The sequence below is a fragment of the Tiliqua scincoides genome, chromosome 3 (genome assembly GCF_035046505.1).
Source record: "Tiliqua scincoides isolate rTilSci1 chromosome 3, rTilSci1.hap2, whole genome shotgun sequence".
Lineage (NCBI taxonomy): Eukaryota > Metazoa > Chordata > Lepidosauria > Squamata > Scincidae > Tiliqua > Tiliqua scincoides.
The window spans coordinates 67,427,651-67,499,739 of NC_089823.1; the positions used below are offsets into that span (position 1 = coordinate 67,427,651).

The window sequence follows — 72,089 nt, forward strand, 5'->3', positions numbered from 1 at the left end:
CCCCAGCTGCAGCAACAGATACTGGATTTTGCTTTTGTATTATCATACCATTATGAAAGGTTGCTTAAATCATCACACCGGATATGTGTTTTTTTCCTCTGAAAAGGCAAGATCTTTTTCAAGAGCCTTGGCGTACTACTATAGGTGCATGATTAAAGGATTTAAACATGACACAAAAACTGCTTTTTGCACTTCCTTTGTCTGCAATCAGAAATCATTATATTGTCTAGAACATACATTTGATTTAGAAGCTGTTCTCTTTAGTTCCTCTCTGGTATTAACATTTCAGTATATTTGAAAGGAATTTCTAGTGTTATGTGAAAATGCCTATCCTTTGACCTCTAATGTACTAACACAGAAGTGGGATGTGAAGGCAATCCCATGTTGTATAAATGCGCTCTGGGAATTGGCCTGAAGCCCATTGTTCACTTGGTTTAAAAAAAAATGGACTCTTAGGACCAAGCTGTTAAATTAAGCTGGTCTAGCCCAGTATTTATCAAGTCTTTGGGCTTTCATTGTGTTAGACCCAGGACTTCCCATACCTGCTACCTAAGGTAATTTTAATTGGAGAAGTCAGGGACTGAACCTGGGAATTTACGTATGCAAAGCATGTGCTTTTTCACTGAACTGTGGTCTCTTCCCTTATGGTGTGTAGAGAGGGACTCCCAAATTTGCTTCACACTTCATCGTCTTTGGAGGCCTGCCTGTGTGATCATATATTGGAAGTATAGGTTCGGCATCCCTTATCTGAAGTGCTTGGGACCAGAAGCATTTTGGATATAGGATTTTTCCATATTTCAGTATACTTGCATATACATAATGAAAGATCTTGGGGTAGGGCTCAAGTCTAAACACAAATTCATTTATCCCTTATACACATAGCCTGAAGTTAATTTTATACAACATTTTAAATAATTTTGTACTTGAAACAAGGTTTGTGCATGAAACAATTTACAATTTTATTTCTTTAGGCAAGAAAATAAAAGCCAGGTTGGTGCTCAAAACACTTCTATATTTTTGGAATACTCCATATTTCAGAATTCCAGATAAGAGATGCCCTACCTGTACTACAAACCCATCTTTTTTTAAACTGGCCTGTGGGGCCAAAATTATAGCCCAATCCTATCCCCACCACCACCACCAATCCAGCAGCAGCACCAAAACGGCCACTGCTACATCCTGCACAGGGACAGTTGTGAAGGTCTGGGTAAGGGAACATTCAACAGGATCCTAACCTCATTCGCTCACCTCTTTGCCTCTCCCTTACTCAGTTCTGTGCCAGCAAAATGCCTGATGTCAGAGGCATACCTAGCACCGCTGGTACCTGGGATGTATGCTCCCATTGCCCACCTTTCAGCTGCTCAAAGCTATGGGTGTACCAGGGCTAGACCTCCCTTGGTACACTACTGGCTGGTGCAGATCTCAGGAGACCCATTGGGGTAGTGGAGCTCGCCCCAGGGTAAGGGAATGAAAGGGGCTCCCCCTCCCCACAGTCTGCAGCGTGTGCTTTTTTGGTGTGGCTGTGTTGCTGGGGGTGGGGTGGGGAGATTTAGTTAGGATTGGGCTGTTACAATGCAATCCTGTACAGCTTTATCCAGGTTAGTCCCATTGTATTCAGTGGGACATACTCCCAGGAAAGTGTGCATAGGATTGCATTGCTATAGCTGTCTCTGCTCCATTTGTCTTTGCTCTTTGTTCTTTTAAATCTGATATAAATAACCTGTGATGTGATGTTACAGTGCCATGAGAATTTCCGAGCTCCTCCTATAAATGACATGAGGCCAATGATGGGTGGGCCAGAAACAGGCACAACATGACTATCTTGTTTCATGAATTTTTTGTGTGTATTAAACTATGAGAGAAAAGAGAGTAATGGAGACATGACAGTTCTTGCATTTCTTTTTTTCTAGTGTGGCTATCAGCAACTGTCAACAGGAAATGATCCAGGTTGTTGACAGTTTACATTTTAGAGTGTGTATTTGGTACTTTTTAGTAGCACACCCCCTCCACAAGATGGAGCAAGAGGCTAGTCTAATTAAATATACACTGTCCAGTAATGGGTAGTTATAGGAAAGGATGCAGTCCTAAGAATATTTGGCAGGAGTGAGGGGGAAAAATACAACCCAGACAGGCAGAGAAACAACATTATTCACAGTGGTTTGATGTTTTACTGTGCCCATTTCATTTATTCTAAGCAAACTGGGATGTAACAACTGCAAACATTCAGCCATTAGGGATGCCATATAAAATGATTACAGTGACTTCTGATTACTTTTAATTAGCGCTCATATGTTCTCAGTGAATATCTGAAGCTTACATTTTATCAGTGATAAATTATTTGTTTTCAAGAAATTTCTGAACCATTTCTGGACAGCAAAGTTAGTTTAAATTTTTTAAAGGCACTCCAAAACATATTGACCTTGTTTCTTCAAGACCTAATCTCTGAGGCATGGTTTAGAAGTGGCAAAATGTATTACTTCCTTGAGCAAGTGCATTTTGTATCCCACTGTGACTTTAAAAAAAATGTTCTTCAAAAAAGACTAAGAGCCCAATCCTATGCATTTCTATTCAGCTGTAAGTCTGATTAAGGCCAATGTGGTTTATACCCAGGTATCTATGGATAGGATTGCAGCGTAAGATTGCCAGACAACTTCTTGGCGAAGAACATGAGAATTGCTTTTCTGTGCCATCAGACTAAAGACTAGTTCCATCCAGTCCTCCTCTGTTACAGTATGTGCCCCTTACAGCAAGGCAATTTGGTGGCTGGATAAGGCAGGCCTACCAGACTGCTGCTGTGTATAAGCAAATGTAAGCATACCTGTCAGACAATGGGGCAAGGACCAATCAGGGCAAAGTGCTGAGTCATTGCACAGAACAAGGAGAGATGGGAAAAGCTAATGCAATCCCCACCCAGGATGATGCAATGACATTCCTCAGGGATGAGGTCATGGCCTTTCCCATTGGCTGACAGGAGTATAAATGGCCAACAAGCACACTCCACTGGGTGAGTTGTAGGAGTGAGTTGCGGCATGAATCTCTGCTGGATGGATACCTGATTTACTGACTACTTGGACTGTTTGCTGGACTGCCTCTGCTTGCTGATTTCTGGAACTGCCTTCTACCTGTAAATACTGCCTGTAAATAGACTCTGGTGTTGGTACTTCCCTGGGTCTTGCCTCCTTTTTTTGGCGTCCTTCCCTGTGCTCTGAGCACCACACACTGCAGCTGCCGGTTTGCGCTTCTGCTATCTCTGTTTTGCCCAATTATCTCTAACATCCTCTGACTCCACTGCTAGTCAGATACTGTTGGGGAGGTCACAGTTAGGGCTCGTGGGAGATCTTTCTTCATAATAGCCACTAATTCCCTCTGAACATTATTACAACAGTACTGCTAAAGGCAAATAACTTGAGCCATCTGCTTAGATGAGATTTTTAATAAATGACTATTCTTTCCAGTGCACTTAACTCCTTGCCACATGCATTTGGAAATTTGCCATATTTTTTTGAAACCCTGCAATTTACTAATTCATCAAAAACAGCATGTATGTTGGTATAGAAAAAAATCTTTGTATTGAATGAAAAGGTTTTGGTTTTAAAGTATATTTTGGATCAGATGCTCATTCCAATTTGACCTCAGTACCATGGCTGTGGGAAGTGCTTTGGGCTACAAAAGGAGGTGGTGGTGGTGGTAATGGTTTTGTGTGTGCACACTCAATGCTGGAATGGGTGGGAGGTTGCATCCTCATGCTATATTTGCATACAGCATGCTTATTCTTATGCTAGCACCTTTTGGGAGAGCCAGACAACCTGTTCATCACTTAGGTACTTTAGCAAAAGCAAAGACCTCCTAGAAACTCCTACACCCAGGGTTCAAAACCCCTTATCTCTCACACACTCATGCTCATATATATACATATCCAAGGAATATCTTTTTGAGTATACCAAAGGAGGAGAGAAAGATAGACTAGGGCAGCCATATGCAACAAACACATAGGTCTCTCCATGGTACGGGTTCACATTCCGGAGGGCATTCACCACCTGGAGTGAACCTTTTTGCCCGAGAAGGAACTGGGACTGGTCACAAGAAAGCCTCAGCAACACTTGGGCAAAGCAGGGTGCTGGTTGCTCAATGCAACCTAGAAGCCAGGTGAAGTGGGTTCCAGCCCAGCCACAGGACACACTAACCAGCAAGATACCCACTTTTGCACCACTGGCTAAAAACACCCATGACAAGGAGGAAAGAATGGGAAGCAGGTCTAGAACTCTCAATGTTTACTCCACAAAGCTGCTCTCTAATCACCCAGCTGCAGCAGAAGGCAAACAATATACACTTCATCCAACATTTAACAAATTGCAACACTGCAAATAGGCACACCTGGCTGGGAGGCTATAGCGCATGGACCCATCGGCGAGAGTATTGTATGGGCCAATCATTGGGCTGACATATGATACAGGGTGCTTTCCATAGCGGCCAGCCCATCTGGCCACACGTACACATCCTGCCCTTTGCTTCATTGTTGGAACGGCTGTGATGCCCTTTCTATCCCCCTGCCACCATTTGCCCCATTGTCCTATGGAAGCAGTGAACTGGGCTGAGGATCAATGGGAATTGCCTCCCCTTGGAGTCACAGAGTGAGAATGTTGCACACACTGAGTATGTTTAGAGGATCCTCTCTCTGCAGAGTCCTATGCTGAGACTAGCTCAGGATCGAAAAACTTGGGTGGGACAAAGGGGTCACTATCTGCTATCAAAAAGTCAAGGGTGATCCAGCCAATGTTTTTACAGAGCAGCATCTGAAAGAGCACCAAAGCCTCAAAACAAATGCACATGGAGGGTGATGCCATTTTGATTGTTCATCTGCACAGGTGTGTTGAGTGCCAAAATGGTGGCTCCCTCTCAGTAAGTTCCTCACTGTTCAGCAAGAACCGCAGAAGGAGATTCTCCTGGGCTGCATTTTGTCCCCTTTTAAAGAGGTTTTTCTCAGCTTAAACTGTGAGACCGTGACCCTCAGTTTATGGAGCTGAAACTAGCTACTAGCTGGCATGCTGCTCACATCATGTTAGCAGAGAAGCATGGATCTAATGAAGAGCGTTCTAGCATCAGGATAGTGGCCAGATGCATGCTTCTAGAATTAACACCCATTCTTCAGTGAGATGAAAGGAAATACTTGATTCTCCGACAGGGAAAAGTTCATGCTCTGGAAAAGTGTGCACTTAAAAATGAAAGAGCTAATCCACAGGAGACATGCCAGCTCTCTGTGCAAGTTTGAACTGTGCAATTAAAAGCAGGTTACAGTTCTCCTTAAGTAAATTTACCCTTTGATTAAACACACTATTCCTTCCAGCATCTCTTCCCGGAAACCTTCTTAGCTACTACATCTCCTCCAGGCCAAATAAAAGAAAAAGATTCAGAGCAGGGTGATTTTTTAAAAAGGTTTTTAATGAAATAAATTACACACTGACCTAAGCTGCAGCTGATAAGTTTCCTCTTTGCTCACTTACCAGTTATTAGTCTGGTTTCTGTTTTGTAAAACAAAAGTGATATTACTGTACAGAAATATGGATTATGTAAGTTATGGTTTGTTTGTGCCTTTCTTAACTGTGGCATTTTTCTCAAGTGCCTCTGTGTTGATTGTCTCTATTGATTCCCTTCTTGTATTCTTTTTCTATTCAATTCATCTTCTAGATATTTTTATCTGGTAGCTGTGACCCTTTTTCAGATTGAAACTAAAAGGAATAAACACTGCCAAATGACTTTTGAGCTTTTGTTCTTGTCTCTTGAGAATCCTTGCCTTCCATTTGTGCATACATTTGGTTAAAAATACAGAGATTGTTTTTTTAATGTTATTACTTAAAAAGGTAGTCATTTGACACATTAATTTGCTAACAAATTTACAGCCCAGTCCTACTCAGATGTGATGGCTATGACTCATGGATGTGGATGCAATGTGTGTCACATTCTTAGCCCAGCCTAGCATCACCACTCTGAAGTGCATGGGCGCCAGTGCAAGGGCCAAATGCCAAGCCTGTCCTAACAAAGCAATGCCCAAATTTCCTTCTGGCCTCTCTGGTGGCAGAGTTGTGCTGAATCTAAGAGACATCTGAGCTAAATCAGTGCTGTGTTTTTGCAGCATTGTATTGGCATTGAACATAAGAACAGCCCCACTGGATCAGGCCATAGGCCCATCTAGTCCAGCTTCCTGTATCTCACAGCAGCCCACCAAATGCACAGGGAGCACACCAGATAACAAGAGACCTCATCCTGGTGCCCTCCCTTGCATCTGGCCTTCTGACATAGCCCATTTCTAAAATCAGGAGGTTGCACAAACACATCATGGCTTGTAACCCGTAATGGATTTTTCCTCCAGAAACTTGTCCAATCCCCTTTTAAAGGCATCTAGGCCAGATGCCATCACCACATCCTGTGGCAAGGAGTTCCACAGACCAACCACACGCTGAGTAAATAAATGTTTTCTTTTGTCTGTTCTAACCCGCCCAACACTCAATTTTAGTGGATGTCCCCTGGTTCTGGTATTATGTGAGAGTGTAAAGAGCATCTCTCTATCCACTCTGTCCATCCCCTGCATAATTTTGTATGTCTCAATCATGCATCTGTCAGTGGACAGGCATCTACAATTGCATGGTGTCATTATGCCACTGTATGCCGAGATATACTGGTGTATCTTGAGTATAGCATTGGGCTGTTTTTGTGGCATAAGTTTTTATGCCTAGAATCTAGAACTTCGTGCCATAGTAAATCCATAAGATGAACATAAATACCACACTGGAATTTCATTTACATGAGTGTTGTTGCAACAACTTCAGTATGATAATTGATAAATAAGGGCAAGTCCACATGGGCATATCCTTTACTTGTAGACAGTAGCACCCCATCATGACTTCTGTAGAGTATATATGAATCATTCATCAGATAAATAATCATAATTGGAACTTTTAGGTCATCTGATTTCATTACATAAAGAAAAAAAATTCTCAATGAACACAGTTCCCATATTCAGCAGTTACTAAATGATGACACAAACAGTGGGAAAAGTGCATCTGTGAGAAATAGGTCTATGCACATGAAAGATTATTGGATCTAACATTACCCTTGGATATGATCTATAGCACATGGTGATGTTATTGTTTCCACATGTGTAGAATTAGGTTTGGTGACAGTGTGGGGGGGGGGAGAAGTAGTTCTGAACATTCTTTGTCAAAGAATTGTTACAGTGAATGTAGCAGTGGGTCAACATTTGAGCTAGCCCCACCAACCTGTGGTTAAGGTTCCATGCAGTCACATTTTGCTCCCCCTTTCTGTGCAGGGTGATCAGATACAGTGAAGGACAGAGTGCCTATACCTTTAACCATTGTATAGAAAAGGGAATTTTTGACTTCCATACTGAGCTGCACCTGCTAAAATCCCCTGTTCTATCCAGTGGTTAAAGGTATAGGCATTCTGTCCTCCATTGTATCTGGTCATCCTGTTTCTGTGCCATTCCAATTTTCATAATTACAGGGCACTCTTATTCTGAACTTGCAACTTGAATCATATGTAAAGAGGTAGTTTGGATTAACTGCCTCTTCCCATGATTATGAAAACTGGAATGGCACATAAGGAAAGGGGGTGGGACATGAGCACACATGGCCTTAATTATATCTGGGCAGAACCAGCTTGGATGTATTGGCCAAACAGACCTGGAGCAGGACAATTTTTGGAACTAACTTGGGGAGAGGTAAGATTTAACACATCTGGGGTGGATTCTACAGCTTTCCAACCCTCTGCAGTGAGTTTTCACAGCATAAACATTCAGTCCCAGCCTATCTGGTGTCTGAATGATGAACAGCTGCTGCCAGTCTGTCTGTAAATACGTATATAAAGTAAGCAGGCAAATCTTGAGTCAGAATCTTAATATTGGTTACTACCAAAGTCTAAAGAAGAGGACTTTTGTGAAGTCCTGAGGGTATAATCACATGTTATATGTTACTGTGTGTAATAAAAGGCTAACAACCTGCTTTTTTACTAAAAGCCAGCATGGAGAAGGGGAATTTTGGAATGAATGAGATGAATTTGCTTAACCTTTCCCCTTCTGTAAGTCTCCCCCACCCCATTCACTTAACAGGATTCTAGACATGTTGGGCTGTCAGCACCCAAGAGGGCTCATCATCACCTGCCATTGGGCCTCTGGATCCCGAACATTACTTCTGGGGAGCTGGTACAATTGAATTGGTGGCACCATTTTAGATTTTCCAACTCATCATAGCATGATGGGCAGCCCAATGCAACCTAACTCCCCGCATGGCAATGCAGTGGTGTCTGCTGAATGCTGTGGGGGTGTTTTGGCCTCAGGAGGCCCCATGGGATAATGGAACATTTGTTTCCTTCCCCTGGGGTAAGCCCTTGCTGGCTTGGTGGGTCAACTCAGACCTGTGCCAGCAACATCACTGGCACAAGTCCACATTGACCCATGAAAGTGGTTGGCCTGGAAGTGGGTTAGGATTTGGTAGGCACTGCTATTGCTGAACCCACCCCCTTTGCAGACCCGATCTGCCCACCTCCCTGCCCCATATCCTCTGTGTTCTATTCACCTCATGCCCTGTTCTGCCCTTCCCCCTCCATCTTGGCCCCTGCGTGGCCCTACAGTGGGCATCTACATTCCATTGCTGTGCAGACCAAGTTGTCTGCTGCTTCTGGTGATGGCCAGACTGCACCCTCCAGCACTGTCACATTTGCAACAGCCAGAAAGCACCTTCTGGTGGCATAATGGTCAGTTAGGAATAGGTCATAAGTCAGGAGGGCAGGGCTTCTGGGAGCTCTAAAATGATGCTGCTTTCCCAGTTAGATGAAAGCAAAGAGAAGTATCTACTACTGTTGCTGGACTAGGTGGGTGTTGGTCTGAGGCAGCAGGGCTTTTCTTAGCAGTATAGGATATGGCGTATCTTTTCCTCTGGCATTTTAAAGTAAATAGGTTCCAGTAAATGCCTGAAAAGCAAAGCTGTGAGATCAAGAAAAAAATAGGTAGGAGGCCAACTGCAGTGCCTTGAAAAAACAGTCAATTTTCTATTGGCCATCAGACACCTGTGGTTTTCTGAGATCCTTGCAAAGAACACTGGGTAGTCTTGTCCTGAACCAACAATACATTTCTCATGTTCTTATGCAAGAGTGCATGTTCAAGATCACTTAACAACTTTGTGTTAAAATCACTGGCAGCTCAATTCTATCAAATGCAGCCATACTGATGCAGCTGTGCCACTGGAGCACACACTGCATTCTGTGGGGGAGGAGCAGTTTCAGAGGAGTTCCCTTGCCCAGAGGTCAGCCTCCACCACCTAAATGGGCCTATTCAGATCTGCACCAGCTATTTAGCTGGCAAAAGTTCAAGTGGAACCACAAAGGTGGATTGAGGCCAGGAATAGGGATAGAGTATTGGGGGTGCCACTGATACCACCCCCCTTCCCGGCTTCAATCCAAGCCCCTCCCAATGCAATTCTCTGCCCTGTGCCACCTCTTGCCTGGTTCCACCGATCCCCCGCCTGTCCCCCGCACTCTTACTGGCACTGGTGTGCACCTGTGGCCATTTGCTGCTGGCCTGTTGCATTTTGCAATAGTCATAAAGGAGCTTGTGCTGCCAGAATGCTAGTTCTAGCAGAGCAAGGCGCTCCTAGGAATGGGCTGTAGGATTAAATAAGCCAGAAGTGTTACGAGTGTGTGCACTTGTGCTTTATAAATTTAAGACACTTTGGTGAACCCCAGGGATTCTTGTTAGAGGAAGGGAAAAAAGTAGGCCATACAAGACTGAAACCAGCCCAGCCTTGCTGCATCACCACCTCAGTAATAATTAACTATGTAATTGGATAGTGAACTTGAACATTGCCCTTTTTCTTTCATTTCATGCGCTGAGATGACTGCTGGCATTTTGAAACCTGGAGATCTGCAGAGGGATGAGGGATATATTATGTACGGTATTATTAAACTGTGCAAATGCAATCCACAGAACAAAGACAGAAGGTGAAAGTGGCCACGTATCTCAAACTTTCACTTATAGACTGAGGGCCCAATCCTATCCCATTTTCCAGTGTCAGTGCAGCCATGCCAATGTGGCATGCGCTACATCCTGTGCTGGGGAGGCAGTCCCAGAGGCCTCCTTAAGGTATGGGAACATTTGTTCCCTTACCTTGGGGTTGTATTGTGGCTACACTGGTGCTGGAAAATTGGATAGGATTGTGCTCTGAGTCAGCTTCTCTCAACTAAAAGTGAACCAAATGTTCTATCCATGATTAACATTTTGGGGGGAGGGGCAAATTATCTCTTTTTAAAAAAAAATTTAGACTTCTGTTCCTTAAGGAATAGAATAAGAGCAGCGACAACTAGTGTCAGGCTATTGGGAGAAAATTTTTGAAAATCTGATAGGGCATGTTCACTCTCAACTTTGAGAACTGGCTTTCTGCTTACTGTGAACGTCTGCTGTGCCACCTTTCAGCAACAGTGATTTTCAGTCTTCTCCTCTCGCCCAGATTCATGCTCTGACTCATGCCATTATAAGAAAATTTGGACATTTGACTTCCTTGATAGCTTAAAAACAGGCATTTTATTTTAAAAAACAAAGTACATTTGCCAGTTATGAACCGGCCCCTGTGTCATCCTGGGGCGCAGGTCCACGATGCTGCCCCATCACACCATCCCCCAGTTTACTTACCTAGCTGCGCAGTATCAAACGGTGTTCAAAACAGCTCTGAAAGCCTGAGACTTCTGGCATGCTCTTAAATAATACTTCCAGTTTCCTGGAAGTACTGCTTAAGAGAGCTCTGAAGGCCTCAGAAGACTTTTGGAGCAGTCCTGAAAGCCATGTGTGGCTTTGCCTGCCTGTGGAATGGCTCCAGAGGCCAGGCAGAGGTGGGCAGAGGCAACAGCAAGGTAGGTGTGGAGGTGCTGCTCCCACAAGGTTCACAGGCATGGCGCCTGGGGTTTTTGACCCCTTTGTCCCCAGGTCCACCACTGACATTTGAATCCCAGTATAATTCTAACTACCTTAATGCATCATCAACATCATCATCTTATTTATTTGTTTGTTTATTATACCTCACAGCCTATGCTGGGTTGGTTATATTCTGCAATTTGGGATCTAGTCAAGATCCTGGGAATCATAGAGATATCTGCTTAGGATTCTTGCTGTTTCAAGCAACATTTTCTGGAGCTAAGCTGCAATAATTTGCTCAAGGCCAAGAATACTGAGATGTTCCTTCAGACTCCTAGGCACTGCTCCAAGGGCTTCAATGACAATTGGCATAATATTGACCTTCTCCGAGGTACACCCAAGATCTACTTGCAGATCTTGATATCTTGTGATCTCCTCATGTTCTTCAGTTCTACTGTCACCTGGGATGAATGATCTAAACTTGATTTTTCTTTTTAACTTGTTGGTAAGATTCAGTGGCATTTTTTTTTAACTTGGTCATGCTTGATATTATCTGCTTCCAGAATTCCAAGATGTTTGTAGTGGTCTCCAAAGTCAAGGCCTTTGATATTTCTTGGCATCCCAGTTTCTTCTTGCTGAGTTATCTTTCCCCTGATCGATACTAGTATGGCACACTTATCAAGCCCAAATTCTATGGCATTGTCATTACTAAATATTCAAACTGTATTTAATGAGGAATCAATCTTTGATAGTGACTTTTTATATATCTTAAAATCATCTATGAATACTAAATGTGATATTCCTGGCCCTGTTTTTGAGGCCTGTGCTTAATATTTTTGACAATGGTATTATTGCAATGTCAAACAGCAGTGGTGATGGTGAATCTCCTGGAAAAAAATCCCTCTCTTGATCTGCACTTTTACCGTTTCCTTTCCATTCACAATCAGTCTGGTGTTCCAGCTGCTCATTACAGCCTTCATGAATGCTATTATGTTTTCATTGTTGCCAATCCTTTCTAAACTTTTCAAGATCCAAGTACGAGGGAGTGAATCAACAGCTTCGCTGTAATCAAGCCACACTTTAAGTTAGTTTTCTGCCTCTTACAATTTTGTAGGACCATCTTGTCAATTAGAAGACAAGAATGATCTTTTGTTTCACAAGATTGGTATTTGCAGTGGATTCCTTTCTGTTCCAGTGGTACAATGGCACCGAGTTGCAAATATTCTTACAAAAAATTCTGCAGGGGATGGACAGAGTGGATAGGGAGATGCTCTTGACACTCTCACATAACACCAGAACCAGGGGACATCCACTAAAATTGAGTGTTGGGAGTTAGGACAGACAAAAGAAAATATTTCTTTACTCAGCATGTGGTCGGTCTGTGGAACTCCTTGCCACAGGATGTGGTGATGGCATCTAGCCTGGACGCCTTTAAAAGGGGATTGGGCAAGTTTCTGGAGGAAAAATCCATTACGGGGTACAAGCCATGATGTGTATGCGCAACCTCCTGATTTTAGAAATGGGTTATGTCAGAATGCCAGATGCAAGGGAGGGCGCCAGAATGAGGTCTCTTGTTATCTGGTGTGCTCCTTGGGGCACTTGGTGGGCCGCTGTGAGATACAGGAAGCTGGACTAGATGGGCCTATGGCTTGATCCAGTGGGGCTGTTCTTATGTTCTTATGTTAAACGTGCTGTAAAGCACATTTGCAGGGGTTAGCAGCAGCCCAGCACTGGAGCTAGCCCAGCACAAGCCTGCACTGGGACCATGCTGGTCAGTTTGTTTTTTTGAGAAGAAGAATTATTTATGTCTCTCTAAGAAAAGCTCCACATGTAGAAATCATAGCTGTTTTACATAAAGATTAAGGAGGAGAGTAGTATTACTAGCTGTAAATATTAAGTTTGATTTGGTTGTCAGAAGCATAGAGAAGTGAAATGAAGATGGGTTTATAAATTTCCACTGTGGAGAGAGAGGGAGAGCGATGGAGTTGTTCTTTGTAGCAGCAACAGCATGGTGTCAAGAGGCAGTAGGTGACTGCCAACTTTAATGAAACTCTTTTATTTGAAGTCCCATTTGCAGCTCCCACAGTCGTGAGAAGTGCTTTTCTCTGCGTGAAGTTTTGGAACGCTGCACAAAGCAACATTAAGTGATTGAGGACAGCAGCTACTGAGTGAGCCTGCTGTGTTCACATGCTAAAAATGGCTGGTTGTAAATGCACCAAACCTGCAAGGCTGCTCCATCTGTGAACACAAGCCGCTGCATCTGAGTACACTTCTGGATCAGGCCTGTGCATGCATCAGGGTATGATCAGTCTGGTCCATGAAATGCTTCCTCCCCACAAAGAGATAACACAGGCCTAAGCACTTTTTTTGTTCTTAAAATTTAGACCTTTTCTAATGCTTTGGTTTCCTTACAATGAAGCTGCTTAAATCAGCATATAAAGTGGCTATGCCGTACCCCCAAAACTAGAGCCAATTGGGGAAAACCAATACCATTTTTAAATTCAGCACCCCCAAAATACCCTAAATTTGTTCAAACATCCTTGACAACTAAAAAGGGGTTCTTTCTTCCTTTCCCTGTGTAATCAGTACTGTGAGCTCTGATAGGCTGATCACCTGGGAAGGGGTGCTCCATGATGATTTCTGGGTTTGGGCTATATATGGTTTGTATATATTTTAAAATGTGGATATCAAGCCTGCTGAGCCTTTGGCTCAATTATAATCTGATATAGGTGCATCTGGTATAGATTATAATCTAGACAAACGTTTGTTTAGAAAAATTGGAGGGTGAGATTTACACTCACTAGACTAGGGGCACAATCCTAAACAGGTCTACTCAGAAGTAAGTCCTATTGTGTTCAGTGGGACTTACTCCTAGGAAAGTGAGGCTAGGATTGCAGCCTAGACCTTTAGACAACAGTATAATTTTGCATGTTAATCTGTAAGCTTTGTGTGCTCCAAAAGTGCTACTAATAAACTTTTATTAGCAGCAGTAATGCACTCGGCACTGAGGTTAGCCTGAAATAAGCTCTCCTCCGTGTGTGTCTCTGTATGTGTATAAGAAAGATTGAATGAATGAAACCCCTGGGAGATGCATGGCACGGTACTTCCCCAAATGCAGAGAACCACAAATACAGCAGAAGGCCACACACTCACTATACTGCACTCATGAAGCCTCATCCCCTTGGTTGTGGATGTCTCTCTCCCCCCACCCTCCATCCTGGCCATCAGCACTTAGAGCTGTCAGTTATCTGCAGAACCCTCTGAAGTGTTTCTTAAAGACTCTGTGTGTGCCTGCATTTCTAGGTAATGGATAATTTGCAGCAAATAAATTGCCTTTCAAAACTCAGAGAATGACACAGCTTGAACATTCTGGAGTGTTTTAAATGGATACTTTAATGGCAATTCAAGGGTTGTTCAAAGACACATTTCACTAAATTACAGAGCTAAAGAGTTACAGGCCATCATTTTACAAAAAGCAGGTAATAATAAGAATATGAACGGATCCAGAGTCCCTCATCTCCAAGCTGTCATTTTCCTAATATCAATCTATACCTGTGTAGCCTTACTAGAAATAACTTATTTCATTGTCAGGGAACCATCTGTTCCTTTATCAGTGTGCATTATGAGTATAAGCATGGTGCAACAGCTCAAGTGTTGAACCCAGGTGGGAGAGACTGCTAGATTCAAATGCCTGCTCTGCCATAAAGCTTACTATGTAACCATGAGTCAATTGCTCATTGTCTCCCCTCTCAGCCTTTACACTATGGTTGTGAATAAAAGGAGAGGGGAAAAAATCCATTTGGGGGGAGGGGCGGGAGACAGACACATGATATCATTAGACAACTTCTCTGTGACCCTGTTGCATGATGAACACGTGTGCTTTAAAGCTTGCTCTTTACCATATTGTTGTGGTGCCCTTTTTGTAAATTCTCAAGGAAATGCAAAAACCCAGAAAACTGGCAACCTGCTTGCAAAGTTTCCCTATGTATAGAAGGGCTACAGCGTTCTTTGCCAGCTGGCAAGCTACTCCTGAGAATGCTGACTCACGGTGGCATTCCAGTGTCTGCAAGGGCACAACAGAACTCTTTGCCATGTTACTGGTTTTGCAATGATTACTGTGAGATTTCATAAGCTTCCTGCATAGACCTTTGACCCTTGCACAGTAGGGGCAGTGAGAAACCTGGGTGAGTGAGAACAGGAATTCACACCCTCAAGCCTGGCTCCTATAACTGCTACTTAGCACTTTTCAGCCTCACACCTTCACACATTCAAACACCCTTCAGCTTCTAGAAGGGTAGGTGTGTTAACTGGTTGCAGCAAAAACATCACTAGGTTCAGATGCATCTAATGAAGTGGAACTGAGGACCACACAAGCTGATGCTGAAATAAATTTAAGGTGCTACAGGACTCTGTTGGTTCAAGGAGTGAATCTGAGGTTAGAAAGAAGGAAAGTGTTGCACTGAAAGATCAAGTGCTCCTTTGCAGTTCTACATAAGTGACCATGTATTGTACACAATATCACAGTGGAGAGTAAAGCTCCCTGAAAACGCATGTTAACCAAATAACAGTGAGCAAAGTAATTTGCCTGGAACTCCCCCTCTGTGTAAACAGGGGTTGCTGCCTAGTGTGGGTACAATAATCTTGAGTCAAGGGTCCTCTTAAAATCGTAGGAATCCTGAGATAATACAAACCACAAGAGGGATTTGCAGGGCTCTACAGCCTTCTATGGTAATAAGATGACATCTCAAATTCCACAGCATTTTTCTCTTATGGAAACTCCACTGAGTAAATAATGTTGTGATGACTGCTTGAACCATGTGGCATCACAGATCACTAATTCTTTCATGTGAAATGGCTCCAAAGTTCATGATGCTATCCTAAATACCATAAAAGGTGGTCCATTGTTATACTGTGAAATTCACTGGATTCCTATTTCATGCCACAAGAATCAAACTCCACATAGCTGAGTTTCAAGTGGCCTCCATATCTTCCTTTGTTCTTGCATGTATTTGATTTGGCAACTTTGCTTTCCTTTTCCCCAGAAGCAACATTAAAGATTAATTCCTCTACGATACATAAACTGGTATGTTTGTTTTCTAAGAAATGCAGCATAACAATAACAAGAGAGCCAGATTAATAAGTTATATTTTTAAAAAATCACTCAGCTTTTCATTCCTATTAACTACTCGGAGATGTGTTTTTTATGAAGCAATTCTTAGAAGGTTAGACCTTATTCAACTGGCAAACTTGAACATGTATCTAAGCAGTACCACTTCAAACTGGATATATGTGAGCTCACATGATTTCAAGTGTCACCCTATGGCCAGAACTAGCATGGCAGAGATGGCTAGGCAAAACATTGCTCCCCAAAATACTTAGCTTTCCACATGCAGGGAATATTTTGATGTGGAAGAACATTCAAACCAGTGTTCTCCTAGCTACAGGCTGTTGTCATAAAGGCCAGTGGTGAAGGTTTTCTACTTGAAAACTAAATCTAGGTACCAGAGGTAGCTGTGGAATGCAGTTACATACAGAAATAGATCACATGCAAGGGATCCAGATGATCACCTCACATTGGTTGTACCAGTGGTGACTGGAGTATTCATCTGCCAATGTGCAGATGAAGGGAGTGTGTGTGGTACAGTCAGGTTGCATCTAACATGGGACTTAAGTTCTGCAGTCAGCATTAAGGCAAAAATTGTGTATACTCAAAATTCCCTTGAAAATGCCTTAAATAAAAAAAAATACATATTGCCTCTTAAAAGCTACAAGAGGAACATGGGAACAAACTGACTGAGGAAACAGATGATTCAGTCTCTGGTCTCAGGCTCACTCTAGGACTGTTTCTATTTTTGCTGAGCACATATACTTGATTTAACGCAAGGAAAATGTGCTCATGATGCAGCCTGACAGTACACACAAAACAGAAACTTCCCCAGTGGCTGCTTATATACATTGTGACCTGCATATATTGGAAAACAATTTCATGTGTGCCCCCCAACCATGAAAATAATTTCCCTCCCCCAACCCAGCAATGCATCCTTTGTTCCTTCAGGGAAAACACAGCCCCACACTGTGAGCAGCCCCATACTGATAGTACCAGTGGAAAATCCACTAGTAAATGCTTTACAGTTTGCCTCATTTTGAAAATTTATATACATTTAAGACAAACTGAATAGCTGCTAGAGAAATGCTGATGGCCAGAAAAATGGTACTGTCCATCTGGCTAAGGCCAAAGAGGTGATGAAGAGCACTTAAAACAGAGAGCCCCAAAGGCTACTTGTCTTTATAACTATGTGATACTTTGAGGCTCAGAGGCAGTATGCCCTGAATGCTAGTTGTAGGGAGCAATGGTGGGAGAGGGGTTAGCCTTCATGCTCTGTGGGCTTCCCAGAGGTATCTTGTTGGCCACTGAAAGAAACAGGATGCTGGCACAGATGGGTATTTGGACTGAACCAGCAGGGCTCTTCTTATGTACACCTATTCTCATTCATTTGTGTCAAAAGGGCAAATGTTATTTAAGGTAAGCTGTACATCAGTGATTTTCAACCTTTTTTGTCGCATGGCACACTTATAAAGTACTAAAATTGTCAAGGCACACCATCAGTTTTTTGACCATTGACAAGGCACACCATGCTGTTGGTAGGGGGCTCACATCCCTCAATGGCCCCACTAATAAATGACTCTCCTCCAAACACCCACGGCACACTTCAGGTGTGCCCATTCAGGGCACACCAGTGTGCCATGGCACAGTGGTTGAAAATGGCTGTTGTACATGATAGTCTTTGCTTCTCCGGTGTTTAAGAAGTTGCATAGCTCTTACCTATTTTTCCAAAAATGGTTAAGTAGAACCAAATGTGCTAGAACAAAGTCAGGAACTTAATTCCTTTTTCAATAAACTTACTGCGTGAGAAATACTCAAGAATCAGTTCCTCCCCTCCATTAATTTGTTTTTACAATTAACATGATTTATTTTTTCTTCATTCAACTCCATGCTGAGTTTCATAGCTTAGTACATAATAGATGAAAATACATTTACAGTCTTTGCAATTTTAACATAGCAGTTCATTAAGTACAATAGGCACTTGACAGCATAAGCAACTTGTTTAATAAGTCACCAGAGTAAGCATCTTACACTTATTTGTTCACAAAAGATTTTATAAAAATTAAGCCATGGAAGATTTCCAAAGGCACTGGGAAGAGTGCCAAGTCTCTGTTCTGGTTTGTTCTTGTTAGATGCAAAAGAGGAAAAGGTCACTGACTTTATTCTATCAATCAAGAAAAGTCAATGAGGAAAGAAAATAGAATCACTTGTTCCATCGGAGTTTAATTTTGGGTTGTAGAGGAACCCTGATTTAACTGGTATTAATGTGTTGACTCAGGTGACCCAAAGACGACCTGAAATACTTTTCTCTAACAGCATTCACAGTACGAAGGAGGAAAAAAATGAAACTGTCATTTCATAAGCCCCTTTGAAAGGTACACCCCTTTTTACAGGCAAAGAATCCAGCTGTAGCAAGTGAGGCGAAGAAAGCAGAAAGTCCAAGAAAGCTCAGAAATCCTGGAACAGATGGCAAGTTTCTCTCCCAAAATGTAGTGGTGATTGGTAGAGCAGGGACATCCTAGATGAGAGCACATTCAGTGTTAGAACAGAGTACAATACAGCAACAAAGATACTTTTCATCCTTAGCTACTGTACAATTCAGTTAAAGGAAGTGCCTATTAAAGTTATAGTTATTTCTTAACAAGGATTATCATGCAATTACAATCAGAAATCACAACTATGAGGCCATATAATCTAGGGAATGCATCCTGAATGTTGCATCCAGCCTTACTAGAAGGGCACAAAATAGAGCACTTACCCGAGATTCAGGTTCTGTTACCCAAATTTCATGCTTTGAAATCTTTCCCATGTTGCACAATATCTGAGAGACAAACAATTAGATTCCATTAGTAGTAATTCCTTAATATCACAGGACTCATGGAGTTAGAAAGGCTCCAAAGGCTACTGAAAGCCAATTCTACCCTTGCCTGCTGCTTTTGCATCCTTGGACCTCACTTCGTCAATATCTGAAACAGGGAGGATCTTTCATGGATTAAACAGGGATGGGCAGATAACCTGGTTAACTCCCATGCCAGTATCACAGAGGCTGGCAGAATTAAGGCTTGTGAAATTGTCTTTTTTTTTTTTTTTAACTGATTAACCAACCAGAGTCAGATGCAAAATAGAGTTCAGGATGGCACTTAGAATTAAGGGGCAGGATATTTCTGAGCATATGTTCAACCCAGGAATTTCTTTTCAGTATCAATATTGAACTCACAAACTTTCTGTGTTTCAGTAGCCTAATTTTTTTTTTTGGGGGGGGGGGCCTTTCTGTTAGCCTTCCAGTTAAGCAGCTGGAACTCAGAAACCCTCGCCATTATAACAAACAACATGCATAGTGAAACTAGGACAAATCTACCTTCTTCTCACCCTTGCAATAAGGTGTCTACAAAGCAGGTCCAGATGATCAGGTCATCTGGTCAAGGGAAGTAAGCAGAGTTATGCATGCCAGGTTACCTATTTGGAGATGTGTAACAAACAAAACATAGCATAACATCTAGAATGGAAATAACTTCATGACGTGAGAAACACTACCTGCCTAACAAGTTGAGTGACACGTGTAACTAATAGAAAATAAAGTTTTTCCTAGGAATTATACTTGTGTTTTTGTCGCGAAAACTAGTCCTGAATGATGCCTGAGGCGGCACAAAAGACTGTAATTTTTGGACTTAATACTCCAAGTTAAAATAGCAGTTGCATCATACTCAAGTTATTTTGGCTTATGTAATTAGCATTTTGTTTGGAAAATTATGCTAGAGATAAAAAAAAAAGGTTGGCTCAGCAATTTCCAAGACAAATCAAACTACAATAAGTGGGATTCATTAGTGGCCTATTGTTAAAAAAAGAACTTTGGCTTATATCAGTTATTCAATCCATCCAATTTGATAAGACTTGATTAGCAAAATGACAGCAGTTCAAATATGAATACCAAAACAAAAACCTTGGTACAGAAGGCTTATTTATGTCTTGAATGAAGATGTCCATGAACATAGTTCTCTTTACCTCTCTGGCTGCTCTCTCTCCAGCCTGCACTGCCCCTTCCATGTAGCCACTCCATTGGGTAGCTGTCTCAGTGCCAGCAAAATAGATTCTACCAGCTGGCTGACGAATTACTCTTTAAAAACAAAGACAGAACATCACAATGCAAATAAGATAACCAATGTACATGGAGGGAGTGGCTTTCTATGGTGTGCTATATGATGTGTTAAGGGAGAAGATCTTAGTACTGTGTATGATTTTTGTAAGACCCAATTTTTTCTTCAACAATTGCGGTTTTTTTTGGGGGGGGGGAGTGAAAATGTTTGCACTGCCTCTTCCACAATGCATCCCAATCAACATTCTGCCACAGTCAGTCAAGTGTAACTGGATCAGGACAAGCAATGGCCCAGTTGTGTTGGCAACAAGGACATCCCTTTCAACTGCTTCTCCTGGATCGCTTGCAAACTGTTTCACTTTTTTTGTTTTCAAGCACAGGTGCCAAATCACTGGAAAAAGAGGTCATTTTAAAATGAATGAAATCCTACTCTCTTCTCCTGTTTTGACTCAGTACGCATAAAAGTTATATCCAGGATTTTAAATCTATCCAACATCCATAATGGACAAATGCTATTCATCTGTTACCTCTTCTTTCTCCCTTGTCTCCAGCAACATCCTAGGCCAGAGATAAAACACTTTTACTTAAATCTTTGGGGGGAAAACCCCCAATGAATTATTCCAAATTGCACCCAAATCTGCTCTTCCCACTCAGGGTTCCAACCACATATTTGTGATTATTGAAATCCCATGACTAGGGTTTTTTTTTCAGTGACCAACACAAAAGGAAAAATAATGATAATTTCTGCTCAAATCACAATATAAAACACTATTACAGTCAAAACACAAAAAACCACTCATTTCACGAAATAACACCACTTTTGAGATATCTACAAGTAGTTTTGATTAAGGCGGCAAGCCCCTGAAGCGTTTCCAATGGTGGAGTAGCTGAGTAAAAGTATCTGCTAGACAGCCATTTTCAACCACTGTGCTGTGGCACACTGGTGTGCTGCAAGTGGTCCACAGGTGTGCCACAGGAATTTGGGGGAAGATCATTTATTAGTAGGGCCAATAGGGTTGTGAGCCTCCCACTGGCAGCACGGTGTGCCTTGTCAATTGGCAAAAACCTGATGGTGTGCCTTGACAATTTAGTGCCTTGTCAGTGTGCCATGAGATGAAAAAGATTGAAAATCACTGTGCTAGAGGGTGCGTCAAGTGTGGCAGCTGGGGTGAGAGACACGATCGGGTGGGGAGAAAGCAAATGCCTGAGCACAGGCACTGAGAAGGAAGAGCTAAGCCTGCAATTTCAACCTGCCTTGTTCCCCCTTTGCTTTTCTGTACTTCACTGCACTGTAATCTGCAGGTGAGACAAATGAGTTCTAAACTGTGATCTGTAATAATCTGAATGTGCTTGGATCTGGATCTCCCCTCTTCCCAAGACATTGTCTATAAATGACTTTTCTGGGGCTTGCCTCTGTGGTGCTTGTCAGTGTGGTGCTGCACTTTTGAGAAGCTTAGAAAATCAAGCAAGGCTCAGTGAAGCCTTTCTCTGATATTAATTTTTTCTTCTATTATACTGCACCATGACCTGATCACTTTCTGTGGCTTTTTTGCACATTTGATGCTATTGTGGTATGCAAAGGGGGGATTACTGTGATTAAAAAAAAATTCTACTTGTCTGTGTGGTGCTGTACTTTTGAGAAGCTTGGAAAACCAATGAATATCTATGTATATATGTTTGATAATGATCTAATGATACAGCGTTCACAGCTGAAATGCTTTTTTGTGCTTTATTGTGCTGTTTGTCCAATTTTGAATAAGAATTTGGATAAAAACACATAACACCACAATTTGCTACTTTAATCTAGAAATTTTGGAAAAAATATCCCCAAAAGAAAACACACCCCTATCCATAACTGTAACAGAATTGCCTCTACTCAATGGCACTTAAGAGTACAGGAAAAGTACCTCTTCTTACACACACACACACACACACACAAATTTAATAGTTGGTAATAGCTTCATTTTTCTGCCATTTTCTTACTAAGAAAGTTTATTTTGCTTTCTGAGCTTTATGTTAAATATGTTTCATAAGTCAACAATTGTGGAAAAATTCAGAACATGTTATCTAGTTTTACCTTCCATATTGGGTCATAATGCCTGGTGGAAAATAGGCTGTGTAGCAGCCGCCAGAATATTGTTCTGCACTCCAGTTCTTTTCTTCATAATGCACTGGCTGCAAGAGTAAGCCAGACATGAGAACAAAGCAAAGTAAGAACTTCCTGATTCATGGCAAAAGTGGAAAAGTGGGTAATTTCCCATTGCTAGACTACCTAGGTGCATATTCATATAAAACAGAATACTACCAATCTAAAACTTAGCAGGGTTGTACATTTTCAGAGCACCAACTCAGTGTAACCACAACTTGGACAGGATTCCATCCTTACTGGCTATAGAGGTGCAATCCTGCAGACATTCCCCCCATGAAACTTGCAGCAGCAGAAAGATTTGCTTGGTAAAAGAAAACAATTCTATTCTTGCTGCAGGTCTATGACACATAACCAGTACTAGGAACTACCATCTGTGGTTGTTCGAGTCTGCCCCATGACTACCATCTCATAGTGCAGACTCCAATTAAACGCTCTTCAACTGCAGCGATAGTGTTCTCAGCAGAGGTGACCACATTCTTGCATCCCACCCCACACAGAAAATACATGAAAGTTTTGGTAGAAAGGGGGGGGGGCGTCTGCCTGCACCTGTTGCTTCGAAGCTGAATGAATGTACTTTTTCTAAAGTGAGAAAGAGACTAGCAAGCAAAATACAAAATTGTATGGTCGCATTTTTATACTGAAGGATCCGTCTTCAAAAAGATTGGCAAATATGCCTATGTTAAATATGAGTGTGCTAGATGTGATTTTTTGAACAGGGTAGTGGTCTAAGGCAGGATCCAGGTCCCCCTTTCAAGGGTTCCTCTTAAAAGTTCTACTGGGATGGACAGGCAGGCAAACTCTGACCAGCTTTACATATGCCTATACCACCATAACAGCTGTTGCCTCCTAGTTATTCCACTGCTGACTGAAGTATATCTGCATGGTTTTTTCCTAAAGTATCTAGCAACATGCTTCTCCACTTGACAGGTGTTGCTCATGTACTATGGAAACATGCTGTCAGGAGGACCACATGGCTGGAATTCTTTACACATGACTGGATCAGTATGAGAGCAACCGCAGAGGAAGCAACAACCATGCTGGTGCCTTAGGCTGCAATCTATGCACACTTTCATGGAAGTAGGTCCCATTAAATACAATGGAACTTACTTCTATATAAATATGCAAAAGATCATACTGTAAGTTGTTCTGAATGCCTGGGAGGGAGAGCATAGACTACAGCATTTAAAAAAATATTCCTGTGAAACAGTGAAGGTGCTGCTGCACTAGAGGGGGAAGTAGGTTCTGTTGACAAATATATTTGTTGTTTAAAGGGGAAGATTATTACTCCCATGTTATCCAAGCTTGGAGAAGCTGAGAGGATGCACTAAAGTATTTAACACCCTTTGAGAGGGAGAGGGAGAACATGCACTTGAAATTCATGTCTTTATAATATATTTTTATTTTCACATTTACCTCAGAGTGCATTGAATTCAGACTCTTACAGCAGGCTGCACAATCACTAATCCTACACTAGATCCCCAAGACACATGTTTACCTTCCTTCCTTGCATCCTAGTTTTAACCAGAACTCACAGTTCTCTGCCTGCTTCTTTATGCTTCCACGTGGTTCTAAGGAATTAAGGGCTACTGAGCTTCCTTTGTTAAGCACCTGTTCACCCACTAGTTGTTGGGTAGACTCACTGACATATTTGATTAATGTTAATCTCACAACAAATATTGCTGTCTCAGTGATTAAAAAAATAAGAACATATGAAGGGTCCCCACTGGATCAGGCCAAAGCTCATCTAGTCCAGCCTTCTGTATTTCACAGTAGGCCAACAGATGCCTCAGGGAGCACACAAGACAACAAGAGACCTGCATCCTGGTGCTACTTCCCTGCATCTGGCATTCTGAGGTAGCCTACTTCTAAAACCAGGAGGTTGCACATACCCATCATGACTTTCTCTGCAACACATACACAATTCCTGAACAACTGAATAACCACATCATTTTAAGCCCTAAGAAACTACTGTTACAACGTATAGGATGGCATATGAAAAGGTCAGCATATCATGCTTCTGCCCTCACAACAGCCATGACAAACCCATCTCTCACCAAAGTCTCACACACCTCCTACCACATTCACCTGTCTTCTGTCACCTGACAAACACAAGTAGTATTTGGCTATTTAAACATTGTTTTCCTTCAAATTGCAGTAGTAAAATCATTGTTACTAATTATACTTTGATTCCTAGACTAAAAGATAACAGACATACCCCAAATATTCACATAAACTTAATAACTAAGTTGCAATACTCCACCAATTCTTGATGCTTGTCTCTCTTACATGTAAAGCGTCTTCTGAGCCCAATACTTTTGCATACAGTTCACAGATTTTTCTTTTCCTTCATGACAAAAGAAAAGGTGGTCAAAAAATGTGAAAAGACAGAAATGAATCTACCATTAGGCTTTAAGCCGGTGGTTCCCAACCGACAAGTGGCTTCCTTGACCTACTAGGTCATTGGCCATGGCTCCCCATTAGGGCTTCAATTCTATACATTGTATAGGGTTACAGGTTTTTTCAAGGATTCTGCAGCTCCGCTGGCTGGGTTCCATGGCTCCCTGAACAGCCATGGATCATAGTCTGGGAACCACTGCTTTAAGCTAATGACAGCAAAATTGTCCAATAACCATCCAAATCACAGCAAATATACATTCCCTGACAAGCTGTCTATTGCAGTAAGCAAAGTTCACATTACAAAACTGGCAGCCTTCCCTATTGAATGCACCAGGGTTGCAGCAGTGTGCCCGTTGTAGGTGCGAATAGCAACCTAGTGGGAAGGTCTTGTGGATTATCCTATTGCTACTTTCTCTGTTTCATGTCTACTAGATCCCAGGTCAGGTGATAATAGAATGCAATACGTACTAAACACACTGCCTTTCCTCTCTAATAATCCTGTCCTCAGTATGCCCTCTGAGGACATGTTCGCTCATCTCCAGTCACATTTCCATACATACTCCAAATATTAGGAGACATCTTACAAGTTATATCAACTAAGTGCTGTTTCCTCAAATAAAATGTTGCCAAGTAAAGCTTAGTTGTTCTGACTAGTAAGATGCCTATCAAATATTAGGGATATGCATGAAAAAGGTGGTCTAGGGATGAGCTTTTACAAAATGACATTTTGTGCTGCACTTTTTCATTTCATGGATTGTTGAACAGGTCTCTGTTGTTTTGAGCATCTTAAAAATGTATGATTTCACCACTGCATCCAGAATCTAAAATAAAAAGGCCATGAGTGATACATTTTGGAATCAATGCTTGGAATCTGAGCTGCAAACAGATGACACATAGAAACAAAAACAGTGCTTTTGAGCTTAACAAATTTTAAGCTTTAAAAACAGTGGGTTGATATATAAAAATGTGTGCAATACTGTTAGAGAATCAAAAACCAGACTTTAAAATCAGAAATACATTTAATTCTTACCTCTCTTCTTTGCTAACATCTGCTAGTCGAAAGGCCTTTCTTACAAGGATAAAACTAAATGGAAAAATATTAAATGTTAGTATTGCATAAAATGAACATACCATTTTGTTTATTGAAGAAAATGTGTATCTTACCTTTCCAAGATAGTGCAAATATAGGAAATTAATTATTCAAACATACATTCAGACAGGGAATTTTTTAATGTCAACAAAATAGATCTTCATTCAGTCAGAGAACTGGAAGCAGAACAGAAATTTGGAAGCAATGCTTGTGTAGCATATTAGCTGGGGTTGCAATCCTATGCATACTTCCCTTGGAGGAAGTTCCACTGAAGATAATGGGGCTTACTTCAGAGTAAAACTGCAAAGGACTGCACTGTAAAAGAGTGAGCTGTGAATTAGGGCTTTCCTAGTCTGAATGCTGCCTCTGCCAAGAATTCATTAGGTGACCTTAGGCAAGCCACACCCACTCAGCCTCACTTCCCTGTCTGCAATATGGAGATCATACCACCACCTTTTAGGGCTGTAGTAAGGGCATCAAGTTAATAATACATGTGAAGCACTTAGCAGGTTCAGAAAGTGATATGTAAATGTTAAGTATCATTAACAGTCCAATCCTAGTCTCCCTTCCCCTCCACTGATGCAGCAACACTAAAATGGCTACCACTGTATCCTGCAGTGGGGGTTGTTGTTGTGGATGTCTCGCATATATCTCATATATGAAAGTACATTTACAAAGCAATCCTAGGCAAATCTACTCAGAAATAAGTTCTACCAAGTTATGGGACTTATTCCCAGGAAAGTATGTACAGGATTGCAGTCTTAAGGAAGTTTTATTTGGGCAACATTCAGTACCAACACCATTATGTTTTTTACAGCAATGAGAAAGATATCAAGATTTTATTTTACAGGAAATTGAATGAACAAATAGTGCTTGGGGCACTGAAATATAAAGGAATCAGCTCCCTGCTGGATACAGGGCAGTACATGGTTGTGCTTGTGTTCTAAGCACAGTAGGGAGAAGCCAAAGGTAATGACTGCATGTGTGAGAAAGAGAGAGACTGGGACTGAGGGCACATGTGACAGAACTGGAGTTGGCAGCAAGATTTTGAAAGACTGAAATCAAAGTGGTGGATGTCCAAGTTATTCTCAAGGAGAAACGCCTGAGAAATTTTAAGGGAGACCAAACACATTTTTAAAAGATAAGTGAAATTTCTCAGGGATGTTTCTGCACCTTCTTACTGTGGTGGCTGTCACAGGATGTTACTTAGTGACATGCAACATCACAGCAGCCATTTTTGGGCAAGATCTTATGTTGCTATTTTTGTAGATGAATATTTAAGCACTGAATTTATTACCCCATAATGGCCGGTTTGGAATTATCAGGTTTAGTATCATCTAAGGTTATTGAAATTGGAGCTTCTTCATCCTCAATCATCATGGTGCCACAGAAACCTAGAAGGAAAAGGGGAAACAGGTCACTAGAAATAGTCCAAAAGGTGCATTAGTTCCAGACACACATCTCAGATAATCACACGTGCACATTCTGTATTCAGTTTGGCATAAAGACCAGTCATGCAGGATCAATCCTCCAATAAGGACGTTTCTCTAAACCAGTGATTTTCAACCTTTTTCATCTCATGGCAGGCGCTAAAATGGTCAAGGCGCACCGTCAGTTTTTTGGCAATTGACAAGGCACACTGTGTTGTCTATGGCGGGGTGCACATCCCCCAGTGGCCCTACTAATAAATGACCCTTTCCCAAATTCTCATGGCACACCTGGGAACCATTCATGGCACACCATTGTGCCATGGCACAGTAGTTGAAAATGGTTGCTCTAAACTTCCATGGAATACTCATTTGAAGTAACAATTAAAAAAAAAATAGGTGAACATTTTTCTTATTGCAACATAGATATATACCTCTATTTCCTGTTCTATACAATGCTAGTGGTAATAAAACTACTACAATAGTACACTACATATCAATGTTGTGATAAATCTGACTGAACAGCAAAAGTGCATAAACACTGGTGATGGTGCACATTCAGCTGAAGACACTTCAGATTAGGTCTGCATCACTTGTGATCCCATACATCTACTGCAGCCTGCAGATGTTTCATTCCTACCTCTTGTTTTTCAGTTTCAAGAAGTCAGGTGATGTTTTGAGCCCCTACTGGACCATCATGCAGAGCACAAATATCATCTTTACATGTAAAATGACAAGAATTTACATGAGAAAAATGTGTAAATAGCTGAAAATGCTCTGCATACATGAAGCAGTACCTAAGGTATGCTATTTTATATAACAATTATTCAAGAAGGATCTTAGGAGCTCACAGTTTTAAAGTTATTGTACTATGGGGCCAAATGAAACATTTCACAGAGTTCTATGTAACTGTTTCCATAAATCTGCAAAAGACTTCAGTTGGTATTAACACTTGGTACAAAACACTTAGTACAAAAAGGACTGATAAGAAGTACACAACCAAAGTAAAAAAGAGGGAGAAGAACCAGTACAATATACTACAAGAGTATTCTGACTTAGAAAGAAAAGTACACTACACTACACTACACTACAAGAAAAGTAACATGGACACTGGAGGCTGTAATAAGGAGCAAAAGTTTACATATCCTTTTTTTCTTGCTGGAAGAAAAGGTAAGCTGGGGAAGGGGCAACCCTGAAAGAAAAAACCACTAGAACCACTGGTAGTAGCCTCTAGCAGCTTCTTTGCAATAAAAATAAATGTAAGGGGTAAGTTTGATGAACTCTGTGAAATGTGGAGTTCCGTTCGGTCCCAAGATACTGACAATTCTTTATTGTGCTAGAGATGATTCACACATACCCATCTTCTTCCAGAAGGCTTCTTTGTAGTACATCATGCATTTAATAACAGAGCCCATGGGAAGGCGCTGAATTAACTGATTTCTTTTTGTTGGCAGATCTGGCTTGAAATGAATCTTTGTGGTCAAGATTGGGGGGATGGCACTAATCACATACCTGCCCTGTGGATAAGAGAGGTAAGCATCAGACACATATTCCAGAAAGATGATCATGTTAGTTTTTGGTAGAGATGTCATGAGTATTCAACTGGAGGTTCTGGTAACATCAAATGCACATGGGCAGAGTCAGGCTGAACTCAGCCCTGCTCACATCCTGCCACAAGCAGCAAACAGGGCTGGTCCAGTTTAAGCCTGCAACCCAGGGACCTAAAAACCAAAACAAAATTGCTCTTATTTTGCATCAGGGGGTAGTTGACTCTCCAGCAAAGTGCAATTCTCTCTGTAAAGAAGGCCCTGAGGGGCATCCTCTGCAGCAGAATCCAGCTCCAAGCCCTGTAGAGCATCTTTTCACATTGGAGGACTGGGGTGCATAAAAGCCCAAGCATCTTTGGTGGGATGATCTGTTTAGTGTTCAAACTGAAGGCCGCAAGGAGCCTCCTTGGTGGTGGAACTTTGTGCAGAGCATCGTTTCCCACTGAGGATGCTGGGATTGTAGTCCCAATCCAATTCACAGAGAGATCTTCTGCTGGGGCTTGTAGCTGGATTTCCAATGCAGAAAAGGACCTTGGAAGCCTTCTCTGCCACAGAAAACACGAGTCAGTTGCCAGCAGAAAAACATCATGAAGCTCTTTCCTGCAGCAGGAATTGTGCTCTGCTGAGGAGTGAAGCATCGACAGTCATCACTTCCTGATTCCTGTGCCAAGCTAAAATTCTGTTTTTTTAGAAACTTGAACTAGGGAAAATTGAGGTGGTGCTGGCAGACAAAGTGGACAGCTAAGTGAATGGAACACTGACAAATCCTCAAGGATTAGAGTGTGTGATCCACTGGAACACTTGCAAGTCCTTAAAGTCTTTCAACCTGGAATGAGGGGGGATTGTGCCTCTCTATTTTTTATTAAGTGAACGTTAAAGGTCAATCTTTATTGTGCCATGGGCTCTTTATTCAAATTTGTATTACACACTTCAGGATTACAACTCAGTGACAGAGCACATGCTTTGCATATAGAAGGTCCCAAGTTCAAACCCAGATATCTCTGGGTGGAGATGGGGAAGATCTCTGTCCTTGTCACAGAGAAGTAAGGCCGTTCAGAACAGACAATACTGAGTGAGATGAACCAGTAGTCTGATTCAGTAAAAGGCAGCTTCATATGTACTTTCTAGATATGCTCAACAATAAATCAAACCAGCATTCAAATTTGTACAAGATAAAAGCTATGAGCTCTGTGGTGGTTCAGTGACACAAACAAAAGTGGAAACAAGGTTCAAAGAAGATAGATAGAAGTCAGGCTAATTAGTGTATCCTGGGAGGAAACCATAGTCATAAATACATCAATAAAATAGATTTCAAAGACTTCCTGAGTAGTGTGAGAAGCAGAGCAATGCACAAGAGTGAGGCTGATTGCATTGGCTAAAAGCTACCGCAGACATACTCCCTACTAAATGCATACTATTTTTTATTCTTATTGGATTACCTCATATATCTCATGATTCAATGTCTCCACTATGACATTATCACCTGACTGATCAACACGGACTACGGGTCTCTCAAGCTTAACTTTGTCTTTGAGCTGTTCCATTATCTTCTCTGTAATCTGTCCGGAACCTCCGACAAACTTTCTCTCCTAGGAACACAGACATCAACAGAATTGGAAGATACTGTTATAAGTAATAAATGACTGCTACATCATGCGTAGCCCATGCGTATGAGGGATGTGAGAAAAAGAAATCTAGAACTAGCTTTTCAAGTAATAATTCACAATGATGGCAAGATCTTGCAAGAACAGTCTCTTGCAGATCTGAACTGTGAAGGGAAGGAGGCCATAACTATCCAGATAATTAAAAAAAATCAGTCCACATAAAGTACTCTTCAGCTGAATACAGAGCTATTAATAGATGAGCGAACTTCATAATCTCTGAATGTGCTTGCTTTAGAGGAGTTACATTGAAAAATGAGGCAGTGCTTGCTCATGCCCAGTCACATAAGAACTGCCCCAATTCAAATATCCTTTTCCAGAGCAACAGATTCCAATGAATCTACCTTGCAAAAAGCTCACTGCTGAACAGATGCCCAGTGATGCCAACTGCGATTACCTGCTGAAAGAGGGGACAGGACTGGAAGTCATCCAACCAATTGTCCAACAGGTAATCAGCAGGATTGCTTACCAGTACAGACCATCAATTGGGAGGTATGACCACGAACCTGATCATATAAGGAGCCTTTAGTCACAAAACTAGGTCCTAGAAGTGTCTTTTCATTCTCCATCACAGCATGCACATGGAACCTTATCTAGAAGCATAATTCATGTATGGAACACCATTCCCTCATGTTATACAAGGGAAATTATGCTTATGCCAAGGAGCACACAGCTTTAGACACTATGAAGCTACCTGAAGTTGTTGCAAAGGTATCTGTCTGCTTTGCCCCGTAGAGCAAATGGCAACTTTCGGGAACTATATAACTAGAGCACTGGATAAAAGAATTAACCTCCTTTCCAGTACCATGGTCTTGATCCAATCTCCCCACCTCACAGCTATTTTTAAACTAGGAAACACTATCACCACAACATCTTGCAGGAGTTCCAATCAAGGATCTTCCACTGTCTCATGCAACTGCACCCTTTGTTTACAGGCAATAAAAATACATGAGCAGATTTAGCGCTATACTAAATTACGTTGAGCATGACAGTCTCAGTTCTACTGGGAAAAGTGTGCCATTATTTCCATAACTATTTGATTTACACCCCAATTCTATCCTGGGACTATGGCAGTGATCTGCTGCTGTAAGCCCAATTACAGTGATAGGAAAGGTGCACCATCATTGGGCACTCTGGAGCGGCTAGCACAAACAACCAGAGGCTCCATGCACCTGCCTACAGCCCACCACATGAGAGTAGGAAAGGTGGCAGCAGGAGAGTATCAGAGTGGTTCAGGGGAGAGCTGGGGGTGGCCCTTGGCAGCAGCAATGCACACTGGATCCTATCCCCCGTTCCTGGCCTGGACATGGCCCCTGACTCTCTTCAAATGTATTCAAGTAAAAGAGCAGGTGTGTGTTTGAAGAGACCCGTTGATGACTAGACAGCCTACAAGAGGCAATTTTAAAATATTTTTGCTTACCTCCCTCAGGCCAGCCACAGCATACAGTGCTGGCAGCGCTGCATGCTATAAACCAACGGGGGATAGGATCTGGCTGACAGGTTTTGTAAAATCAATAACCAGATGGGGGAAGAGACAGGGAAAACTAGAAAAACTAAAAGCAAACAATTAGCAATATCTATTCCAAGCAGCCCACCACTTATTCAATAGTGGCTTTTACCATTTCAAATGTTAATGTGATATAAAATTTCTCATGAGGACCAAACATCAGCGAGTTTATGCATCACTGAAGACTGCACAACAAAGCAGAGGCTTAATTTAATTTATGCCCAAGAGGAAGCAGCACAGATACATTTCCTTAGCAGAGCAAGCATAATGACAATGTGGTAGAAACCTGTAGTACTGAGATAACATACATAAGTGTACATGAAATTTCTGTGGCAAATGGCTAATACCCTTTTATATTATTACCAGAACTGTAACAAGCAACTTTCTAGCATATACTGATACCAGGTTGAGGATACATTGTAGACATAGCTCAGTTATTGGATGCCAAAAGAAAATTTCATATTCTTTTTATTTCGAAGGTTAAAAGCCAGGAAGTCGCTTCTTCTGGATAGTTTGTTTTTAAAATGCATTTTCAAGTGTCACCATCAAAATCCTTGTTTGATGGGAGTAGTCCAAGATACTCTCTTGCAGAGATTGTAGGCACCGTTATTTTCCCCAGTTATTAGCAATACTCAGAACTCTGAAAAAATGCTGTGGAAAGATCTTGGTCAGGATTGCTGGATAATAAAGTGGCACGCTCTATGGAACCCCCACTTTAATTCCACACTTAAAGTAATGCCATAGCAATACTAAAAAAAACTGAAAAATCATCATCTGATGGAAGGATAGGTGAAGAACAGTGACCTGGGGCAAAAGAAGGTTGGGGAAACCAAGGCTGCATTCATTTTTCAGCTAGAAAGTAGCCAGAAGTGAAGCAACAGTGACTTGGATTTTTCTGGGCTTAATTGCTTTCAAGGATGTTATTAACAAGTCTTCTGATGGCAGATTTTTTCCCACCTTGGGATATGATACTTATAATGCATTTAGCCATAATTATGAAAGCGGTGACCAATCCTCTCTTGTATCAGTTGAAAATTTTCATGACCTAGTTTTATTGAAAATACAAACTGCAACATTCCAAGATAGGAAATATTAAAATTTTGGTGGACTTAGTTGTGCTGTCTATAACTACCACCCTGAAAAAGTCTCTCTCTAAGTCGTCTGTTTCTCCAAAAAACCATTTTTTTAAAAATCTGCTGTAATGGAAGAATTGTCTCAAAGACCGTTGTGATTAGGTCCTCCAATAAACAGTGCTTCAGCTGTATCTACATTTACCTGATGGTAAACATGCTGGAAGGATTCTTAAATACCCAGTTACTGGCTAGTAACCATGGAAACTAAATTGGATCACTATTACAACAGCACAGCAAAAACGGTACTGAAGGCAATATGGTGTGAATGAGGAGAACTTAATTTCAACAGAAGCCTAAATAAGGTACCACAGAATATTTGGTTATTGCAGAACTGCAAAACCATAATGACTTGCACAGTGTTATTCATTGTGCTTTAAACTCTTCATCACTTACAATAAATATTATTCCATTCTCCTTCATTATCTACTCTCTACAGGAAGGACATAAGAATAATTTTACTTACCTGCCCTCCATTGGTTACAGAAAAGATCCTGGTTGTTCCCCCACATAGCTTCACGTACCACAGCATCCAGAGAGAAGAGACCTCATGCGGCTCAGAAGTGACGTTAACATTCACAAAGAGAGTTGCAAAATTCCTAACAGTTCTGAAAGGAAATACAGAGTGGGCCACATTAATCTGATTTTACTTTGCTATGCTTTAGACTTGTGTCTCTTTCTTTAGCTTTCAGCCTGTTGTTTCATCATCAACTTCCTGTTGGTATGTAGTCTTCACGTGCTCAGCATTGACTCTTCCACTGGAAGAGACATCTACGACACCTCGTACAAATTCAAGCAAGTAGTGGATTTTGGTCAGGGCACTGGTCTTCACAATTTTGCTAGTCATGTACTATTAACCCAATAAATAGCAGACATATAGTAACTTTCATCTTGATTTTCATTACAACAAGAAGCAGCCTCTTTTGTGTATCTTTCAATGCCACATGTTCACTACAGGCAATTTCCGTTCCTCTAAACAGTATTGCAAGTCAGATGTCATACTCTGTTTCCAATTGTTATTCTTTTAAAGAGAAATTAGGAACTTTAGCTTTTTTGCCTTCTTTGCTTCTGGCTAAGGAATTATTTGGATTTAATAGAAGTCAAGGTCTATGTAAGTTCTCCATGATATCCAAGTGAAATGGAACTTAGACCCCAATCCTATCCATCTTTCCAGCAGAGATACAGACATGTGCTGCATCCTGAGGTGGGGGAGCAGTAACAGAAGCCTCCTCAAGCTAAGGGAACATTTGTTGGGGCTGCATTGTGGCTGCATCTGTGCTGGAAAGTTGGATAGGATTGGGCCCGTATTCACTGATAAAATAAGCTGCCTTAGAGCTCTCACTGGTTAGGTCTTTCCAGTATTTGAAGAACTCTCACAAAAAGCTGAAACGTTTTACTAGAAATTGTTTTTAAGAAAAGGCTCAGAAAGACCCAACCATTTATGAATAGAGAGGGGCATGTTTTGCTCTGGCCAGATGGAGTCACCTGCATCATATGTAGAGTTTCCACACCATTGCCAGCTGCTATAAGAAAATCTGGCAGTGGCATGGAGATTTTCTGTGCTACTATGGAGATCCACATGATGGGCTGCCCTATATATTATAATTAATACATAGGACCTTTTTCAAGCAGCATCAATGTGTAAAACACAATGTGTACCCACATCTTAGCTCTGCAGATTTCAGACACCAATAATCACATGTGTAACAGAATTCTATGCATACTGACTCAAACCCAAGTCCCACTGCGTTCAGTGGGTCTTATAGTCTTGATCAGGGGTGTCCAAACTTTTTGGCAGGAGGGCCACATCATCTCTCTGACACTGTGTTGGGGGGCTGGGGGAAAGAGAATTAATTTACATTTCAAATTTGAATAAATCTACAAAATGAATATACTAGAGATGAAACTTATATGAATGAATGAAGGTCTCGCAATAGCTCAAGGCCTACAAAAGACCTTGCACAAAGCAAGGCCAGCCTTTCCTTTGCTGCTGCTGCATCACAGATGTGAAACAGCAAGCAGTGGAGGGAGCCCTCATCCCACAGCCCACACAAGAGGTCAAACAGTTGGCCATCACGCTGAGAGCAGTTGCGTCAGGCCAGCATGGGCTCCAGCAAGTCTCTGGAGAGCCAGAGACTCATTGGAGACTGGAGGCTCCCTGAGGGCTGCACTGGGAGTCCTCAAGGGCCACAAGTGACCCCAGGGCCGGGGTTTGGGCACCCAGGTCTAGACTAGAAGTGTGTTTAAGATTGCACTCCAAATCTGTCATTCCTACAGAATAAATGACATCTGATCCTTTCAAAATCCTCCAAAAATCCATCATAATAATAGATGTTTTTCCAGTCTTCTTCCAAGTTGTCCCTATATTACACAGTACAGTTACAAAAGCTATTCCATTTTTTGTGCCACTAGCCCCAGTTAAAGGGAACAATTTCGCATATTCCAGAAAGATAGTTATATTGGTCTGCTGCAAAAAAAAAGTCTTCAAGTAACTTAAAATATAAAACAAGGCTAGTTCAGAAAATATATGCAACTAGCCCCACTCACATATAATGAAAGATGCAAACACACACATCCCACGCCTTAATTTAAATATTAAAGAATTCTTGATTAATTAAATCACCGCTTTAAGTTATTCAACTGTTCAGTTTTCTAATTCATATATTTACTCATTAAATGTGCATATTTATTTGCTACAACAATTTTAAAAAATGGTCTGCATCTGAAAACAGCATTTTATGCAAGAGCATAATGAAAAACCTTATGCACTTTTTGCACTGCGTAGCTTATCTTATGTCCTATTAATTACTTCTGCTCTAGCAGCAGAATTTTGGCATTTCCTTCCCCACTAAAGGCATCCATGCTGCTGTTTTCGTTGCCTTTTCCTACAATAGAGACTTCCACTCTTACTGTTTTGGGGGGACGTTTTTCCCACATAAAAAGGCTTTTGCCTTGTAGCTGCACATCTCCCAGAGCAGCTATTTTCACTGCCCAACAAGGAGGACCTCTGTGGCTGCATTTTTCCTTTTTCTCCAGGATCCAAAGCTGAGGAGCCCAGGCCTGCTTCACAGAAGGCCATTCTCCCCCAGTCTACCCACAGATGAAGGATAAGCCATCTCTCTCTTCCTGAATCCTTGTAACAACTCCCTCTCCCTTCTAAAATTGTCCATTTCCACATAACTGTTAAATCTAGGGCTAATAACCTCCCCCCTCCACCATTGGATCATACCTGGTGGAAGAAATTCAGCTCAACTGGCAACCTCTCTCCCCCTTTAACCCATGTCTGTTCACAGTGGCATCGCTAGGGGGATGTGGGGGGGTGCGGCCCATACCAGGTGATGCACTCGGGGGAAGTGACACACACTGGGGAAGTGACACCACTATTGACCAAAATCGCGGTTTGTAGGAATAATACCATCATGTTATATACCAGCCGACGTGTAATTTACAACAGAATGCAATGAAAAAAGGGCTTTGAAATCTCTATTCTTTCAAAAGGTAGAGCCAAAAAACCAGCAGGGGTGGGGTGATGATACATCACCATGCCCACCACCTGGGTTGTTGCCCCGCCCACTGCATGGGAGGAGGTCCATCATGGGGGTGATGTACTAACCCCCTGAACCAGGTGACACAAACCCTAGTGACGCCACTGTCTGTCCAAACAGAGCTATTCACAAGTATTCTTTCACACACAACCACTTAAATGTCCATGCAGTTGATTTTACAAGTAAACGTTGCCTTTTTCTTGTTTTCCTGTATCTCAATACAAATCTACATTCTTTTGGAAAACTTTGTCTATTGGCTATTAATCTCATTAAAGTTCCTTAGAGGTTGTTCACTCCTCTATCCAGTTAATGATCCCAAAATTGCCATACACTGCATTTTGACCTCTCAAGTATAAATTCCCCCAATGTGGTTTAATTCTGGGTCAGGGAGACCCAGTCTGAGAGAGAGACAGAGAGTACATATGAAGCAGTAAACGTATGTACGTGTGTGTGTTTGTGTTATCTTTTTGAATTGTAGTATGCCTTGGGCTTTCCCATGTGGACAGGAATGGGGGGACAGAAAAGTTTAATAATCTCCTTTTGCTATCACTTATGAAATTACTCTCCACTTTTCTTAGGAACATTATCATCCCAATTCAGTGACTCTTCACCAGTGTTGCATAGCCAGCCTCTGCAGCCTGCAATGTCAGAAGTTCCCAATTAACCTAGCATGACAAAGAGCTCCATATATGTAACACATTCATTGAACTGTTCCCCAGATCCAGTTCATAAATTAATTTTGCACTGCAATGATCACATATGGATGTTCTGCAACATAGGGTAACCTGGATCTTGTGGGAACTTCTCATCAGTGGTCCCAAAGAAGGGCTTGAGATGAAGCCATATTACCCAGTCTACTCAGGGTACTGAGAGAAGTACTACAGAACATTCATATTTCATTGATATGGCAGGAGAACCGATTACAGGGTTTGTCGGGCTTTGTCATGTCCCCGACCCGCATCTGAAGTGCCTCACCTTACTTCCTGGGCGTGACTGGAGGTACACTGGAAGTGTCTGGTTGTTTGGAGGTGTAGGGAGGCAAGGAGGCCTCATTTTGCCTCAGAAAGTCTCTCGAAGATTTCTGTGAGGAACGTGCTTCTCGGAGGCTTCTGGCAGGCCTTCTAAGGTGAAAGGAGTTTGGGTGCAGCCTCCCCACGTCTCACAACACCTCCAGACTTGACCAGAAGCCACTTCCGGTCGCGTTCAGAGGTCCTATGACAATCCCCTCCGTGGATTTCAATATCTGCAGATTTTGGCATCTGTGTGGGGTCAGGGAACAGATCCCCGTGGATAACAAGGGCCAACCTTAAATGAAATTATGAATCAGTTTATACATCAATCACCTTGAAGTGACTGAAGAGTCACCTTGAAGTGACTCTTGCATGAGTGGGAACCCCATTTAGGTTACACTGTATGGAGTGAGTCCTGGAGCACTGGAATGGGCTCTGTATGATCCTTTCATACTTGTGTCACTTTGACTTGACCTTTTGAAAAGCTCATTTCACAGATTCCAAGCACATCAGATTTGTTGAGCAAACTTTCCCTTTAGTCAGGCCTGAGTGCCTATAGCTTTTTTAAGGCTCTTACTTGATGAGAAGGGGGACATGAATAGGACTGCAATTCTAATCAGTATTCCTAGCTAATACTGAGCTGGGAATACTACTGAACATAGTATACAAACAAGAATAGGATTGGGTTGCATGCCTTTGATATAAGTAGCTTGCAGGGCATCATGCAACAAGCTAAGAAACAATCATCATTTTAAGGTAACATTTCAAAATGAATTGGAGCACCTACTTTGTCCAGCAATGTTTGTTAATGAACTCTTTCATTGTAATTCTGTCCCATTCTGCAGCATGTGGGGCATCCCAGGGTGCTTCAGCAGGAATCTAAAGGCAAATAAAAACGTAATCCTAATACATTGCCCTTATTTGCATGAGCATATTAATATCAAACTATACTAACGCAATTCCAGAATTATATGCAGATGTAAACTCATGTGGGATAAAAGTTAATGGGTACACTATTGTTTTGAGAACTAGGACCACCAGCTGACAAGTGCTCTGATGATGGGAAGTGTATTCAGGAATATTTTCCAAGTTGTACAAGTTCACTAAATCTACATTTCTACCATACCATATGCATAATAACTCTCATTTCATTGTTTTAAACGTTCCTGCAGTGCAAATACATTATTAAAATAAAAAACAACCCAACCATTTAACAGCCTATTTTTGGCCCTAGGAAATAAGCTGGAAGCTACTCAAACCACTGTACTAAATGAGATATGTAATGCCCATGTATGTAATGGCCCCAATCAAATAGAATGGGAATAGAGCAAAGAGCCTTATTTAACAGCAAAAGGCATGCATGGGTGAGGGGTACCAAAGATGTCCCTGCAAGGCCCATGAGAGGTTTTATAAGTTTATACTATATAATGATGATGCTTTACTGGATTTACTGTAGACACTCGCCTATAAGTTAGTCCCACATAAGTCAAGGGCAGGTTTTGAGTCAAAAATCATGGAATTTTCTATGACCCTCTGATAAATCAAGGGTTAAACTTAGGTGGGGTCTGACTATAGTTTGGTCTGATTTTACCTAGGGAGATGAAGGTGCTTATGGGAGTTGTGAGGAGGCTTTGCGAGGCGTAAGTGCTGCACTTCCATAGCAGCAACCCTCATACAGACTACAATTCCCATAAGTGCCTTCACTTCTCCTCCTGTTTGGAGAAGCTAAAATGGCTGCCTCTGAATACTAGTAAAATTTCTCCTTTTTTTCCTCCCCGTGTCCTGGTTCTCAGTCCAGTTCCACCCACCCCTTCACCAGACAGCTGCTAAGCTTCCCACAAGCTACCAGAAGCTTCTGCTTCATTTACTGTATTGACCCGTGTATAAGTTGACCCAGGTGTTCAGGGTAAATTTTTTGGCATGAATATTACAACTTATACACAAGTATATACAGTATATCCTGTTTTTCTTAAAAGAAATAAACAAGGTATAAAGAAGTACAAGGTTAAATGAAGAGTCTTCTGTTCTTTGGTGGATTTTTATGGTGCACGCTATCTAGATGGAGAGTAAATAGTTTTTCAGGCAAGCGTTTATAATTATTGCAAAAACATATTCAGCTATTCCCCCTGGTACACAGAATACTTTCACAGCAACATACCTCTTTTCCCATTTCATCCATTGTCCTCCAAAAATTGTTCATATCTAGCATTACTAAAGGATTCCATACTGAAGGAAAGGTGTCCTGGAATGACTTGGATTTCCCCTGAAATAGATAGTCAACTATGTGCTTGTTTCCAGTAGTTAGTCTTAAGTCTTCACAGGCAATAATTAACATGCAGCTATCATGCCTAAGTCAGTAAACAAAACTATGAACAAATACACAAACATGCATTTAAAAAGACGAATTAACCTGAAGACGTCAGCAAATAAGCAAAGCCAGTTATGGTTTTCACAAGATTCTGTAATACAATTTCTTTCCTATAAATTGTTACTTCACACAATCACAACAAAAGGAGAGTCATTTCTGATCCTGATCACTGCTCAATGTAAAGATTAACTAGTATTTAACTCTCTTGATGGTTACACAAGGTAAATGGTTACATAAGGTTGAGACTTTCAATGTCAGTAAAAAAAGCACACCAGGAACAGAGGGTTTTTTGTTGTTTTTTTTCAAAACTTACCTCTGTCTGTGCTAGCCTCTGGGGGATGCGGCAAACTCTACAGAGTCCTCTGCAAGGTTCCCCATGCCTCAGAACATTGAAAAAATACAACTGCAACCCACTTCTGGTTTCACGATTGCCTCCTCCACCAAATCCTATTCCCCATGTTGGGCTCAAAAGCCTGACACAGGGCTTCTCAAGTCAATACCAGTGAAATAGCTGCTGCAGACATGAGAAACCCCATTCAGCAGGCTGGAGCTTCACATAAGGGGATGAATATCCTCTTCCCCCAAGGAGATTTCCAGCCTGCTCAGATCCAGCACAGGATTCGGCAGTGGCCATTTGAAGCTACTGTTCCTGTGCTGGATAAGATTGTGTTATAAGTTTTAGAAGGTTTTTCCCTTTCCATTTCCTTTAGAAGAGCTGCTCTCTCATAAGAATTATTGTTCTGCAAGTCTACAAGGATTCAGGATTGTATCAAATCCCGAATCAACTACTTTCACTCATGTTTCCAAAGCAAGCAAGTGTGAATAAAATATATTTTAAAAAATCTTCAGCTCTCAATAAATAAAACAGAAGGCCTGCTTGAAATCTATGCCTTTCTCATCACAATCCATCTACAAATACTTTCTAATGTAAAAATGTTTCCAAAAATAGATATAAAAAATGAAATTCTTACAGCTCTATGTATGATGTTTTTCCCAACTTCATTCACTTTGTACGTCTCAATGCCAAGTTCTTTTGTCAGTCGGAGAAGTCGATTCTGGGTAGGTCCAACGTAGGCTCCCCCAACATCAACATAGCCTACTTCCTTGTTCTGTCAAAAGATAATTCACAGAAGTCAATTCTTGTATTTTACACTGTGAAGCACCCTTTGTTAGGAACTAAGAACTAATGAATATGATTGCTGGACATCCTGCAAAAGAAGCTCCAGAGAGGACTTGCATTTTATGAAAAGATGCCTCTGCAATAGTGTTAAGGGTGGTTCACATGTGCTGCACGAATGCCAAATTAATACAATTGAGTGAAAGCTATTTCCTGTGGCAAAGTTTTGTGATACCAGTTAAACTGATACCAGCTTAAACGTGTGTATAACTGCACTGTATATGATTAAATGGGGGGGGGGGGAGAATATGTTTATTGTTTTCTTTTTGTTACACTACAACAGACTAAGATTTTGTGCCACAGATTTACAGTGGCGTAAGTGTCTGAGGAAATGAGCTCTTGTCCACAAAAGCTTATGTCACAATCAAATCTGTCCACCTTTAAAGTTCTACAACATTCTTTGCTGTGCCAGATTAAGCAGAACATTTCCATAAGAAGTCCACTTCAAATATGTCATAAAATTCAATGTTTACGCCATATATTAGAATTAAACAAAAAGCAGTACTACTTACTCTAATGGTGAAAGTCCGTCCTCCAACTCTGTCACGAGCCTCTAAAACCACAACACTAAGTCCAGATTCAGACAACAACTTTGCTGCTGACATACCTAAAACCAAGTTAATACAGTATTATTTTTTTAAAAAAAGAATTTGTTAACATCAAAACATTAATATCTTAAATTAATCTTCCGTTCAGTTGAACCCCTATCTTAACACACCAGATAATTAGTACCCAATTAACAAAGAAGCAAAGAGTTGTAACATTTGCTTTGTGTTCTAAACATAAAACATAAACATAATTCAACAATAAGCCTAACCCTGCTTCCGGAGCATTGCCACACTAAGCAAGAATAAATCTGAGAATGAACAAAATAAATCCTCTTTAAAATACTCATATTTAGTGTAACTGTGTAATCTGTAGATCTAAAAAGCAGGTCACTACAGTGTGAACTACAAAACATTCAGCAGGACATACTGTACATCAAAGGTCAGCTTCTACCACACTAGTTTTCTCATGAGCAAGGAGATCAACATATGAAAGCACACACTGTACATGCAAACCCCATTGGCATATTTGAGGTGATGCAACTGTATGCATAAACATTGAATGTTTAGACCAGGGGTGTCAAACATAAGGCCCGGGGGGGGCGGATGCGGCCCACGGAAGCTTTTTATACGGCCCTCAGGCTTTCAGCTGCTGAGTAGTGCTGAGGTGTTACCGCTGAAAGGGCAGTCCACATGAAAATTGGGCTCTCCCATATCTTGAAATATGATCAAGATTTGTATATTTTCTCTTTTGCTATTTGCAGCTAATGAGTTCCTAAGTGAGAAAAAAAGTGTTTATTTTTGGTTATGACCTGTTTAATGACATCACTTCTTGCCTAATGATATCACATCCGGCCCTCAGCAGGCATCATGAATGCTATGTGGCCCTCCGTATGAAATGAGTTTGACACCCCTGGTTTAGACTAAGGGTGTGAAACAAAGGCCTGCAGGCCACATAAGGTCCGCAGAAGCTCTTTGTCTTGTCCACATGATAATTGGGCTCACCCAGCACCACCCAGTCTGCAGCACTGCTACTGCCAAGGCTTTGGGAGGGAGTGATGGAGGAAGGCATGGAATGCTACAGGGCAGACCAAGAGGGGTGACAGAGACAGACACTGCCGAGGTTCTGGTAGAGCCCAATTATCATGCAGGTTGCTTTTTCAGCAGCATCGCTTCCTCTGAGGCATGACTTTGCAGACCACTTCTCAGCTGCCGAACTGTGAAGTGACACCTCGGCAGAAGTGGAGCTGCTGAAAGGGTGCCCTGTGTGATAATTGGGCTCTCCTATAACTTGAAAATATGCTCAAGATTTGCACATTTCCTCCTCTGTCACTTGCAGCTAATGAAGTTCCTACATGAAACAAAGTGCTTATTTCTGTCCATCATCTGCTTAATGACATCACTTCCTACTTAAGGAACCATGGTACCATGAATGCTATTCAGCCATCTGCTTGAGGCAAGTTTGACGCCCCGGTTTAGACTGTAAATAATTTTGAATGGTGGAGAGTTCCATGGCTTAACATAACAAAAGTAACAAAACAAAAGTGATAGATTAGGTACACTGGGCTTACAGTATAAAAAAATATAACTGAACAGTACAAAAAAAAATAACTGAAAGGTCTTCCAATGAGAACAAGATGCTGAAACTAGGTCAGACTCTTGAGAGAACTAATGAAGGTGACGCTAGGCAACAGTGCCTCACAGAGAACACCAAGACATTTTAAAACAAAAATGGCAGGATAAGTAATGCTTTCCCTAGCAGTAATTGGCTAGGAATATTGAAAGCCTTGTGACTGAAAAGGAATTTCTTAGGAACACAAAATGTCTCAGAGGTCCCAACAATCAGAGGAAGGAAGCAGATGCTCTGCCAAATTTTTCTTGTGGTACCAGAACAGAATCCAGCCATGGGCTCTTTCTGCTAACAACCAGAGAAAGCCCTCTGAAGCACTGCGCCTGGCTTTTGGGCCAAGGAACAGAAGCCTGGAAAGCCTGTTTTAAACAGTGCAACATTGTTCAACAGTGTTCAAAACAAGAAAACAGGCTATATTGTTCTTCTTGTTTATGCTTGTGCCTGTGCCAATTATTCCCCCATTCAACAACCTTATCAGATGTTGGAAACTCCTACTAGTAAGGTACTACTCAAGTAAGAAAAACAACTCTCGCATTTTCTGTGAATGGGTGCAAAACTAGATGTCACATGCAGATGCTTACAACTCAAAACACACTCTCTCTCTCTCTCTCTCTCTCTCTCTCTCTCTCTCTCTCTCACACACACACACACACACACACACACACCCTCCCAGAAACAGCTCATAAGGAAGTGGATGGGAACAAAGTAGGACACTTAATCCTTTCACTGCTGACTGTTTTTCTTCTCCAAACTGGTCCCCCACAGTCAGGGTGACCAGATATCACAACCACAAGAGAGGACAAAATGTAGGATATCCAAAAAATGTAGGACATGGCAAAATAAAAGCTAAAAACACTCGTATATTGATTTCACTTGGTTAAACACTATATTACTTATTATATTTAAAACTATATTGCATATAATTACAAGAAGACTATGCACTGCCTGCAGGGGTCCACTCACAGGGAAATGGAGGACATTTAAGTTATTTTCCAGAACATGAGGCTAAAAAAAAAAGAACATGTCCTGGAAAAAGAGTACATCTAGTCACGCTGCCCACATACGCTTCTCTCTGTAAGAAGTTCAAATGCACAAGTTACCATTCTGTTTAGGATGGCCACTTGAAAACCCACCATGGGGTAACTATAATCATATACCAACCCAGTCTGTAGTGTCTGGTCACACAAGGTGAATGTCACAATGCTCCCTCCAACTAGTCAGAAATGTGCAATAGCAGGATTTGGGATATAAACTCTCCCCATCACCTAGTGGGATGTTATAGACAACAAGCTGGTCAGTGCACTCACCACCCACTAACCCACACAGGTGGCCACCTCAGGACATAAGCGGTCTGCATTCAGTATGTATTTGTTGCCATCTTAGAACAGAAGTATACTTTCTTCCATTGATTTCCAGGCATATATATTCATATAATAAGAACTACTGTAGGCCTTTTAATGTCCCTCACTTCTTCCAACTATAGTTTTACAAAACTTCTACGAGGCTACACCTCAGTACTTTAAACAGATATCAGAGTCAGTTTTCTAGCATGTCACAAATAACTCATTTCCATCAAAAGCTTGACTTGTTTGCAAGTTCAAGGCATAGAGCAGCCAGATTATTCGATCAGGAGAAATAAGTTACAGCCACTTGAACAGTTTGTCCGGGGGTTTCCATAACAACTCAAGACAAACTCCATCTACTTGGAACTGCTGCAACAAAACAAAACAAGAAAATTGTATCCCAAATCAATTTGACAATGTTAGATCCCCTCAACTGCTGTTGCCACATTTGGAAAGTTGTTGGGTACATTATCTGGACATTATTTTAAATAACGTGCGTAAACAGTAAGTTAAATGTGTTCCATGTGCAAGGTAACCTGCCAGAATCTAATATGTGAAACGTGGGCTCTAGTGGCACTAATTATTTGATATGCATAGGCTCTTTTGAATTATGAAATAACATGAAAAACTATAGGCTGCGCTGGAGTATAAATGTGGTATGGAAAAGGAGATGATTATATCCATATAATCATTATTATTTATAATAACTTTATGCCTGAATTAATGCAGAGTGCATTAGTGCATAATGCAGAGTTAGTGTGCCAGAGCCCATTTCTTTAAAAGGGCTTCAGCATGCCAGACTCTGCATAGATTTGGACTGTTAATGTGCTTTTGAACAAGACAAGGGATTGCAAAGCATTTGTCATAAACCAACAATTTGCCAGGATAATTTAGTTAAACCTACTTCCTTGAAAACACTCAAAGAAAAACAGTGTTAGTGTTCTGTGAAAATATTACAGTGACTTCCAAAGTTGCATGATTAGGAGTTGCCAAGGTCATGACAAGGCTAAACAATAAGATCCAGGTTCCAACATGAGAGGCATTTAAAGTGGTTAATTGAGAGACACCATCATTAGGTACCATTCAAGAGCAAAATCAATTGCCACTTCTGAAAAAAGGAGAAAGGGGGCTTTATTCGCACAGAGAGTAATGATCTGTTTTATACAATTTTCCTGCATCTACAGGTTGAGTGTTATCGTTCTGGTCCCAGAAAACACAAATGGCAAAAAACACATTAAAGCAAATCCATTTAAAAAACAATGTGCCTTTGCTAGAGACATTTAAAAACAGCCTTGCTGACCATCATGATGTAAGATAGAGTCATTAAGCAGACAATCCATCAATCAGTCTCCCTCCTTGGTGCTTAGAAAGCTTCTCTGGAGCCAGGTTTTTTTTCTTCACCTGCTCAGGGAGAAGGGAGGGGTTGGTTGCCTTGGAGAGAGAATGATGGCCCCCACTTGCATTAAGGAAGTTATAGTTAAAGGATGCATTTTTCCGGTTCTCCAGGACTCAGTACAATCCTTCTCATTTGCAATGACCATTCGTGTTGAGTCAAATTCGTGTATAAAAACATCTGTGTATAACAAGGTTGGACCTGTACTTACCTAAGCTCCATTTTAGCTCAGAACCAAAAATAATCAATAATGACTACAAGCTTTTACTCTGTGATAGTAAATAATCCATATGTCAATAAAGTATGGTTGCTACAGTGTATCAAAAGTTGTCAGGCCTCTGTAGCAGTATCTTAGGTAGCTAAATAATAGGTTCAGAAACTGCATTTATGGGCTTGTCTTTGCAGATCTCCATGGTCATAATTGGTACTGATTTTTCTACCTTTCTTATTCTTTTACAGCACATCAGGGTGGTAAAGAAAGCTAATTATCAATGTATCTTTATTACATTAAAGCTCCACCATAACGATGCACTTTTGCTGTGATTTACTTTCACTGCTTCATTGATGGAAAATCTAATTATTTCTACACACAACTGAGAAATGAAATCTGGCAGTGGCCATCTTAAATTCAGCTCTCATTAGTCAAACAGGAATCTCTGTGCCAAGCAAATGTGGAACAGCCAATACGAGCCTGATAACATTTCCACAACACCCTCAGGGATAAACTTTCCAACACTTCTTCCCTTTTCCAATATGAGGTTGCCTTGTAATGGTATTTTGTTAACAACATCAAATAACTCATATGCTTTGCTATAAAACTGTATTTCAAGGTTTCGTCAAACAGTGGATTCATTATCAGTATGAACATGTTTGTTTCTAAAATTATAATTTAGAAATGTTGTTACTTCCAAGTATTGACATTGATAGGTAACTATCACATGCATGTAGCAATAAATTAGTAGTAACAATCCTACAGAGATGGAGCAGCTAACCATGGACTTAATGCAAGTTTCACAAACACCTTGCTCAAGATTCCTTCAGAGATTCAGGTTACTAAATTAGCTCTGCTAACCATAGCAGAAGGCAATTTGAATGAAGATTTGATCAAGCTACCAACAAGTACGTATATTAACAATGAAAATGTCAGTTAATCCCAAGTTAATGTTTCTCTACATAAAAATAAATGTATTTCTATGAGGCTTCCCAAATTAATTGGATAATTAAGGGCACAATCTTACAGCACCCTAGACTGGTGCAAGTCTCTTGCACTGGCCCGGGGGGGGGGGTCGCAAACGTGCTGTAAAGCATGTTTGTGTGTCCTTGGGAGTCAGCTGGGCTGGCGCAGGGACATGCGCTGGCCCATGAAGGCTGTACCAGCTTTCGTACCAACTTGGCGAAGGAGGGTAGCGTCGGACAAGCTCAGCCAACGCAGGAGTCTGGGGAGGGCGGGGAGGCAGGAGTGAGGCTTTCTGGAGTGGGTGGAGGGTGGGTGGGGCTGGGACCCGGCTGTTATGCTGGATCCCAACCCTGTTCCTCAAGCAGCGCAGAGTAGCTTGAAGCCGCTTTGTTCTCCTCAGACCTGTGCCATCTCCTAAGGTGGTGCAAGTCTGAGGAGACCCATTGAGTTGTGGTGGCTTACCCAGAGGTAAGGGGAAGAGTTTCCCCTTACCTCCGGCTGAGCCACTTCTGGCCCCAATCGTGCACTGGATACAGCGCAGGCCTCCTGGCCTGCCTGTTCCAGCACAAGGTAGGATTGCGCTGCATGTGGTACTATCAAGAGATTATTAGAGTCAGGTTCAGTTTGAAAGAACACCATGTTGGTTTGCTACTGAGTGCATTATGGTTATCAAAGAAGGAACAATAAACAGATACCTTTTCAGATTTAGTGATTATGAAATTGATACACTGTATAGTAGTGTGCGATTTTAATAAAATTTGAAAATAATTTTCAAAAACTGAGCAAGCCTGCCACATTCAAAAACTTTGTCTACCTATCTTACCTATACTGTGTCAGATACTGTGTCAGAGACTACAGTACTGGCCCACTTTCCTCCACGCCTCATTTCCCCTTGTTGAATTTCCACAACTACTTAGAGAGCAAGGCATGCAATGCACTTCTGGCTTAGAGTGCTACTGTTTCGTTACTACCAAAGTTACAATCCTATAACTTCTTATGCTATAGGAATCCCACTGATGTCAATAACACACGGTAAGGGGAATTGTGGCGTAACCACTGAAAGGTTAGGCTGCCCTAGTTTATCCTACAGCTGTTCAATGAATGAAGGGATACATCTACTTAACTGCATTTTCACATATCTGTCATGCTGCAGACCAACTTTTTCTGAGGTCCATATGTTATCCATCAGTGTGAAAGCAAACAGAAGAAACAAGCCCAGCAGAAAAGCTCACAAATCCACAGAGTTGGCACACTTCCCTTTTCTTGGATGTTTACCAGCTAAAAGACAAGATCCTAGTCAAAATCTATCTCAAGCAGTTTCTAGACCATATGGTTTGTTCGAATAAGACATTATTATTTTACACAGAAGGGACTGTGTGGTCAGTATCATGTCTGAACACCTTTTTCTTTTATAGCCCAATGGATCAAACCTCTGTTTACATTTAGATAATGCAGATGTGGACACTGATATAAAACTAAGCTTCCAAGAGCCAGAGGACCTGTTACAGTTGTCATGGGCCATAAAGGGCCTACTGCAGCCAGCAAACCTCATCTGAGTTGTGACATTTACAAGTACTTGGCTCACATGCATTTGAAGACCTGTATGCAGTTCTGGACAACTTATCTAAGAAAAACAAAAGAAAACAAAACAGTATCATGTAGCTGGATATCAGCAATGAACAAGGTGAAGAAAGGGCATTTTATCATGCGATTTATAAACAATATCCAGAATGCATAGTGATAGCAATGCTATATTGCAGCTAATGGCAGAAGAGACTTGATTTTAGAAAGGTTAGCAAAAGTTCAGGAGGACTGATCTATCAATGCAAATAGTCACAATGTGTAGGAACAAAACCTTCATATTCACAGCCAGGGGATACAGGTGGGGCCTTGGTATTCATGGGGAATCTGTTCTCGGACCCCCAGCGGATACCAAAAATAGTGGATAAAGAAATCCACAATTTTCTGTCCCCTCTGGAGGGGATGCAGCTCTGAATGCAGCTCAGGTGGAGCCAAGTTCAGCTCAACGGAGTCCAGGGGACCTGCGCTGAGCCAGATCCACGAATGAAAAACCCATGGATAAACAGACTTCACCTGTATTTCTGATTATCAGGCATGGGGGCAAACAGGGAATTGTGACCTGCCTGAAAACTTCGCAAAGCATCTGGCTGGCCAGTGTGAGAGACTAGATGGACCACTGCTTCCATTCAGAAAAGCAAATTGTGTTTTCTTAGAAGCGTAGATACTTCTACACTTTGCTCATTTACCTACAAGATGCTCATTTACCTACAAGATGAAAGGTATTATCCCGGTAAGAATTTGTGCAAAAACTGTTACTGCAGAATTATAGTGATTTTATACAGCACTTCTCATATACAAAGTGTTTAGCAAGAATTATTTTACAGAGTTCCACAAAACAGATTACAGATATTATTATGCACACTTCACAGCGCCAATTCTGATGTTATGTTTTCTACTCCAAAGAAGATGAAGTTGCAGTCCTCTAAGTAACTGTGTGCTATAGAAATAAAAATGACAAGCTTCTCACTAATTTTTACAATAGATTGTGCAACAATGTTTGGGTTTGCATTTTTTTATAATATGCTATAGAGGTATTTGAATATGGTGTTATTTATTTTATGCAGAAGTAAGCCTATTGTGTTCAGTAAGACTTCGGGGCCAATCCTACGCTACTTTCCAGCAATGATGCGGCTGTACCAATGGGACATACACTGCACGCTGCAATGTAGGCAATCACTGCACGCTGCAGTGGGGCAATCATGGAGGCCTCCTCAAGGACAAGGAATATTTGTTCCCTTACTTCGAAGCTGCATTGTGGCTGCACTGGTGCTGCAAAATTGGACAGGATTGGGCCCTTAGGCTGTAATCCTATCTTACTCACTGGAAACAAACACCTTTATTGCTTTTAATACTAGGTTAATCTCTGGCAGAACTTCTCAAGTTCTGTCATCCACAGTCTTCCCAAGTGCAAAATGAACAGGCAAAAGGTTCAGCTTGCAATTTTCCTTTTCGTAGTCTGGTCTGAAGCAAACTGATGAAAAGATGACAGACAGAAAACTTACACTGTAGAACATGCTTTAAGGTGACAAAGTAAAAAGCTTTGAAAAAAGCAATTTCTCATTGCTCCCCAGTCTTGACTCTCAGTATCAGGGTTGCTCCTCCACTCAGTAGCCCTGAGTCACAATGAACTTAGATTGTTAACCGTGAATCAGTTAGTTGCCTGGCCTTAGATTTGCAAGGCCCCCCCTTTGTAACATTAGAGAAGCTGGTGGAGGCTGTTGGTGTGACAGCCAGGCTGCTACCAATTCAACTGCTTTGATATCACAAATGGCCTTGGAAGCCTTGAGCAAGATAGCTTTTAAGTGGGGCAATAAAGCAGCTTTGACTATGAACTCTGAAGCACACATGATACCATCCGATAAATTGAATGGGTGGAGCATAGTTGTGGGTTTTCAAAGTTCATACTGCAAGTACAGATTTAGAGACTTCCACTGAAAAATAACCTTTAGCCCTATATTTGTATGACCTGGTTTTGGTCTTGAAATTAAACTAGGGTTTGCTAGGGAACACTGAATCTTCAGAGGTTGCAAATATTATTCTTTTTGCAAATTTTAGCCAGTTCATCAGGTCACACTTTCTCATTTCATCCACAATCACATATGTTTGCTCTCTGATAAGCAAGCATAAGATGGCAGCCTTCAAGATTAAACAATATGCTTTACACTTTAATTCTATCAGTTTTACAGCATTGAAAGCCCTCAAATTTTGCCTTGTCCCAGGGAGCTTAAACATTGGCTCCAATGTTGTGCCAGAATCTCACAGTTTAAAACAGAATAAATGAATTCTGCATTTTCGGCAAAAGCAAAATTTTAATCTCTTGTCCAAAAACAGATCTGCAGACAGATTTAGAGCCCAATCCTGAGCTCTTTTGCACTGGTTGTACTACTGACACTGAGTGTCGCAAATGTAAGGCATGTCTGTGGCACCCAGAGAGGAGGGCTGGCCAGTGATCCAGCAGGTGATAAGTAGTATTAGAACAGGGAGGAGGAAGGGAGTGGGTAGAATGGGGCGGGGGGAGGAACTGGGCCAGAAGAAAGTGGGTCCGGTTGATTTCTGCTCTGCCGGATCTTTAACTCCGTGTTGGGCCAGAAACCCCAACACAAATTCTCTCAATTCTGCACTGGCAAAAAAGTTGGCACAGACTTGAGAAAATGCATTGTGGGGCTTGGGGCTTTCCTCAGAGGAAGGAGACCAAAGTTCCCTTCCCCCAAGGAGCACCCCAGCGGCTGCTATGGGGGTCTCAGAATGTAGTGGTAGCTGCTTTGCACCTAGTGGCAGCGCCACCTTTATGACTGGGCTGCTAGGCTGTAATCTTACCCACCCGTACTTGGGAGTAAGCTCCATTGACTATAATGGAATTTACTTCTGAGTAGAGATGCACAGGATTGGGCTCTCATTCGGCAAGCAATGCAGTGTATGATTTATATTGTTTTCATTATAACATTCACCTTTATTATTTCTTTTACTATTAAATATTTCAAACTACTTAAATTTACATTTAAATTAGCAAGTCTATATTTCACATAGAATGGTTTGGAACTACATTATTTTTCTTTTTTCTGCTCAGGTATCTTGGTCTTATTTAATAGATAAACATAGCAGGAAACTCATTTTCCATTGCTGTCAACAAATCTGAGAAGCCACTTGACTTGTCAGCAGGACATCTTTGAACAGAGTAGTAAGCAATTGTTGCTTCAAACATCAAAGGCAAGTGTGCCAAATCAGATCATTTTAGAAACTAATTATGAGCATAGCTTAGATTTTATATGTTTCCAATTGGAGATAGATATGATTGCAGTGCTCTCTCGCTTTCATGTTTACATACTTCCATTACAACTTCTAAAGCACTGGAAAAGATCACAGCATCCCAACCTTTATTAAAGTTGCCCATGAACTCAAAGCACTCTTCACCAATATTATTTGACAAAATTGCCTTCATTAACTTTCTCTGCACTAAAAGAATGGTTTTTTCTTTCCTACATCTTCGCAGTATAGCAGGGAAAAACTAAAATCAATATTGAGTTCATAAGAATTCCACTGATACAACAATTTTTTTATCTTTCTTAGGGCACAATCCTAACCAACTTTCCAGTACAGGCATACCTGTGCCAGTGGGGCATGTGCTGCACCCTGCAGTTGGGGGGACAGTCATGGAGGCCTCCTCAAGGTAAGGCAATGTCTGTTCCCTTACCTCGGAGTTGCACCACCCTTAACTTGGTGCCGGAAAGTTGGTTAAGATCACACCCTTAAAATGGTAGTACAGGTCCAACTTTGTTATATACAGATTTTTTATACATGGATATGACTCAACATGAATGGCCACTGCAAATGAGAAGAAATGTGCTGATCCCTGGAGGAGAAATAAAAATCCATCCTTTTAAAATCACAGTTTGGAAAAAAAATTACTTTTCTTACTGTTGTAGAAAGACAGTCATGCAAGCAATCATTATATTCTTCAGCTGAGCCAGGCAAAGGCAGGGGGTCCTTTGCATTTCTAATTGCTAACTGACTCTCTACAACAGTCAGAAAAGCTGTTTTTAAAACACAATTGTAAAGGGACACACTATTTAATTGTTTTAAACTGCTGTTATTTAACACATTTTGTGGTATCAGCAAGAAGTCCCAGAATCAAACCCCTGCTGATATCAAGGCACGACCTTATTCCATTAGCAGCAATGGAGTGGGTATTCAAATAAACCAACAAACAAACCAACCAACAAACAAAGAGCTGGTAAGTCTCCCATTCAAATGTCACTCAGATACAAACTGGTCAGCTGACCCTAGGGTCAAACCAGATGCACAAGTCCTGCTTCCATGTTTACGTTACCAAATATTGGAAGTGGGGGAGGGGGTTGGCAGCACAACCCTAAACCATGGCAATGGGAACTTTAGATCAGAATTGTGGTGGTGGAAAAATACCAGTCATGGCCCCCTAATGATCAATCTGCAGCCACCATACCCTAAGATCGTACAAGGTATCAAAGACTTTTCAGAATTTAAATGTCTCCAGGCCTTGCCAAAAAGTTAATAATGAGGGAGCTGTTCTCAGTTCAAAGGGGAGGGAATTCCATAGTACAGGCGCCAACAGCAAGGTGGCCCTATTTCATCCCCCTGACCTCTTTTAATGGTGGCACAACCCTACCGTGTTTCCCTGAAAATAAGACACTTTCATATTTTTTTTGGATCAAAAAAACACACGCTAGGGTAGGCCTTACTTTTTTTAACGTACAACAACGTACTGCCTGCCTGTCTACTCAGAACTCAGTCCCTTTATAGTTAATGGGACTTACTCCCTGGAAGGTGTGGAGAGGGTGTCCCCTCAGTGTCCAGGAGGATGCCTGCCTGTCTACTCAGAAGTCAGTCCCTTTATAGTTAATGGTTATAGTTATAGTAACTATAAGTCCCTTTATAGTTATAGATCCCTTCTGCCCCCCCCCCCATCCCGGCCCTGATCACAACTAGGTCTTGTTTTCGGGGTAGTTCTTATATTTCAGCAATTCTAAAAAAAACACACTAGGTCTTATTTTGGGGGTAGGTCTTATTTTCGGGGAAACACGGTATTTCTGGCCATCATCCCCCTGACCTCTTTTAATGGTGGCACAACCAAAAGTGCCTTCTCCGAAGACTGAAGACATATATATTACAACTGCCCTTATTTACCAGTCACAGTCCCTATTTTCTGGTCATTCTTTCAATAACTGGTTCTCCTTATCTTTCTTTGTGGGTATATTACAGGAATCCTCTAAAAAATGTTAGGATGCACACAAGTACAATTCTTCATTTTTCAGTTCCGAGCTCAAGTCCCTAGAGAAGCTAAACATCCAAGCAAGCAGTGGATACATCTTGTAGTATAACTAGATCCACTAAACATTCTATTAAACATTAAATTAAACTAAGTCTGTTACGGTCAGTTTTCCAAACACTTCTTGTTGCCAAAGCCAGGGCAGAATAAATAAAGACAATGTACTGGAAACAGGGAAGTGCCTTTAGCAAATACATAGTGGCAGGGAAGGGGGATAACTATAGATCCTTAGCATAAGAAAACATAGATGTTACAAACTCACAAGCGTCCCTGTTTTCAAATGAAATGTCAAAGTGTCTGAAACATTATAAACCGACACCTCAACTTGAAATTATTCCACTAAGGGCACAATCCTGACCCCTTATGTCAGTGCTTTCCAGCACCAGCATAGCGGTGCCAATGGGGCATGTGCTGCATCCTGCAGTTGGGTGTCACTCACGGAGGCTTCCTCAGAGTAAGGTAGTGTTTGTTTCCTTACCTCAGAGCTGCGTTGCCCTTATGTCAATGCTGGAAAGCACTGACATAAGGGGTTAGGATTGCACCCTAACTGACTCAAATATGTGTGTGTGGGGGGAAGGGTAATGTTTGGAGGAGGCTGCACACTAGCTGAGAACTGTGAGGACTAAGAATGGAAGCAACCTTTGTGATCATGGCCCTACATCCCTGGAATCCCTTTCTTTGTTGCCTGTTTAAGGTGATTTGCTTTTCCCTTTTCTCGTATCCAATGAACAAAGAGGGTTGTGAGAACCAGGTTTAGTTGTTAGTCTTTACTGTCAGGCCCATCCTTTTTCTGCATATCTCAGCATTCAACACAACCTTTTTCTATGCCCTGAACTCCTAGCAATGTCATAAAATCACACCACAGAGCAATAATCAAATTATGCTACATAAATTATGGCCAAGGCTGAATTCTTATCTCAAGGCCAACTATGAGACTATGCCAGGAGATTTGTGATTGATTGTTCTCAACATTTTACCCTTTTTAAAAAAAACAACCTCAAGGCAGCTGCAGGTATGTGTTCGTGAATGTGGGATTGCATGCTAATTTGATTGGGGAAACAGCATGGGATAGTGCAAGTGTTTAACACTTTCCTCCTTTCCCATTTTTCTCACACATTTATTTTTCTCACAGGAAGCTCAGTGAGGGGCAATTTATATTGGAAAACAGGGCAGAAGGAATAGTACAATGCCCATGCTCTACTGTTGCACTTTCCCAAACAAATAGGCAAAGGAAAAAAAGAAGAACCTCATATTTATCAATCACAAATCTCCTCGTATGACATGCTATTTGGTATTTAGTCAAAAGCATTAATGCCTAGTTTTATCTACCCCAAATAAATGCTAAAAGATGCATTTTAAAAATATTTGTGTGACATGCTAAAGACCATGAAAAAATCTGCACTTTGCCATCTCTATCCAAAGCAGCAAGATACACAGGCACACACACAAACAGAAATAGATCTGAATAAATGTTTTCTGTCTCTTAAAGTAACTCCCTGCATTGGCACATCCAGCTGTACAACACAGGAGTTCAATCTGATTTTGACCAGAGTGATGCACAATGAGTTTACAGTTTCACTATGGTATACCAACAGTAAATATCACATTAGTAGCTCCCTCATTACTGTAGTTGAAATTTAATTTCATAGACAAAATAGAGTCTGCTTCAAATATTGTTTTCTAACCTTGGAGCCCTGTATCCTAAAGGTGGTTTTTGGGGACTGATTATTTAGTGGTGACTATTCAGAAAGCATTCTCTCCCCAAGAAAGCTCCTAAGTAGGGCAGCGACTGCTTTCTGAATAGTCTGCTGCCAAACCTTTATAAAAGGACCACAACCTTTAAAATTATGTGCTCTAAATCTGGAACAATGTATTGAAAACCATTTCAGAGGCCACATGCACCCTGGCTGAAACTTAGCCCTGCTTCCAATATTATTTTATAAGAAACCTCAGTTCATTTTCAGCTAGGATAATAAAACTGTTGTCAGTCAACTGGTGGGATGTCTGAATCTTAGTAGCTCAGTGAGAAAATGGCTTGGAGAGAGGTCATTTTCAGTGCACTATCAAAGCTTTTCCACATGCACTGGCTGTGGCAAGCAGCCAAGAAACAAAATGATACAGCCAACTGGTACTGAAGAACAGGAACAAGGCTGGTACTCTGCATTTCCTGCTTTGTCTGATGCATCCTTCATGATCTGAAGAACTAGCAGAAAAAGAGAAGATTGGGTTTTCATATTTCCTTAATTCTATAAAGGACACTTTACAGCCTATTCCTCTGCATGTTTACTCTGAAGTTCAATACCCCACAAGTTCCAGTCTGGTTTATTTCTAAGCAAGTGTGCAAATAATTGTACTCTTAATCTGTAAGCTCTATTTTATAGTTTTCCTATAGGTATGTTTTGCCACCTGAATATTACAACTGCTGATTGTACCAACAGGGGCTTCTCACATGAGACTTTAAAGGCATGTTGTTTTAAGATCAACAAGAGCACACTCATCCACATACACTAAAAGCTAAATGTAAGAGTCAGAACAACAAGCCCGTACTGGAGAAGGGAAAAATAGGGCTATCAAGCTATAACTGCTATAAATGTGCTGGCTATAGTTCTAACATATCTAGCAAGTCACATATGTGGCTCAAGTGTACTATGTCTCTGAAGTGGCCAAGGAAGAGGGGTTAAATGTCACAAGCAGTCATAGAGTATCATGTTCTCTGACAAGAACTGAAAATATAAAGATGCATCTCAGCAATCAGTCCCTTGGCTGTCTATGACACGTGTTCCAAGTACTCAACACTAAAAAGAGACTGCTTCCTGTTTGTTAACTGGGCAAGGAAAACAAGAGAGGATTACCTCAAATCTGCCTGCTTACTGGGGAAGAATACTGTGGCCAAAAATTTTTACGTGAAAATAATTTTAAAGGCAAGACAAGAAATAAACTGAACCAGTACAATGTGCATTGGAAACAAACCACACCCTGTTATATACTTCCCCAATTAAAGAATGACTTCTGGTTTGGGCAGCCTGCAGTCACCATACTGGATTAAAACATCCCTGTCTGACCCATTGAAAGGCTGGGAAAAGTCCACCCTCTACACAAGCACCCAAGGATGGAGAACTTGAAGAGGGACAAGTAGCCAGTGATATTCCGGAAGGTAACCACTGAAGCCAAGAGACTGGTAGCACCTGAAAGCCAAGCCCATTTTCTATGCAATATGCAGTGATGTGCCGGAGCCATAGCACGAAGTCTCGAGTCAAGTCCCCTTGACTCAAGTTACCCACAAGCCATAACGGTGGCCATTGTGACTCACATCCAATCTTTTTCAAACCATTTGACTCAAGTTTGAGTCTTTTTGAAAAGCGAGTCAAGCCCTGGAAGTGACAAAAATAAGCAAGCAAGCACAGACACAAAACAGAGTTGCAAACACACACAAAAGTAAGTCTTGACTCCAGTCTGTTTGGGTCTTTTAATTTTTAGGATAAAAGCCCTGAATCAGTGCCCAAGTTTTTGACACGCGTGACTCGAGCCCACACGTGTCACGGAAAACACGTGTTTTCGCAACCTGAGTCCAAGTCACCCGAGTCTTGGTCCATCCCCGGCAATAAGCTTTAACAGGCTGGTGTTCACACCTTGTCAGGTGCATCAGCACCGGGACATTTAGCCCCCCTCCACAGACCCCCTGCATCCATTTACGAAAGGTATAACCAGAAGTGCTAGTTATTTTACTCAGAAGTAAGCCCTCGGTGTCCAGTAAGACTTTGGTAAAGTCTTACACCCGGGAAACAAGCGCCTTTACGTGTAACCTTCACATTTATTCAGGAATCACCCTTTCCCCCCAGCTGAGGACTAAGAAGTGGACAGCTTGCAAGCTGCAGGGATTTCCCGTGGCAGAGAAGGGGCTGGGGCCACGACCCTGCCTGTGCCTGCTGCACGCACAACTTTCCGCCTCCCTCCCACCCCGAGTTCGCCTCTGCTCGTCTGAACGAGGGCAGGCGGCTGGTTTCCCAGGACGCGTGTCGGGGCTGGAGGGCGCGTTGACTGACCTGAGATGCCTCCCCCGACGACCACCACATCGACCTGGTTGGCCATGGTTGCCACCCACTGCCTGCTCCGCGCGCGCTGCGAGTGCCCTGCCTGCCTGCCGCTTGCACGCGAGGCGCGACAGCGGCGGCGGCAGGGAAGTTCCAAGCGGGCTCTCCCTCCGCCCCTCGCAGCCGCAGCCGCCAATCAGGAGCGCGAGTGTCAGCCCCTGCCCAGGCCAGCCCGGGGACGGGAGAGGAACGGCTTGTCACGCAGCCAGGCAGGTCCTGGGAAAGGACAGCCTGGCCCGAGCTGCTCCGCCGCCCTCCCCACCCGTCCCTCGCTCTTGCTGGAGCAGGTCAAGCGACGAGCCCTTCACTGGGTGGCTGCCTCGTCCTGCCGGGCTCCAGATCTTGCGCTGCCTGGGGCAGTGCTTCTCCAACTTCGAGCACCGGGACCCACTTTGGGAGAAGGGGAATCTGTCATGTCATGACATCAGCAGGCAGGCACATTGCTGCCCCAAATGCAGTCACATGCCATGGTAGCTAGCATATTGAAACGAATGGGCAACCACCTGAAAGTGGCTCACGACCCACCTAGTGGGTCCCAACCCACTGGCCTAGGAGAATGTGGCTCTTTTGGTGTGTGTTGACAGAACAGGCACTGAGCCTATCTGCAGAAAAACAAAATGAATTGAGTTGTGTTTATAGGAGAGGAGAAAAGATAAGGGGATTAGGATTTAGAAGGAAAGATCCTTTCTTTCTGCCTCTCTTTCTACCACCCCTCTCACTTTTATTTCTCCACTCCTAAATTTTAACCATCCCCAATCCCCCCCCCCCCACACACACACACTCCCCAGCTTTTGGAATTTGTGGGTCCCTTGTAGGAGGCTATAAGTGGAAACCTTTAAATTTGTCTAGCACAGTGATTCCCAAACGTTTTAGCATCAGAACCTACTTTTTAAAACAACACTATATCAGGACCCATCTAGGTTTTCCAGACTTAAAAAAAAAAAATCTGGAAAGAAATAATATTTATTTACTAACATCCTTACTTACTTACAAGTAATAATAACCAGAAAAAGACCCTCAAACTTTATCTCTCTATATTTACACATGCTTGCAAACTGCAGGAGCTCAACTCCTTGCAGGACAGTTTTAGCAGGTATCTTGCAAACTGCAGGAGCTGAGCTCTTTGCAGGGTAATTAGCAGCTACAGAATCTGTGTTTTTTTCAGTAGCCTTAGGGCTTGAGGCAATTAGTTATCTGATCTTTCCATCACAGTTTTGTGACCCAACAAAAATCAGGTTGTGACCCACCAGTGGGTCCTGACCCACAGTTTGGAAACCACTGGTCTACCAACCATAACCACTAATGTGAAAACTATATTCTTTTAATCGTAACTGTCTGGTTGTTGGATATGGTTATAACTGGTCTGATGAATAAAGCACTTTGCACATGTTCAGAGACACTCTGCTTTAATATTTTACATGTTCCACAGTTGAGCCCTGGTTCAAATTTAGCTCTGAAAGGAACTATTTTAGAAGAGTAGACCAATAATGACTGGCAAATCATTGATTGTAGAGGCACCATTGGCTTAGCTTAAAACATATTAAAAATTATTTTCATTTACTTTTACAAATATATATTTTTCATTTATCACTCTCTAGATTACAAAATAACTTAAAGCTCTTATTTCCTCTAAAAGAATAGTTAACATTTTGTAGTTTATAAATTCAAATAGCCACTCTAGACTTGGGGTAAAGGAATTTTCAGTTTTTCAGATTTATAGTGCTTAAGTGTCACTGCTGCTGTAAACAAAATACCCATGATCTATTATGCAAAGTCAGGAGCTGGTGGATATTTTAAGGTGTGATCCTATATTAATTCCTCCCCTGACAGCATGCATTTTTGTCAGTGGCATAAGAGAATTTGAACTCTTAGTGCTAATGTTTCTGGCTGCTCTCTGCTTCTGCCCTACTTTTCCATTAGACATCTCACTGTTTACATTGGTTTTTTTTAATAAGCACCACATTTATAAGCACTCACTTTCTGTGAATGTGCTTCAGGCTCCCTTTGTGGCCTTCTTCAGCTACTTTCCTATTCTCAGTCTTTTAAATTAATTTTAAAACACTTCTATATTATCTTTCCAAGATATACCAGGTGGCTAACGGCAATGGATTAAAACATGTAAAATACAATAAAATCATAAGCATAATAACAACAAAAACTACAATAAAAGTACTACAATCAAAACAGCAGTGATAGAGAAGAAAGCATCAATAAGACATCAAGGGAGAGCTAATGTGAACAGGCAAGGTGAAACAGGAATCTCCACCAGTAGGCTAATCCATACCAGAACGCCAATAGGGAGGGTGAATTACTTGCTTCAAGTAGGAGGAAGTTTCAAAATTGAGGCAGCACAACAGAGGAGGCCCAACCAGTGGCATAGCTAAGGGGGTGAGGGGGTAGCATCTGCACCGGGCATCAAGCTTTAGGGGAGCGACAAGCTTGACAATAGTGACCAAAATTGTGAAAATCTTGGTATGTATGAAATATATCACTGGAAAGGTAATTTCCAGTGGAAAGGTATATCATCCACTGGAAAGATATATCATCATGTTATACGTATATCACTGGAAAGGTAGTTTAATGTAGAATGCTATGAAACAAATGGAATATCTATATTATATGAAAAGTTACGGCCAATTAACCAGAAAATGAAAACAAAACTGCCTTATGGAACAAAAAGTTGATTTTCTTAATTCAAAACAGACCTATGAGATTGAGGGCACAATCCTAACCAGGTCTACTCAGAAGTAAGTCCTATTTTGTTCAGTGGGGTTTACTCTCAGGAAAGTATGGTTAGGATTGCAGCCTTATTGTTCTGAGAGCCAATGACATATTATTATGTGATTGACATGCTGCAATGACATCTTATCATGATACAGCATGAAACCAATAAGGTGTTCATATAAGTCAGCTCTCATGTATCATAATACAGTTACCCCTGCTAACAGGGTAAAAAGGCACTTTTTCAAGTGGTGCCCCTTGTATATTTAGCAGGGAGAGAATAACCATCCCTCTTCACCCCAGCACAGTGTCCCAAACCAATCAGGGGCACACTTTTTATTAAATTTTATTTTGTGTGTGTGTGGGGGGGGGGGCTACAAATTTTCTTTGACCCCAGGTAGCAGCAGATAGATGTCTTAGCTGATTGGGGGCGAGCTGATTGGGAGGAGGCACTGATTGGGGGGAGGCAGCAGAACAAGTGGGTGGTGAGCTGCTGAGGGAGGAGGTGGGTTCCTCCCAATTTTCACTTTTTAAAGTGAAATTCCACCACTTCCAGTTGTGACATCACTTCCGGGGCAACATTTTGAGCTTGGCACCGGGCTACACGATAATCAGCTATGCCACTGGGGCCAACCCCTTGTCACCAGCCTAGCTTTGGCTAGAGGTGGCACTCTTAGGAGGGCTCCATGATGACCTTATGTGATGACCATATATGATGGGTGAGCTATCATATGTGGGAGAAAGCAATCCCTTAGATATCCTGGACCCAGGTCATAAGGTCCACTCGAGGGCAATAATAGCACCTTGAATTGCTCCCAGAAATTCCAGACAGTCTTCAAGGGCAGCCCTATGTTGTAACTGACAGCCTAACCCTAAGCTCCCTAGCAGCCATGGGTACAGTGGTGCCAAAATGGCTACCACTGCATCTAGTGGGGCCAGGGAGGGCACCAGAAGTCTTCTTGTGGAAAGGGGACTTTCGTCCCCTTCTCCCAAGGAAAGCCCCAGGCCCCACAATGAGGCTACTCAAGTCTGTGCCAATTATTTTTCAGATGCAAATGCGAGAAGCCCCAAATTGAGCTTTGCAGCCAGATGTGGGGGATAGGATCCAGCAGAGGATAGGCCAATCCTGCCCCCCCTCCTAGTCAGGTCTTTCCCCCATCCGGTCCCCCCTGCTCTAAAATGCTTTCCCCCCCCCGCCTGTAAAAGTCACACTGCTGCCCGGTGGTGCTACTTACCAGTGGCAGCTCATCATCATGCTCTTCCTGGTGCTGAGGCCAGGCACCAGTGCTCCCCCGTCTCTAGGTGCTGTAAATATGATTACATCATGTTTGTGACACCCAGCATCAGCGATATGAGCATACTGCTGGCTCTAGGGCCCTTAAGATTGGGCTCTTTGTCACCAGTGTATAGATCATGTGGTCAAATCTGGTTAACTCAGGTAAGGCCACAGTTGGTGCACCAGCCTAAGGTGATCAAAGGTGTTTCTGGCTACTCCTGCCACCTGGTCATTCAAGAGTAGTTGAGAATCCAGAAGACCCCAAATTGCAAACTTGCCCCTCTAGAGGGACTGGCACCCCATTCAGAACAGACTGAAGGGGGAAGGCGGGTGGCGGGTGACCCCGGGTCGAGCAGGCAGGGAGAGGCGGGGCTGGGATCTGGGTGTTATGCCGGATCCTAAGCCCCCATACCTGAGCAGCACGGAGCAGCTTCAAGCAGCTCTGCTCTCCTCGGACTTGTGTCGCCTCAGGAGGTGGTGCAAGTCTGAGGAAACTCATAGGGGCTGCAGTGGTTTACCCAGGGGTAAGGGGAAGAGTTTCTCCTTACCTTTGGCTGAGCCACTTTGCAGCCCTATCTTGCACTGGATACAGAGCAAAGCCTCCTGGTTTGCCTGTTCCAGCGCAAGATAGGCTTGCGCTGCATGGCTATTTCCATCACAAAGCCAGGATTGAATGGACCCCAGATAATTAGTTTCATACAGGAAACTCTAGAGCTAAAACATCAGTTATTGCTTGATTACTTTACCCAGAAACAGGAGGTGGGAGACTGGCCAGAAATTCTTCAGCATGGTGGGATCCAGTGAGGGTTTTTGTTTCAGGAAGTGGCAAACCACGGACAGTTTCAAAGTAGTTGGCAACACCCTCCTTCAAAACTGTATTAATCACCATAGCTGCCTATTTGGCCAGTCCCGCCCCCCACCCCCAGGCTGATTTAACAAGTCATTCTGTGCAAGGATCAAGCAGGCACATGGAAAGCTTCACACTTCACACTTCACAGGATTCGCATAACATCATCAGGTGGCACAAGGTGAAAATAATCCATATAAATAGGTTCGACAGATGCAGAGGGAACATCAACTGGAATTTTAATATGGCATCCAAATTATGACAGACTTTATCCATGAAGTCCCTAAGATTGTGGTCACAGTGAAAGACCTGAGTTGTTCTCCTTTCCTCTCTGAGGGTTCGGATGAAGCAGTCTTCAAACAACCCAGAACAGCTCAGCTGAATGACTCTCGGCAGGAACAATAGTGGCAGAGAAAATAACGTCTTTTTATTGACACCATCATGGAATAATAGGCTTCAATATGGACTGTAATCCATGTTTTGTCAGGCTTGTCATTTTTCTACCACTATTGCTCATGACATTTGCCAAGTCATTTCATTGCATTGAGCTCCCCAGAAATCCAGAGAACCACCTCTGCTCGATATGCTGAGACAGGGGTTGCGCAGGAGATATCATATCCAAGGGCCTGGTCATTTTCCCATTTCATTTTTTATTTTTATTTTTTGGTGCAAAGTTTATTTATTTATTACAGATACAGGTAAGGAAAATGGGTTAAACTTAGGGCTGGGACTACATAGGTTACACATGAGGATATTGGCCATAGATTACAACATGTCTTAATCCAAAAAAGAAATCAACAACGACTGAAAAAAAATCATTGATACAAAAATTATCCTATTTGTCATTATACTAATTCATGATTTAACTAAACAATCACTGTTGTTTAACTAAAATTATTTATCCAATCATAAAAAGGCTTCAAATTTTGCACATAGAATATTCTTGCTGCTATACTGTTATGTACAATAAAATGTTTCTTATATTGGTCTTCAATTTCTGATATCACATTTAAAAAGAATATTTCCAGTGTGAATGTTACTACACAATTCAATATCTCTTGTAACAATATATATATCATTTTCCAATATTTCTTTACTTTCCACATAACCACTACATATAATAAAGAATTTCCTCATTCTCTTTGCATATCTAACAATTATTTGATGATCCAGGGTACATTTTTGCTACTTCCTCTGGCATTAAATATCATCTATAAAACAATTTATATAAATTCTCTTTAGAAGATACCACTTTAATTATCTTAATACCACTTTAATTACCTTAAAATTTGTGTTCCAACTTTGTTTTCATTTACATCTACTTGATTTGACATAATTAATGGAATACTCACTTCTGAGGAGAATTCAATCCATTAATATCTACAAAAATAATTTCCACTTGTTATTCAGCCATTTTCCTTTCCTCTTAGTATTTTCTTTGTTCTCTGTCTTGTTAATATTTTCCTTCTTGCTCTTCCCACTGCTCCTTCCACTCCTTCTTCTTCCTCTTAACTCCCTTATATTTCTTGATCCCTCTCTTTTCTTCTTCTGTTTTCTCCATTTTATTCTTTTTGAATTTAATCCAAAAATTCTTCTTTATTTATTCACATTTTTATACTGCCCTTCTTCCAAAGAGCGGTTTACACAGCTGCTCCTCCCCTCCTTCTTGTCCTCACAACAACCCTGTGAGGTAGGTGAGGCTGAGACTCTTCTTGAAAGAACGCGCTCTTTTTCTCTGAGAGTTCCCTCTTTTTTCTTCCTAAAAATTCTGAGTTCTAATAATAAATGCTGCTTTTTCCATCTCCTGTCTCATTACAAAAATCTCCAATTCTTTAGTTTCATCTGACATTTGGTCCATTCTTTTTTCCATCCCCTCCATACTTTTCTTTGTCTGTCTGTTTGTCAGGGAGGAGTTTATTTGCCTCATTTGTTCAGATAGTTTTCCAACCTCTTGCTTCAGTTCATTTCTTGCTCGCAACATCTTCATTAATGAGGTCTGGCTTTTGCTAACATCCTTTAAATTTTTTGATATCATTCTTATCAGTATCAAATCAAGCCAATTCCCACAGTTAAAGAGTCCTCCAATACTTATTGTCTTGCATCCCTTCTTGTCAAAGATAGTCTTTAAATTTTTATATCCAAAAGGGGTGGGTCAGTAATCCAATTCAAGTTAATAACACTGTCAAATTAAGTTAGTATACCTTTAATTGTTCAGGCCTGAGTCAAGCCTTTTGTGGCAAAAACGAAAGTTAAAATTGTTCCATACTTTAAAGATTAATTGTTAATTTCTTTTCCATGTATACCATTCCAACAGGGTGATCCTTTATCTCCTTTCTTCCAATCATCCTTGTTACAAATAAGAAGGGAAAAAAAACTGCTCCAGCAGGGCTTTTAAAATCCACATTCACTCTTTTCCCCCTCTGGGTGGCTGCAAGCCAAGGTAAATAATCTAAAAGTTGTCTTTCCCTCTTTCCAACCTCTTGATTGCAATTCTGTTTATAGCCTTTTAATGAACTGGTTACTCACAGTTAAAGGCTTTGTTCGCTTTCATGTTTTATCTAGGTCGTGCGGGGGAAGCCCTCAGCTGTCCAAATCGTCTCCGAAGATGGCTTCTGGGATATGATGTGATTTAGCACAGAGCAAACGTGGAAATTACTCTGAAAGCGCCATTTCAAGAGACTGCCCCGTTCAAGTTCTCAGCTTTCGTTACTTCTTCGTGGCAACAAAGAGTACCTCATTGTTGAGGTCCTTGGAAAACACATTTATTTAGCAGTTTCCTGCTACTTCACTGAGTGTTAACTCCACCTCCTCATTTTCCCATTTCAAATGTTGACTTTCGACTTCAGAAGAATTGCTGAATCCAGTATCAGGAAAGCAAGAAAGTCCCCCAGAATCCTCCATCAAGATCCATTAGGCTCCACAGGCAGACCAAACAACTCTGTTTCCCACCCCTGTGGAGGTAAAGAGCCGCAGAGCAGCCTAAACCCCACTAGGAAGTGATCTGACCATGACAAGGGAGTGATCTGAATATCCTCCAAATCACCACTCCCCATCCGCCTATCAGTAAACATGAGGTCTAGCATGCATCTCCCTACATGTGCCAGGACAGAGATATTATCTGAGATATGACCATGGTTGCCATGGTGGCCAAGAAATCCTGACTTGCTACTGTTGTCACAGAGGGAAGCTGCCCATTTGGGAACCACTGCTCGAAGTCCCAGTATTCTAGTCACCAGGGGACTCACAGACAAAGCTGATCACAAAACACATATTTCCCTGAAGCTCAGAAAATAGAAATAGATGTACTGTACAACTCTCAGTTTCCCCATTCAGCAGGAAGCAACCTTTAGCAGAGAAATGATTGTGTTATTTTCAGCAGATCTACAGCCAATACTAAAAATAGTGAGCATTGCTGTAGCAGGCCAGTTGTCATCAGAACATCTGTGTTACTCAAAGGGAAACATATCTGAGTAGAAAAAACTGTCCATCAAACTAGAGTAAATCCAAAGTTCTACCGAAGTGCTTTATAGGTGTGTGCCAATGAGACTTCAGCTTTGCAGCAAGGCAGTGCTTTTAATCATGGGTGCAGCACCTGGGTTCCCACCTGGGCATAAACTAATAATACTAGTTGTTGTTATTCTCTCCTGTGGACTGTACAAAAATGTATTATTTTATTAGTGTTTGTGTAGCACCGTCAATGTGCATGGTTCTTTACAATAGAAGACTGGTTCCTGCCCCCAAATGGCTCACAATCTAAAATCAACTCTAGGGGGACAACAGATAAAGGGATCAGATAGTGCCATGGCTAATGGGGATGAATATGTGATTATTTCATGTACTTAGTCTTAGTAGGAATATGATCTATTGAGCATCTTCAATAGATGTCTAGCAAGCCTCTGCTTGAGGACACCCAATACCACTTCTCTTGGTAATCGGTTCCATTGTCACTGCTCTTACTGTTAAGAATTTCTTCTTGATATCCAACCAAAATCTTTCCTCTTGTAGCTTAAGCCTACAGGACCTAGTTCTGCTCTCTGGACAGTATAATACAACCAGAAACCCAGACTAACTCCAAAGCTAGTATATGGATATAAACAGAATAATCAAAGGGTAGAGTCGCGCAGTGCAATCCTAACCCCTGGGTTAGGCTGGCACAAGTCACTTGGGCTGACCCAGCGGTGTTGCAAATATACTGTAGGGCATATTTGCACGAATTTTAGATTTGGAGAGGCCAGTGGAAGAGTTGTGCTGGCCTCCCCACGCTGGTTCTGACTAAGACGGGTAAGTTTGCATTGGCTGATCTCGGCTGACGCCAGGGCCTGGGGAGGGCGTGGGGAGTGCAGGGAGGAGGTGTTTCAGGGCAGTTGGAGGGCGAGTTGGGGCAGGTGGGTGGGGAGCAGGAGGCAGGGCCAGGATCCGGCAGTTATACCTGATTCTGACCCTCTGGCTGCTCCAATCTACTTGGATTTGTGCCACCTCCAGAGGTGGCTCAGATTCGAGCAGACCCATTGGGGCCAGTGCTGCGCGACATGGGGTAAGGGAAGAATTTTCCCCTTGTAGTCGGGTTGCCCGCTGGCCTGCCTGCTCTAGCACAAGTTAGAATTGTGCTCTTAGCTTGAGAAGGGTATTCCAGTGACAAAGCATTGGGGTAAATGGGAAGCAAACAAGTGAGTTAAGCATTTGGATGAGTTGAGCAGCAGGTCAAGAAGGTCAATAAACAAATTCCCTCTACTTTAAAATCAAGCTCTTAACAAAATACAGAAATAAAATGCAAAGTAAGACTTAGCTTTCCGAGTAATGGATCAAAGACTGCTAATATTACAACGCTCCTCTGCAAATTATGTTGCAGCCACAGTTACATAAGAACATAAGAACATAAGAACATAAGAACAGCCCCACTGGATCAGGCCATAGGCCCATCTAGTCCAGCTTCCTGTATCTTACAGCGGCCCACCAAATGCCCCAGGGAGCACACCAGATAACAAGAGACCTCATCCTGGTGCCCTCCCCTACATCTGGCATTCTGACTTAACCCATTCCTATAATCAGGAGGTTGCGCATACACATCATGGCTTGTACCCCATAATGGATTTTTCCTCCAGAAACTCGTCCAATCCCCTTTTAAAGGCGTCTAGGCTAGACGCCAGCACCACATCCTGTGGCAAGGAGTTCCACAGACCGACCACGCGCTGAGTAAAGAAATATTTTCTTTTGTCTGTCCTAACCCGCCCAACACTCAATTTTAGTGGATGTCCCCTGGTTCTGGTATTATGTGAGAGTGTAAAGAGCATCTCCCTATCCACTCTGTCCATCCCCTGCATAATTTTGTATGTCTCAATCATGTCCCCCCTCAAGCGTCTCTTTTCTAGGCTGAAGAGGCCCAAACGCCGTAGCCTTTCCTCATAAGGAAGGTGCCCCAGCCCCGTAATCATCTTAGTCGCTCTCTTTTGCACCTTTTCCATTTCCACTATGCCTTTTTTGAGATGCGGCGACCAGAACTGGACACAATACTCTGTTGGAATACTCTGTACAATTCTTGCTGTTAGTTACCTGTTGGCCGTGTTAGAGAAAGGTGGGTCTTTTCTCCACTTTCGGGCTCAGCAAGGACAATGCTTGAATTTGCTTATAGCACAAGCCTATGCATGCCTGCTTGGAAATAAATCCCACTGTATTCAGTGGGACTTACTCTCAGGAAGCTGTGTTTAGAATGGCAGTCTAAGATACAGAACTTAATCCTAGGTTGTTTTCAAATAAATCTCCTATCTAGACTAACAAGAAATTGCAGGCTGCTACAGTGACTTCCTAATTCACTGACAATCACAAAAGGTGAGCCTATACTTTAAACTAAGCAAGGATTGAAGTATATGAGACACAGGCAAAGGTCTCATTAACCCTCCCTTTAGTGTGCACAGCAACCCATGTTTCATTGGCATAAAGCGCTTACAACATTCATTGGGAGGTAAGATCTTTCTTTGGATTGCAACTTGGCTTTAACAAATCTGTTGTCCTCAGGCTCCAGTAAAGGACTGCCTCTGCCCTGACACTTCCTGCTGCCTTTCCCAGCTGCTGCTCACTTCTGTGCACAAGCCAAAAGCAGAAGGAAATGGAAGTAAGCAACTGAGAAGCATAAGAGGGAGAGAACTCCAGCAGACCTTTGCACAGCAATGACTGTTGGAGGCAATGAGATGGAGAATATCTAGAATGGAGTACTGATTTTTTATAGGTGACCCTTGAAGGTCAGAAAAATGGATAAGGGTACAGGCAGAAAAGTTAAGTTTAATTGTGCAAATCACCCATCCTAACTATCAAAGAGGCACCTTTTCAGGTGGTACTCATCTGATAACACAGGCCAACACACATTTTGCTTCCTTAAATGTTACACCAATTCCTGGGTATATTTGGAGGTGCCGATTCAAAAAATGGCATCCGTTTTGCCCTATCACTTCCTTCCCCTGCCTCACCCCATTCCACCTCCTCCCTGCTGATTACTTACCACTGGCTGGTGCTACAGGAGCATCCAGTGCTGGCAGCTCCTCCTCTCTGGATGCCGCAGTCGTGACTTACAGCATGTTTGTGACACCCAGTACCGGCGCTACAGCTATATAGGATTGGGCTGTAAACCAGCTTATGCAGCTGTACCAGCAGAGTGACACTAGAAGCTCAATGGATGGTTAGGGCTGGATAATTTTCTACAGAGCAAAACTCACTGGGCCACACTACGCATATACAACATGGCATCAGTTGTCTGTGAACTATAAAACATGATTAATTCAGGATATGCAAGAGACATTACAGTGATGTGGCCTGTCGCCATTGTCTGTAACCAGACACCATAGGAGTATTAAGATAGCCTGAATTCAAGTATGTACTTTATGGAAATTGTGTTTTTAAGAAGTTAAATGAATGTGATACAGCCTTTCAATACATGAAGAATAAGACAGAATATTTCTATAGAAGGAATTGAAATACAGCGAATTTAGTCAACTTCTATAGAGCAGAATGACAACTGAAGTCTGCATCTGTGCCAGGATTGCTTGCAGAATGGAGGATTGGAGTGATTTGCTTTCTAGGTGGCTCCCTACCCATCTCAACAGAGTAAAACTTGTTTGACATCAGAGCACAGGAAGAGCACATTAGTAAAGGGATTTTTAAAAATGAGATTTCTTAGTAAAGACCTCAAGAGTCACAGTGATCAGCTTTATCATAGGAATGGAAAGGCATTTTTTTATGTTGGCATCCTTCAGTCTTGGAAGATGATGGTATCGCGCTCTGGAACAGAGTGTCCCCTCCAGTGCACAAAGCCTGGGTAAAGCAGATATGGAGGATAGACTGTTACCCATGCAGCAAATCCCCTCTCTCCACGTCGTTGAAATGGTCCAATGGAAAGGCAGAAGCCAATATGGTTGGTTCCAGCGGCGTCACAGGAGTTGCCAGAACGTGACTGTGTTCAGCCATGAACTGCCTCAGGGACTCCGGCTCCGGATTTTGCCTTGAGGTTGACTCCTGAAGCCTTTTCCATAACTGGATGTAGCCACAAGGCAGTGGAGGTTTGGGATCAGAGTTTTCCTTCTCTCAGATGAGCTGCCTTCCCAGGCTAATGAGTTCCATCTACCCGGTGGCTGTTTAGTCGCCTCTTAAGACAAGTACAGCCAAACTGAGGCTGTACTTGTCTTAACTATTCTTATCCCCCTTAATGGAAAGGCATTAATGTGGGGTGAATTAAAATTAGGTAGAATCCCCCCAAATCAAACCTACACAACAGGAATCGATAAGAATTTAGGTTTATTGACAGAGCATGCAAAATTGAATTAAGAAAACAAAGCAAAACGTTGGTTCTTCCTTTGTGATTTAAGAAGGTAAATAGTAGCTCAGGGTGTGGCAGTGGTTCCCAGGTAGAGGAAATACAACAGGGCAAGTCTGGGCGAATATACTTGCAGTGTCTAGGGTGAAATAAAGCACATATACAAAGACTAGCCATATCTGGAAGGTCAGCAAATGCAACCTTGATCCTTAGGCTTGGAACGGATTGGCCCATTCTGATGTACTGTATAGATTTACTAAGGATTCCATGTAACTCATATATCTTAACTGTTATCTTCCTAACAGTTGGTGACAGAAGCATGTTTGAGAAATATATATATAGTACATATGTGCTATCATCAATGGCAGGTTTGAAACTTTTGTGCTACATTAACAGGGAGGTGATTTACTCTGAGCTTATAGAACATGTGCCTGCCAAAGTTAAGCACCTTTTCAACTGCAATCCTATGCACACATGTTTAGAAGCAAGTCTCTTAAACACGGTGTGTCATATTTCTAAGTAACCATAAGTAGGATCAAATTGGATGTCTCCTTGATCTCAATGAAAGAGATGCAAGCACATGAAAGTAATGGGATGCATTACTTTGTTAACTGTTTTTCTTTTAATTCTTTTTATTGACATTTTCAGCAAAATGCAAAGGTAAAATTGATAGGTTAATAATGAAACCTGCAGTTTTGAAGCAGAACTATAGGGCATGAATATAGAAAATGAAGGTTGCCAGTTAAATGAAACTTCAAGGTACATGTACATTTAATCACATGTGTCATTCCAACAATAAAGGTGGTCTCAGGAGGGGCTTAAGAAGGTACTTGATTCATGTCAACTGCAAAAGTGGAGCATACATATATGGCACCAAGCTCTCCAAGAGAAATAAACCCATCAGACTCAGGGCCCAATCCAATCCAGTTTTCCAGTTCTGGTGCATCTGTGCCAATTGACCATGCACTGCATCTTGTGGTGGGGAGGCAGTCACAGAGTCCTCCTCAGGGAACATTTGTTTCCTTATCTCGGGGCTGCATTGTGGCTGCACCAGTGCTGAAAAATTGGATAGGATTGGGCTCTCAGTCCTCCAGAGGCTTGGACAAACCCAATGCTTTCTTTGCTGATCAGTATCCAATATATTATATGCTAGTATATTGGTAACCACTATACGATATGCTATATTGAATATAGCATTTATTACCCATGACCAAGTCAAAGAGATTTAAAAGTGCTTAATGCCAGCTGGATCATGCCCATTG

General features: G+C 41.8%; 1 protein-coding gene across 1 annotated transcript; it reads right to left on the bottom strand.

The window, feature by feature from the left end:
• Nucleotides 1-14,282: 14,282 nt before the first annotated feature.
• On the bottom strand, nucleotides 14,283-58,252 carry MAOA (monoamine oxidase A). The gene is made up of 15 exons (XM_066619648.1): nucleotides 58,135-58,252; nucleotides 41,633-41,727; nucleotides 40,915-41,052; nucleotides 39,734-39,838; nucleotides 38,363-38,454; nucleotides 33,487-33,628; nucleotides 30,162-30,311; nucleotides 28,533-28,692; nucleotides 27,046-27,142; nucleotides 25,689-25,742; nucleotides 24,548-24,605; nucleotides 22,190-22,287; nucleotides 20,022-20,133; nucleotides 18,778-18,840; nucleotides 14,283-18,537 (listed from the first exon to the last, which is right to left on the bottom strand). Exons 1-15 carry the CDS (start codon nucleotides 58,178-58,180, stop codon nucleotides 18,376-18,378), a joined length of 1,572 nt encoding a protein of 523 aa, XP_066475745.1. The 5' UTR covers nucleotides 58,181-58,252; the 3' UTR covers nucleotides 14,283-18,375.
• Nucleotides 58,253-72,089: the final 13,837 nt, after the last annotated feature.

Bases quoted from the DNA above. Each gene is read 5' to 3' on its own strand.
- MAOA (XM_066619648.1), bottom strand. From the start codon at position 58,180: ATGGCCAACCAGGTCGATGTGGTGGTCGTCGGGGGAGGCATCTCAG. The intron at 38,455-39,733 runs GTATGTTGCTGT...ATTTGCCTTTAG, and splicing joins TGGATGAAATGGGAAAAGAG to ATTCCTGCTGAAGCACCCTG. The intron at 20,134-22,189 runs GTAAAACTAGAT...TTGTTTTTAAAG, and splicing joins ATTATGACCCAATATGGAAG to AGTAATTCGTCAGCCAGCTG.